Here is a 57,204-nt window from a genome sequence, read left to right on the forward strand (position 1 = left end):
TCATACAAGTGAGAGGTTTAGCTGACTATAAAACCAGGTTTAATTCACCATTTTCTACATTTCCGATTTGAATTTTCCTTGGAGTTTGGTAATTTTGTTTATTTATTTTTTTTCTTAAGGTGGTACCTAACACTACAGGGAGATAACTCTGTAAAATCAGCTAAACGTTTTAATTTCGTTGTGTTGTAAATGGAATATTAAGCCTCTCAATGATCAAAATTGGTGTGTGTCAAGCTGCTATATAACCAGTGTAATTTTTCTGACAAAACGGTTGGTTCAAAATTTTTGATTTTTTTTATATTTTTGTTAAAGGGTTAAAGTAAACACTTTGACAAAATTTGATGAAAATTAAACGAGCCAAATTAATTTAAGTGAAAGTGTTGGGTACCACCTTAAGTGTGTTTAGTACCCAAGTAAGTGCTAAATTATAAAATAAGTGATGAAACGGTAGGACACAATTATTTGCTTCTAGATGCTGTTTCGAGTGTTTTAAATTCAAAATAAGTTATTGATACACAGTACATTTATACCAAAACACCTAATTTAGTGTGTGTTCTTTTTTTCTGGTTTGAATATCCTTTTGTCTGTCCCTCTTCAAAATATGATGTATTTCCCAATTTAAAAAAAAAAGGAAACAGTTAAACCAAAAAGTGGCATGGTGTATACGTGTTACATAGTTAGTTGGTTTCAGTAGAAGAACTTATAGAACACATTTTTTTTTTCTTTTTGAAAACAGCTTTTTTATTTTTAGTATAGAATGTATACATTTAACAATTATTTCATGGTGTTTTAATCCGTATGGAAGGTGAATATTAGTTCAAGAAATTTTCTTCAAACATTAATAATGTCACAGCAGTAAGGTATTTCAAAGGTGCTCACAAATATAACTACAAATGCTATCATTAAGTGGGACTGCCCATTTGTAGTTCAAATACCGATGCATCATGATGACGTTAGATAATCCACTAGGTTCATATCTCTTCCAATCAAAATACTCCATTTGAGAACCATCGTTGTACACCCATCCTGATCCTGTGTTTTTGCCCTGTATGCAAATTCCAGCATTATACACTAATCCAACGTCAGCTATAATTAATGTTATTGTTATTAAAAACTTTTAAAAATCACCATTTTAGAATCTTAAGAATATTGGAAATTCAACAGTTCCTATCCCACATTGTAAATCACGTCTCGGAATTGGTTGAACATCATTTATTTTGTTAATACTACGCAGACTGCATTATATTTTAAAATAGTCAATTTTATAATCATGTGAACAAAGTCAGCTTCTTGTGTGATGTGTTCAAGCCTCAGTTCCACTTGGATGTCACAAATCTTTCTAAAATTGTCCTTTTATAAATTAAGAAATTATAAAGAACCTAAAGTTTCAACTCCCTCGTACAAAATTGACCCAAAGGTGGATTTGACTTTCTTTAAAGTATTTTTGTCATACAGCTCTTTAACTGTTTCGGTACTTACAATGGATACATCCTCGGCTTTTATATATTTGTTTTGAACGTTCCTGATGAAGGTTAATCAAGAAAAGCGCATCGTACGCACAAAATTATTAAACGTGTTGTTTTCAATTTTTTGTCATAAGGTTATCAGGTTATTTTTGTAAAATGATATGGATCAAGTAATGTCAAGAAATCCATATTTATTAAATGATAAAATAAACGTGTTCTGACAAATACAATTTGCAGCGTCGAATGGTTATTTGACTTTGCAATGTGTGATGGACGCAAGCAAATCTTTTAAACCGGATGAATGAGCAAATCTTTAAATTTAAAGAATGCAAAATACAGTAATGTCAACTTTACTTTTGTGAATTTTCGATTGCTATGTAGCAAAATTCCAGAAGCCTCTGTTATTCATAGTTGCCTTTGTGACAACTTCCCATATACCAATGACAATAATGTAATCAACTTCAGGTTACACTTAGACCTTTGCAACCCTGCGGTGTAGTTAAATATCAAAGACGAAGGATCGCAAAATGTAAAACACAATTCCTTTTATTACCTGTGACAAGCTTGATATACTCTTTCTTTTCCTCTGAATCTATTCGCAGGAGGTCACTTCCTGGACACGCTGAAGCATTATGGACATCAATTGCTTGAATAGTTGGTCCAAACTGATAACAAATGTCCAATTCTCTACAGTAGAAAAAGTCGATCGGACAGCGACCAAGACCTGGCAAAAAAAAATCATTTGTACTAGTTATGATACTAATGGTGAAAGGTGTGGGAGTTTGTTCTGATTTAAATTAGTAACTAAAGTTGACATACTTTTAGATATACGCCTTCATAGGTTTTTCTATATCATTAAGTGATACATATTTGCATCGTTAATGTAATTTTTTTATGTAATTTAATGAAAGAAAGTTAAAAAATACTTTACTTAGCAATGTTAAAAATCAAAAACTTAGACACTTATACATGGCGTTCTATCTAAAAACATGACTTCAAGCAACTTTGATTATCATCGATAGGCCTCGTAGTACAAAATGGACATTTCCAGATATTTTTTTTAAAATAGATTAGACCGTTGGTTTTCCCGTTTGAATGGTTTTACACTAGTAATTTTGGGGCCCTTTATAGCTTGTTGTTCGGTGTGAGACAAGGCTCCGTGTTGAAGGCCGTACATTGACCTATAATGGTTTACTTTTTTTAAATTGTTATTTGGATGGAGAGTTGTCTCATTGGCACTCACACCACATCTTCCTATATCCATTTAATGACAAATTCAAGTAACCAGTAGCAAACCATAAAAGACAAATTACACAGGCATACCTTTACATTAAGCTCTGATTTACAAAATATAAAATCCAATGTCTACAATTATAGATTCTTATGAACTTTTGCAATACTAAATTGATAAATTATAAATATGAATATAATGGTCAGGAAAATTAATGCATTTAAAGTGTGTAATTTTACTTATTCATAGTGTAAACTACAAATATATCAAACTCTCGTATTATTTTGTAAATATTTGTTAATGTGAAAATTAATTTTAGATAAAGATGCTTCGACATTTGGAGAAAAGAGCGAACATTTCGTAACTCCTTCTATTATTAGTTAAATGTGTTTGGGCTATTTTTGTTGGCTTCTGTTAATGCATTTCTATTTCATTTCGAGTTTTCCTATTTTTTTGCATGATATTAGATTCATTTAAAACAAGGTATTAAATAAAACTGGAAATCAACATCAATTCTAGAAAACCTCCATTTCTTCTTACCTCTTAATTTCATGGTGTTAGTTCAATTATTTTTTAATTTGATGTAATTACCTTTTTTTCTGTTTAGTTGGTTTTTTTCATATTCAACCTATTAATTATGTTTTACATACATATTGTGCATTATAACTTACCTTAGGAAATAAATTGCAAAACTTGATAGTATGGCTTAACCTTTTCATGATTTGTAAACATGAAAACTTAGAAACTAAGCTTACTCCATGCATGCATGGACGAAGGTAACTAACGTTAACTTAGTCCATGCATGCATGGACTAACACAACAGACTTAGTCCATGCATGCATGCACTAAGGCAACTAACCCTAACTTAATCCATGCTTGCATGGACTAACACAACAGACTTAGTCCATGCATGCATGGACGAAGGCAACCAAGGCTAACTTAGTCCATGCTTGCATGGACGAAGGCAACTAAAATTAACTTTTTTAAAGTTTAAAAAATTTATAAATGCAAAATATTTCAAAAAAATCAAATTTTTCAAAATTAATAAAAAAAAAAATATATTAAAAAATTTTTCTTTTAAAATTTAATTCTTATAAAAATAAATGAAAAAAACATGAAAAATTTACAAAATTATTTTTTTCTCCAAAATGCTGAAAAAAGTTAAAATTCCATTTTTTTTTCCAAATTAAACAAAAAGAAGAAAAAAATGGTTAATTATCACCACCAGATATAGGTACCCTGGGATATAGGTATAAATGCCACATGAGAATATTCACGTCTGCCAAAAGATTGGAATGTGTTCACATTTCATTTCAATGGTAAAAACTCTTCACTGAACAGATCAGTTGGAGACGGTCAGTTGGAGGTGATTTGTTTAACATAACCTGGACAGTAGCTGCAATTAGTTCCTGAAAGTTCCTAATCATTTAGTAGTGGTAAGTGTTATTTTAGTTTGTTGTTATTATATCTGTAATAAACATGTTTTGTTGCACTATTATTTTTGCCTTTGTCTCAATAGAAGCTAACTTTTTGTATATATTGTACATGTACATGCATTTAGTCGTCAAATCATCAACCCAACAATGTAAGATCTGTAAATTTGCTTTCACAAATTTTTTGTTCTTCCCATGCCGGGATTCTAATCCATGCTACTGAGATATTGTGACACCAAATCTGTACAATTTTTAAACACCAGAGAAGAGCAGATGATTTAAACACTTTTGTGTAATCCAGCATTATATAAGATGTTTTTGTGTCTAATGTTATTATTGCAGTTTGAGCATTCAAAAACATGTTCATTATGTCCACTGGTTGTGTTTGGTTGCTGTCTGCCATATTAAATGGATTTCCTTTTTTTGTTATTTGCTTAAATTTGTCTATTAGCTTTCCCTTTTGAAATTAAATAAAAACAGTTCACAAATTAAGTGTGCTGGGCTTATTTTAATTAACCTTCATCAGAAACATACTAACAAAAATTTGAAAGCAAAGGATGTAGATACCATTATCTTGGGACTTAATAAGCCCATGTATAACAATCTTTAAATTCAGGCTTTTGCTCATTGTTGAAGACTTCAGGTGACCTGTACTTGTTTACATCAGTGCCCTACTATGCAGGGCTAGTAGTTGTCTCAATTGCAATCATTCAATGTATCCTTGCTTTTGTATCATTTAAAGACTTCAATTCTTTAATCATTTCAGTTAACACATTTTAATTTCAAAACATTCAACAGATATTTCCAAATAACAAATTTTGTAAACAACAGATATAATTGGTAACTGGTACTTATTTTACAGTCAATATGTTTTTATATTTATCAAGAGGCATCATAATCATGTTCATTAAATTCTTTCCTTGTCAGACTGTTACTGAACCCAAAACCAGTGAAAATTGCAAGTAGCTTTTAGTTTCTAGTAGTACTATTTTGATAAGATGTGTAATTTTTCGTCATTTCTTTTGATGTTCTGTCATATCCAGTCAGACTATTTCACATGTTGAACTTTACTCACAATTATATTTCATCTGTAAATGCTAAATTATGCAACTTCTAATGCAGGGAGACATGAGGGTTACTAATTTTTTAAATGTATAACTAGTTTTTATCTAATACAGTATATTTTTTAATATCAAAATAAAAATAACTAAAACTGAGTATTTAATAACAATATTTATTTGCAATTTTTTTCGTTTTCCGTTATCTAACTTTAGTTTGCCTCAACTAAATGTTATGAAACTTATAAATCTAAGAAATTTGTAGAACATATTGTTGTTAATTGACCATGTTGATTTGCCATAATTTATCACATTCACACATATTCATTGCAAAAACATCTTCTTTTTCATAAGTGTCTACAGGAGCTTGTGTTTCTGTATCTTTTCTTTAAAGAATCATCATGATAGCTTCTGTTCCCTTCACATTCGAGACATAAATGAGATCTTCAGGAAAATATCTACTCCTTATATCTTTATCTGAAAAAACAAAACAAAAAATATGCTTTGACATAGTTTGACATATTTTTACAAGATTGTACATACTGAAATGTCTTGCCTGCTTTATGGTCATGATTGAACTTTCTGTTGCATGTTTCAATCTGAAGAATATACCACAATTAGTTCCTAAAACATATACACATGACTAAATTTTTCTTCCAACATGATTTTTATTTATTTACTAATCAAGGTGAGAGAAGACAATGAAAAGTAGATAAACATATATAGATTACCGTAGCTTCTCAACTTTAATTTGATATCAACAAAATGTATTGTGGCAATTTCTCAAATATCAGTGGTGGATCCAAGGGGAGGGTTCCGGTGGTTGGAACCCCCTTTTTTTGAGACGATCAATGCACTTGAATGGAGACATTTAGTTTGAACCCCCCCCCCCCCCCTTTAGAAATGTCTGAATTCACCCCTGAATATAATACAGGTTACCCAATCATCACAGTTGGTTGACCATTATGGATAAACCATTTCACAGATGATATCGGATGTTTCTTACTTCATACCTGCAATCCCCTTTCCTTTTCATGAATGTGACCTACCGAAATAAACTATATATACCAAGTTTGTAATAACATGTGCAACACGAAGGGTGCCACATGTGGAGCAGGATCTGCTTACCCTTCTGGAGACCCTGAGATCACCCCCAGTTTTTGGTGGGGTTTGTGTGGCTCAGTTTTTAGTTTTTAATGTTGTTTCTAGTGTACTATTAATTGTCTGTTTGTCTTTTTCATTTTTAGCCATGGCGTTGTCAGTTTATTTTCGATTTATGAGTTTAAATGTTGCTATGGTATATTTCACCCCTCTTTTTTTTAACAGGAGGTTAATAAGCTGTAATTAGCAATGGATGTTAGTAGCCATTTAATTCTTTTAAATTAAAACTAGTCTGAAGTACTGAACCATGTTTGATTGAAATATTTGTCGATGCTATAATGACACACTTCTTCAAACATCAGTAACAGTTATAATCATACCTTTGCTGACTTCAGCATTTCATTATGTCTTCAGTTTCTTTTCTCATCTGTCATAGTATCAATATTATATATCTAGCATACCACCATCTTGATGCATTCTGTATTACAAATAGTTACTCAACAGTTTTATCGTAGCAATCTTTTGGTGTTTTTTTTTTTATCAGGAACTACATGTTCTATATTCTGGAAATCTTACAATGCATGGAAAAGCTGAAATTATAAATTAGGTAAATAAATTTTAATCAATATGAAACGACACAATCAGCTTTTTTAATGATAAATGTGTACTAAGTTTCAAATTGATTGGACTTTAACTTCATCAAAAACTACCTTGACTAAAAAAAATTTAACCTGAAACTGAGGGAACACTTTTAATTTCTATGTTCAGTGAACCATAAAAATGGGGTCAAAAGTCTTTAATTTGGTTTTAAAATAAGAAAGATCATATCATAAGGAACATTTGTACTAAGTTTCAAGTTGATTGGACTTCAGCTTCATCAAAAACTATCTTGACCAAAAACATTAACCTGAAGTGGGAAGAATGGATGGTCAGACAAACAAACAGACGAAAGGACGCACAGACTAGAAAACATAATGCTTCTCTACTATTGTAGGTAGAGCATAAAAATTCATAAAAGAACTAGCAAAAAAAGGCACCAACAAAAAGAAACAAATCTAAAGTAATTGTCCATTAACCAGGAAACCCTTGTTTTTCCCCTTTTGTTGCTCCTAATTCATAAACAGATTGAGTCATAACTCCAATATTCCAACCCTTACTATCCTTTGGAGTTTTGTGGTGTGGAAACTTCAGGCAATTCTATAAACTGTTCTACAAATTATTGTCTGGACAATAGAAAATTGATTATTTGGGCCCCTTTTATACCCCTTTTTCCTACACCAAAGGGACCATAAATTAACCCCCAAATCAATCCAAACCTTCCTTTTTGTGGTTTCAAACTTCAAAGATTTATATTTACTTATGCTAAAACTATTGGCATTTTTTTTAATTAAACTCAAGTTATTGGCAAATTTCCAATGGATTTTATTAATACTGAAGTTATATATAGATATAGGAAGATGTGGTGTGAGTGCCAATGAGACAACTCTCCATCCAAATAACAATTTAAAAATTAAACCATTATAGGTTAAAGTACGGCCTTCAACAAGGAGCCTTGGCTCACACCGAACAACAAGCTATAAAGGGCCCCAAAATTACTAGTGTAAAACCATTCAAACAGGAAAACCAACGGTCTAATCTATATAAACAAAATGTTGGTAAATTTCAAAATCACATCTTTAAGGTGGTACCCAACACTTAAACTAAAATTAATTTGGCTCGTTTAATTTTCTTAAAATTTTGACAAAGTATTTACTTTGACTCTTTGACAAAAATATAAAAATTTAAATTTTTTTGAACCAACCGTTTTATCAGAAAAATTACACTGGTTATATAGCAGTTTGACAAACACTCATTTTGATCATTGAAAAGCTTAATATCCTTTTTAACAACACAACGTAATTAAAACGTTTAGCTGACTTTACAGAGTTATCTCCCTGTAGTGTTAGGTACCACCTTAAAAGTTGTGTGAAATAATTCAAATATAACTTTTGGATTACCTCCCTTACACAGCTTTCAAATTGTCTTGACTATCCTTTAACCAGAAAAATAATTGTTTTTCATCTTTTTTGCCCCTTATTCATAAATGGTTTTATCTATATCCTTAGCCAATCCTAACCATCCCATAGTAGTATAGAGCATTGGGGTATAATTTTAGAAAGATCATAGACTTTTACACAAGTCATTAACTTAAAACTACAAAAATGCTTGTGTTTGGCCCATCATTCTTGACTGTTTGCCCCATAACCCTAAAAATAAATTCCAACCTTCTTCTTATAATATTTAACATTGTGGTACAATTTCAGAGGAATTGAAATACTTATACACAACTTATTGTCCTGAAACTAGATAAATACTTGTTTTGGTCCCCTTATCCTAAACCTTAGGGACCATAACCCCCAATATCAATCCCAAGCTTCCTTTTGTTGTTTTAAACATTGTGTTAAAATTCTATTCATTTCTATTAACATGATTAACTTATACTAAAGTTATTATCTGGAAACCATCCGTCTTCGAACGATGCTCAGCTGACCACAAAGCAATGTGATACCAATATAATTATATGATTGCAAAAATTTTATGGTTGTATAAAAAGGTATTCTAGACTTTAAACTAGAGGCTCTAAAGAACCTGTGTCGCTCACCTTGGTCTACATGTATGTGAATATTAAACAAAGGAAGCAGATGGATTCATGACAAAATTGTGTTTTGGTGATGGTGATGTGTTTGTACATCTTACTTTACTGAACATTCTTGCTGCTTAAAATTATCTCTATATATAATGAACTTGACCCAGTAGTTTTAGTGGAAAATGTTAGTAAAAATTTACAAATTTTATGAAAATTGTTAAAAAATGACTATAAAGGACAAAACTCCATAGGGGATTAATTGACCTTGTTGACCATTTCGGTCATGTTGACTTATTTGTAAATCTTTCTTTGCTAAACATTATTGCTGTTTACAGTTTATCTCTATCTATAATAATATTAAAGATAAAAACCAAAAACAGCAAAATTTCCTTAAAATTACTAAATCAGGGGCAGCAACCCAACAATGGGTTGTCTGATTCATCTGAAAATTTCAGGTCAGATAGATCTTCACCTGTTAAACAATTATACCAATTATACCCTTGTCAGATATATGCTCTAAATGCTTTGGTTTTTGAGTTATAAGCCAAAAACTGTATTTTACCCCTATGTTCTATTTTTAGCCATGGCGGTCATCTGACATATTTTTTTAACAAGATACCACAATGATGATTGTGGCAGGGCTCGACATTAACGCTTGTCCGATTGTCCGGGACAAGTGCACACAGGTGTCGGGCAAGTAGATTCACCATACTACTTGTCCGATGGGACAAGTGAAAAATCAAGGTCAGATAAAAATAGATCAAATTCAAGACTTATACATTCCCAAAAATATGAATGATTGTTTTATTGATCATACTTAATGAAATAATTAATCATTGATTGAACCAGAGACATATAAAACTTGTATAATATGTCTCTGATTTGGAGTATTGAACATGCTGGCAGCCATTGACCAGGGGGATATAAGTAAGGGGAAAGAAACCAATGTTAATGTATCTTCTTAGTATAATCTTCCTTGAATTAGGAGCACCTCCATATGGAGTTTTACCTAATCTTTAAAGTATTAAATTAAAGTATGTTTCATTTGATTTTGCTTTTATGCATAACAATACATTAAAAGAGGTTTTATTTGATAAGATCTATGACATGTGAAATAAATATTTAAGATGAAAAAAAAAAAAAAAAAAAAATCTAAAAAGGCAGATTTTTTAGTGAAATGTGTATGTACTTCATGATCATATATCAATGTATATACAAATCAAAATATATTGTAAAAGCTTGTTTTGACATCATCAATAAATTAAAAAGGTTTACTCATATACATGTTCAAGGTGGCCAGGTGTATTTTCATCCTTGGTTTAACCCATACCACTACTAAAGAATGAATAGGTCCATAGGGGAACGTAGTGGTTTGGGAAGAAATGAGGAATTTAATGATTGACAAATGATAGTGACATTGAGTCAGAGAACACAGTCTTGCAAAACAACTTTCATTCTGAAATAATGAAATGTATTTTGATGCGGTATTCATATAACATTACAAAATGCTCCTTTTATTAGGTACAATCAAAGCCCAAGTGTTATTATTGCATAAATCATCAATATGTTAGATTTTCAATTATGAATTCGGACAAGTGAGTTGAGAGTTCGGACAAGCTGATTTTCTTGCCACTTGTCCGAAGGGACAAGTTAGAAAAAATGTTAATGTAGAGGCCTGTGTGGCCAAGTTTGGTTTAATTTGGCCCAGTAGTTTCAGAGTTCTAGAAGATTTTTGTAAAGGTAACAACGCCGGAAGCAAAGTGATGGGAAAAGCTCAGTAGGCCCTTTGGGCTAGGTGAGCTAAACATTACTTTTTTCTAGTTTATAACTGAGTGAAGGCAATATCATATATACCCAATAAATCATCAAATTCGAAACATATTTCTATGTTGATTAAAATGAAGCTTTTTTATTATTTGATGCAAATTTTATGTTCGGAGAGCATTCTACAGCTATTTTCCAGTATTCATTTAGGAATTACTTGATCATCAAAAAAGCGGTGTTTAAAATATAATACAGGGGACTCATATTCATTTTAACTTTATTTCGTGCTGCTACTTTTGATTTTACACAGTTAAGATGGCTCAGACTTATTCAAAGTCTCTATCAGAATGCCGTATTATTTTAATCTTTACAAAGAGTACCTCAAATTTGTCGAAAAAAAATAGGGGTTCCAGACCATTTAAGCTCAAAATTTTACTTTAAATAGGTACAAGCATGTTAAAGGGACCATTTTCAATGAAATGATAGGGAAAATAGAGGTGCTGACATATTTTTATGGGATATCAAATAAAAACTGTCTGTGACACCTCAGGTGTGACCTGGTCCAAATCTGTAATGTACAAAGCTGAAATACAGCTTCAAATATTAAGCAAATACAAGGATTTATATATATACATGTATGCGTCCCTGGCAAATACAAGGGTCACCAATAAGGAAAAATAAAATTTTTGCCTTAAAACCCAAATTTTGGAGGGAAAATGGTGAAATTGGGTGAAATGTCAATTTGAGCCTTTAGCAGACCTGTACAGAAATTGCTAACAAAACCACATAGAAGCACATTTCAGAGATGCAAGTAAGAATTGTATAGCTTAAAATTTATAAAAAAAACATAAATATTTAAAAGTTTTTAGGAAAGTTAATTGTTCAATAACATGTAAATTATTCCTTGTTTTCAAAATTCCAATAGGGAACATACTTTATATAATTGTTTAAATAAACCAATTTTTCAAGACGTTTCGGCCGAAACGTCTTGAAAAATTGGTTTATTTAAACAAATGTAAATTATTGTCACTGATTTTTGTGATAATTATCTTTTGATGGATCAATAATAAAAAAAAAAACTTTTTGTTTTGATTTATAAGCTAGTAGTCAGCTTGGAATTAATAAAAACAATGATGTCATGGATGTATGAACTGTAAATCACGAAAACAGGAATTTAATACAAGGATTTACAAGTTCGTTTAAAATTACATTTTGTATATATTCTGAGACTTGTATTAAAAAACAAATTTATATTTTGTTAAAAAAAAGCAATGAATATAAATTAATACATTGTACTCCAGTGTTCTACTATCATGACAGTGACTAAGCAAATAGGGGAAATAACAAATTGGTTGTGGCAATACAAAAATTCAGCAAATTTTTCAACAAACTTTAACATGTAATGTTCAAATAATTAACATTATGCAACTGGAGTACAAAAAAAAATCAGAGCAAATTGATCCAGGGCGAACAAGTACAAGTGTGAGTGATAAATTTGTCCTGGTAAAATATGTCAGGGCGGACAAATATTACTATATAGTATAAAAAGTCCATGGTTACAGAATTTACTAGTATATATTTAGTCCGATATTAGTTATATATGTCCCCAGACAAATTTTCCTAGGTAATCATGTCCTATAAAATCCTATAAAAGATTCAATTACTTGCATTTGCAAATTTAAATCTTATGTTTTAGTAATGTTTAAGAGTCACATAGTTAAATTTTTGATAAAATTTATGTCCCCAGACTTTTAATTTTCCCACAAAGTCATGTCCAAGTCATTAGAAGTCCTAGGTTTAAATGTCTATGCCTTTAATTTTTAAAAGTGAATATGAATGTAATATGTTTTAACATATTGTTATAGACAAAACGAAAGAGTTGTGTATCAATCTGTTACAGCTAATTTCCTAAAGCATGTAGAGCAAGACTTAAGTTAGCTTGCTTGCTTTGTATTTAAATTATACACTCATTAGGATAATATCCAATTAAATTCAAATATTAAATATACAGGTTAAACTATGCCTATATATATTATATAAAGATGACCATCATGTCAATCATATTAGCAAAGCTTGTATAAACAATTATACAAACAAAGAAGGCAAGCCAACCAAAGTTTTGCATTACATGCATTTATAGGAAATTAGCTGTAAATAAAATTTGTCTCCAGACTAATTTTCCTAGGAAATCATGTCCATGTCATATTTTCCTAGAAAATCATGTCCATGTCATTAGTATTGAATTCCTAGGTAAAAATGTCCTAGTCCAAATAATTATGACAGCTTGAAAGGCTATTATATTTTTTTTCTTTGAAGCCTTACTTCGACGAACTAAGTAAGGCGTCAAAGAAAAAAAATATAAAAGCCGTTCAACTTACAAGACGTCATAATTTGACGAAGTAAGGCGTCAAAGATAAAAAATATAATAGCCTATCAAGACGTCATAATTATTTGGACTAAAAATGTCCATGTCTTTTATTATAAAAAATGTTATAAGCAAAGGAAACTGAATATTTATGTTTTTAATAATTAGGTTATTAAGGAAATATTCTTCATTTTTATTGGAAAAAAAATTCTTCTATTTTCCAATCTTATCTATAAAAAAAAATCTTCTATTTTAAATATATTTTATGATACAAAAAAACTATTAGAAAAACAAGTCTTGTGACATATTTTCCTAGGAAAGCAAGTTACAAACATAAATTACTAGCTATGGACTGATTTTCCTAGAAACATTTGTCCTGGGACTTTAATTCCTAGTAAAATCATGGACATGGACTTAATTAACTAGGAAAAAAAGTCTGGAGAACACATTTTACAACCGGACCAAATTTACTGTTACACTATTCCAACTAATTATGAAGCCTTGGCCTTGCCAGACGTCATAATTATTCGGACTACTGTTACACTAGGACCACAGGCACTAGACGTTCCCCCTTTTATTAATTTCTTGATTAGCTACTGTCACGGTGTATTTGTATATATACAGAAGAATTCTAGAGTTTTGTATCACTTTGACAGTCAAATCCTGACACAGCAGCCCAACTGAGACCAGATACCATTTTTATTCATGAGTTATGATCAGTATCAGATATAAATGAGGGGGAGGACAGGGATAAGGGAGACAGGGAGAAAGGAGGTAGGGGAAAGGGGTGGGAGAAAGGGGGTAGGTGAAAGGAGAGGAAGGTTGGGAAAAAGGAGAAGTTGGAGAAAAAAATAAAATATGAAGAAATAAAATATCTTTTTTTTTCCGGTAAATTAAAAAAAAATAAAATAAGGAGAAGAGGGGTAGGAGAAAGGAGAAAATGGGTGAGAGAAGGAAAAGGAGTACCCCCCTGTCTAGTCCAAATAATTATGACGTCTTGAAAGGCTATTATAATTTTTTTCTTTGACGCCTTACATCGACTGAAAGGCTATTATAATTTTTTTCTTTGACGCCTTACATCGACGATGTAAGGCGTCAAAGAAAAAAATTATAATAGCCTTTCAAGACGTCATAATTATTTGGACTACCCCCTGTCCTCCCCCTCATAAATGCTTTTTCAGATCCTTTTTTCGCTTGTTCTATTAAAATCTTACCACGTAAATTCCTTAACTCTCTTTTTTATTTAATTGAATGTTGATTTTGTTTGCCTCAAAACAAACTGTTTTTCCTGTGAATAATTTTCAATCTCCTTGCTTCTAGTATGAAAAATTTATCTTTGACAGACGACGCGAGCACGAATCGCAATCTGTCAACAAAGTTCTAAATGCACATAAAAATAGTCCGCTGTCGAGTTTTAATTTGATTTAGAATGACTAGACATTTCATCGTTCTTTGTAGAACAAACCATGATATCAATACACATTTGTATTTTATTGATCTTTCTAGGGATGTTGCGACTTTAATAATAAATATTCGTGTAGTAATATGCCCTAACTTTTCTGTACGAAAGGAGACCGTAAAGACAGAGCAAACGAAACTTGAGGATGAAGATGAAGATGTGTTGATAAGATTTGATACGTAAAATGCGATACTTAAATTTTCTCGGTGAAAAGTCACTTACTATTATGTCTCTTTCAAAACTGCCATTAAGGAAACACGCATTAAAATACCCGTTTGGAAAAAAAGGGGGGGGTCTCAACGGAAGATTCCGTGGAACGTTCGGTCTGATATATATATATATTTAGCCGTCATGTTAAGAATGTAAATTATTTGAATTAATATGGGGAAGTTTGTTGAAATGTTCGCGATTATGGCCAGATAATTGTTTTCCATTGATTTGTGACTAATAAACTTTTGAGCTGCAAAAAAACCCAGTTTCCTTTAGGCAGCAACCATTTGATTTTCTGGGGGGGGCTATGGTTTTTTTTGGAAAAAAAAGTTTGTTTCCAGTTTTTGGAGAAAAAAATAATTTGTTTTTGATTCTGAGAAAAAAAAATTGTTTGTTTCACCCTCAGCTGCCACTATATGTAATGCTAAAATTGAAAGAAAAAAATTGTTTTCGACTTGTCGCGAAAAAAATAGATTGTTTTTCGCCGCAGGCGAAAAAAAAAGTTTGTACAGAAAAAAAAACCATAGCCCCCCCCAGAAAATCAAATGGTTGCTGCCTTAACGAAGCTATCCATTTGATTTTTATGGTGGGGGGGGGTCGAGGATAAAATTTGAAAAAATAGGCAGGGCAGGAGTTTTGAACTTGCAAAAAAAAATAAGACACTTTTGGTAAAAAAGTCGGGATAAACTAAAAAAAAAAAAGGCAGGACCAGAGACATATAATACGTCTCTGGCAGGACCGAACACAGTGAAAAATAAAAAGGCAGGACAGAGATTACAGCTAAAAAAAAGGCAGGACAAAATTTACATCCTAGCCCCCCCACCCCATAAAAATCAAATGGTAGCTACATTATTTGATTTTTATGGGGAGGCTAGGATGAAAAATTTTGTCCTGCCTTTTTTTTTTTAGTTGTAATCTCTGTCCTGTATTTTTATTTTTCAGTCTATTTGGTCCTGCCTTTTTTATTTCTTAGCTTATCCTGACTTTTTTACAATAATTGTCATCCTGCCATTTTTTTTTGCCAAGTTACTCATCCTGCCTTTTTTTTTTACTCAAAATCCTGTCCTGCCTTTTTTTTCAAATTTCATCCTAGCCCCCCCCCCCTAAAAATCAAATGGTAGCTCCCTAAAGCAATTTTTAAAAATCCATATTGCAAAGACACACAAAAAAAAGAAAAACCTAAAAAAAGTATGGATGTCAAATGATTGCTTACTCCTTAGAAAAGTGCGTTCCCTTGGAAATAAATTAGGTAAAGCCCCTACCGGTAATTATGATTGACTTATTGCAACTGTAAAAGAGAGTACAATAAATTGAAAAATAAATTAAAAAAGTATTTTTTTCATTCCTTAATAAAACAAATAAATGAGATAAACCCAAAGAACACCAAAAAATTTTGGGGAAGCATTAATAATTACAAAAAAAAGAATAATAATTGTGAGCCTGCTATTTCTGCCAAAGAATGGGAGATTCACTATAGAAATTTGCTTGCTTCAAGTAATAATGATACAACTGATACAAATCAAAATATAGAGAACAAAAATCACAACTTTTCTAATACATCCCTTAATGTCCCTATTACACGTAAAGAAATCAAAGACTGTATTAAGAAGTTAAAAAAGGGAAAATCTGGAGGTCCTGATTTGATAATTAATGAATTTCTAAAGGTGTGGTCAAACACTCTAGTTTTACTTTTGACCAAACTTTTTAATAAGATACTTAACTCAGAAAAATTCCCCAAAATTTGGAACATTTCTCTATTGACATCAATTTATAAATCTGGTGACCCATCTGATTGTGGGAACTATAGAGGTATAAGCATAACAAGCTGTCTTGGTAAAGTCTTTACATCCATTTTACAAAAACGACTTGGTGATTTTCTTGAAACACGTAATTTATTATTTTCAAATCAAGGTGGTTTTAGAAAAAAATTACAGAACTGTAGATCATGTCTTTATTTTAAAAACAATAATAAACAAATATTTGTTTAAATGTAAAAAGAAACTATATGTGTGTTTTGTAGATTTTAAAAAGGCTTTTGACAGTGTCTGGAGATCAGCTATGTTCTTAAAATTACAAAATAAAGAAATACAAGGCAAATTTTATAATATACTGCATGACATGTACTCTAATACCTTATATTCATGTAAATATCAAAATATGTTTACCAAGCCTTTTCTTGATAATCAGGGTGTCAAACAAGGTGACAGTTTAAGTCCAACTTTATTTACTGTAAATTCAGAAATTATTGCGAGGTTTTGATTATTGCGAAAAATGCGACAGACTTGTAAACGCAATAATTTTAACTCGCATTTTAAAATCATTGATATGAATTAAACAGGATTTTTCTCAAAATCATTATAATTAAAATCGCATTTAAGTCTAAAATGACAAAATCGCAATAATAAAAGCACGCAATAATTTCTGAATTTACAGTAATTTATTTGTTGATGACATAGAAAAATACTTAGATACAAACTTAACTAGTGCAGTAAATTTAAATGGTCAAAAAGTGAACCATTTATTGTATGCTGATGATTTATTATTGATATCGGAATATGCAGATGGTCTCCAGAACTCTCTTGATTCTTTACAAAAACATAGTACTGAATGGAAACTGGACTTGAACCTTAAGAAAACAAAAATTATAATTTTCTCTAAAACTAAAAGTAAATTAAAAAAACGTTTACTTTTATTACAGTTCTAATGCAATTGAAATTATTGATTGTTATAAATACTTAGGAGTTGATTTTCATAGCTCTGGAAAATTTATACAAGCAGTGTCAAGCCTCTTAGATAAAGCTAAAACAGCATATTTTGCATTGAAGTCAAAACTACCATATAGTGAAAATTTGTCTGTTAAGACTTGGCTCCAGCTTTTTAATTCAATGATAACTCCTATTTTAACTTATGGATCAGAAGTATGGTTATCAGAATTCAAACCAAATTTTGAAGCATTTATAGACAAAAGTAAATTAGACAAAACACAAAACTCCATATTTAAAAACATACTTGTGGTTCATGGAAAGTCTTCCAATCTAGCAGTGCGGTGTGAATTAGGCACTTTACCCATTCGCATTAAATGTTATCAACTTATGTATAAATATTTTGAGCGTCTCAGTGATATTGGTGAACGGTCTGGTGGTCCCCATGAAATTTTCAAGGCTGCTTTTGAAGTGGACAAAACTCTCACAAATAGAGAAAATTCATGGTCTTATAAACTATCTGAATTAATGAAATATATTGCAAAAAATAGCATTGTAATAGTAATTTCAAACAGAAACTAGAAGATTTCTACAAAAATAAAATTATATTTGAACTTTCTAAAATAAAAGATGGACACTGTGGTAAACTTTTATTTTTTAGTAAAATTTAAACAACAAGAATATTTAAATTTTAATATTCCTAAATACATTTTGTACCTTTAACCCTTTCCTCCATAATGACGCCTTTTGACGCCACCCCCCTTACTCAATAATGACGCCTTTTGACGCCTTTGTAGTACCTCAGTTGAAACACTTTGAATACAAAGTGTCTGCAGTTGACTTAATAAAATTGGTATCCATTATGAAAAGGAATATCATAGGAATGTATATATATCCGACTCAAATTTATTTGATGAAATAGTTGTTTTTCGCAATGCCTTAATACTTTAAAGCATATGTTCAGCATTTTATCAAAAAAATCCTATGCGAATCAAGTATGCAAAAAAAAAAAATTCAATGGAGGAAAGGGTATATATATAAATTGAAAAAAACTCACTAAATTAAGAATAATGCACACACATTAGCGATAGAAACTGGGAGGTATGCAAGACCAAAAATACCATCTAATGAGAGATTTTGTAAATTTTGCACAGGAAAAATTGAAAATGAGATTCATTTCTTGACTGAATGTCTGCAATATAACAAAATTAGATCTAAATATAAAATTAATGATATAAATTTAAATAATTTGGATGAAAATTTTACCAAAATGTTAAATCCTATGTCTGAAAAGGAATTAAAATCTATTTGTATGTATAATGAAGAAGCTCTTGATTTGAGAGACCACCATACCGTTTCATCAGATAATAATCCTTGACAGTAGTTTGTCCATATACATATATATATATAAATATCTTATATTGTGTGTTGGCTTGACTTGTTCCATGAATCGTTATTTCATTTGTGTGTTGTTTTAATATTATTTATTATCTGTATTTGGATCACGCCTCTATTGCCCCCCCCCCCCCCCCCCTCTTTTTTGGGAAATTTGGTTGCTTATATAGGAAATCACTGAAGCGTGACTGGAGCGGCCCCCTCTTAGGTCAGTCAGTGGGCCCCACTTATGAAAATTTTTGGATCCGCCACTGTTTATATATAGGGAATCATTGAAGCATGACTGTAGCTTAAATTTCACATTATTATACAGTTTTCTATCAGAAGCTTTATTTTGCATACCAATTGCTAATATATATTTAGTTTGAATTAATTTGCTAGATATGTTCAAAAATTTATATTGTCCGAAATGTTTTAGTTCTTGTTTAATTTCAAAAACTTTTTCTACTAGCAAATGAGAACTGGCAGAAGAAGTTATGTTAGATTTGTGAAGCTCTTGGCTGCATTTATAAGCATCTTTCAATAGACTGATAAAATTGAGAATGGAAATGGGGAATGTGTCAAAGAGACAACAACCCGACCAAATAAAAAACAACAGCAGAAGGTCACCAACAGGTCTTCAATGTAGCGAGAAATTCCCGCACCCGGAGGCGTCCTTCAGCTGGCCCCTAAACAAATATATACTAGGTCAGTGATAATGAACGCCATACTAATTTCCAAATTGTACACAAGAAACTAATATAAAAATAATACAAGACTAACAAAGGCCAGAGGCTCCTGACTTGGGACAGGCGCAAAAATACGGCGGGGTTAAACATGTTTGTGAGATCTCAACCCTCCCCCTATACCTCTAACCAATGTAGAAAAATAAAGGCATAACAATACGCACATTAAAATTCAGTTCAAGAGAAGTCTGAGTCTGATGTCAGAAGATGTAACCAAAGAAAATAAACAAAATGACAATAATACATAAATAACAACAGACTACTAGCAGTTAACTGACATGCCAGCTCCAGACTTCAATTAAACTGACTGAAAGATTATGATTTCAACATATGAATTCAGTTGTAAGATTTTCAAATCTATACCAGTATTTTACAATTGACTTTACAATATCATAATGTAAGGGGAAAAGACTGAAGTGGGGACCCCCTCTTGGGCAGTCTATGGGCCCCCTCTTATGAAAATTTCTAGATCCGCCATTGTTTTCTAGTTTAAAAATATGTGAATAGGTGTTGAAAATATTAAGAAATATATTAAGTCAACAAATTAAAAAGAAAATGTGGTACACTGTATGATTGCCAATGAGACAACTCACTATTATGTTTCTAGATAGGCAGAATCAGGTGGCCCGGTCTGACAACACCTTTTGTTAGAAAAATTTAGTTGATTGTATAGGGAATGACTCAAGTAGGGACCCCCTCTTAGGCAGTAAAAGGGCCCCCTCTTATGAAAATTTCTAGATCCACCATTGATTTCTAGTTTAAAAATATGTGAATAGGTGTTGAAATATTCAGAATATTAAGTCAACAAATTAAAAAGAAAATATGGTATACTGTATGATTGCCAATGAGACAAATCTTGTCTCTAGACAATAGACACAATTACATTAGAAATTAACAACTTTAGGTCACTGTATGGCCTGCAACAATGATAAAACCAGAAACTACTATAAGTTACAATAAGGAGTAGATTCAGTAAGACCCCTTTTTGGCCACAAAATATAGCAGTTTTACAAAATTGTGAAAATGTAATCCTTAAGCTATTTATTGGAAAGTAGCATGCTTCTGCTAAATAAATATAGGATGTTTTTGACAATACAATGCATATATCAGGTACTACATGTAGCATCATTAAGTAATGCTAAATTACTGAAATCTTCAAAATTTTAGATTTTTTGGTAAATTTTAGACGGTTTCTGTCTTAAATGAAAGTGTAAATTTTCCCCTTACATTATGATATTGTAATTATTCGTGTTCATTTATAATATTGAAATGTTAATTATACCCCATGCAACGAGTTGCGGAGGGTATAATGTTTTTGACCTGTTCGTCTGTCCGTCAGTCCTGTTTTTTGTCATCACAACTCCTTTCAAACCATGCAACCATGCATCAGAATTTCATGAAACCTTTTCAGATAATAAGGACATACTATGTAGTTGTGCATATTGACGGGAAATTGCGATTCAATTTTTTTTCTAGGAGTTACGCCCCTTTGAACTTATTTACTTTAATGTACTACTGCAACAGTTTGTCATCGCAACTCCTCTCAAACCACACAACAGAATTTCACGAAACCTTTTCAGATAATAAGGACATACTATGTAGTTGTGCATATCGATGGGAAATTGCGATTCAATTTATTTTCTAGGAGTTACGCCCCTTTGAACTTATTTACTTTAATGTACTACTGCAACAGTTTGTCATCGCAACTCCTCTCAAACCACACAACAGAATTTCACGAAACCTTTTCAGATAATAAGGACATACTATGTAGTTGTGCATATCGACGGGAAATTGCGATTCAATTTATTTTCTAGGAGTTACGCCCCTTTGAACTTATTTACTTTAATGTACTACTGCAACAGTTTGTCATCGCAACTCCTCTCAAACCACACAACAGAATTTCATGAAACCTTTTCAGATAATAAGGACATACTATGTAGTTGTGCATATTCGACGGGAAATTGCGATTCAATTTATTTTCTAGGAGTTACGCCCCTTTGAACTTATTTACTTTAATGTACTACTGCAACAGTTTGTCATCTCATCTACTCTCAAACCACACAACAAAATTTCATGAAACCTTTTCAGAAATAAGGACATACTATGTAGTTGTGCATATCAACGGGAAATTGCGATTCAATTTTTTTCCTAGGAGTTACGCCCCTTTGAACTTATTTACTTCAATGTTTTACTGCAACAGTTTGTTATGGCAACTCCTCTCAAACCACACAACAGAATTTCACGAAACCTTTTCAGATATTAAGGACATACGATGTAGTTCTGCATATCGACGGGAAATTGTGATTCAAATTTTTTTCTAGGAGTTACGCCCCTTTGAACTTATTTGCTTCAATGTACTTCTGCAACAGTTTGTCATCTCAACTCCTCTGAAACCACACAACAGAATTTCATGAAATTTTGTAGATAATAAGGACATACTATTTAGATGTGCATATTGGCAGGAAATTAATTTTTCTTATACAATTTTTTTTTCTTATACTAATTTAATTTCTCCAATGACAATGTGGGGACGTGGGGTATGTGAGTGTGCTCACTAAGGTTCTTTAAATGTATTTAATGATAATACATAATATATATATACATGTAAAGGTTGATGAACACAGATGCGGCCACTTTCATTTTTTGACAAAAACCATCAGAAAAGTGACATTTTTTGGCAAATTCAATAGATTTTTCATACGAAAGCTTGAATCTGAGCGTTTTTAATGACTAAGTCAGTCAAAATCTTTCACATTAACTAATTGAATCAATTGAAATAGACAGTTAAGAGTTTAAAAAGTGTCCAAAATCTTTCGTTAGATGAATTTGAAATTTGAGGCCAAAATCGGAACCTTACCTACTTCTTTTATTTGTTACCTTAAGTAGTTGTTACTTTAGTTTAAACATATTTATTTATAGTGGATTGGGAAACAAGTTTTACAACTTATATCAATCCCTTTCCACTTTGCGGGTGCGAGTGCTGCCTTGTAGCGGCATTAGCCTACTCTTTTTCGAAATCTACAAGGGTGTCTTTAACGTGCAAGAGTTGTTACTTTATCATATGGTACAAAAATAATTTAAAAAAATCAATTTTTGATGGCCTCAGATGAATTGTAAAATGTAGATATCATTAAAATTGCTCAAAATTATCTCCCTTTGGTATAAAAATGCCATTTTTGGAACTCATCCGTGACCTTTTTTTTTATTATTATTTTCAATTAAGCTGTTCTTAAACTAAACTATTGTAAAATTTGAGCGATTTCTGTAATTAAGTTCTCTTATTTCGGTATTACATGTACCTCTATTTCTGCTATTAGTTCAACAGAAAAAAGGTACCTTTACAAAAATGTATGCTTCTTTCGAAGGCAGGTTGTGAACGGTGACCCCATTTTTTTTTATTAAGTATAAGATTGAAGTACGTTTATCATTTTTACAGAAACAATTTTCCTTGTAGATGTTGCAGATACATTCATACAAATGATGTTGAAGAAACAAAGAGAAAAGGAACTTGGACTGTACCAGTTTGTTTGCAGCTTCTAAGGTGAAGTATACTTATTTAAATGTTTTGTAAAAATAAGAAGATGTGGTATGATTGTAAATGAAACAACTCTCCATGAGAGACCAGTGAGACAAAAATTAACAACCAAAGGTAACTGTACATCCTTCAACAATGAGCTATACAACATCAAGGACTTGAAATTACCAATGAACAACTTAGGGCCTGATTTATTAACAAAACATTGAACGATAAACTGTTATGATATACAGCAACAAACTACTGAATTACAAGCTCCTGAATTGAGACAGACACATGGAGTTTGTAAAACATTAAAAATGGTTGCTGGCACGAAACCCTCCTTCTAACCTATGACAGTGGTGCAACATTCCAACTAGCAAACTATATAAACCATTTGAAAAGGGCTTAATTCTAAGATCAATACAAAGTCAAAGCACAATAAAAAATCCTAAAACAAAAACACATGAAATACAAATCTGAGATTTATAGCAGTTACTGAAAGCATGTTCTAATAATCAATATTTTATCCTTGTCCTTACACAATGGGCTGAATTTCTCTTAAGGGCATACCGTACAGTTTTGATCCTGTATTTACAAGTTCGTAAAAATTTGCATAGGCTATTTTTTACCTGATTAAATCAAATATGTAATAAAAAATATACCTTCATGTGCTACTTTTTGAGAAAATGAGGTCGAAATTTTGTATATTTGCTCAAAATTCAGATATGTGGCCGTATTTTCTTTTTTCGAAGAAAACACATAATTTTTTTGTTATAAAAGATAAACACAAATTGTTTTTAGCTCACCTGGCCTAAAAGGCCAAGTGAGCTTTTCTCATCACTTGGCGTCCGTCGTCAGTCGTCGTTAACTTTTACAAAAATCTTCTCCTCTGAAACTACTGGGCCAAATTAAACCAAACTTGGCCACAATCATCATTGATGTATCTAGTTTAAAATTTGTGTTTTTTTACCCGGCCAACCAACCAAGATGGCCGCCATGGCTAAAAATAGAACATAGGGGTAAAATGCAGTTTTTGGCTTATAACTCAAAAACCAAAGCATTTAGAGCAAATCTGACATGGGGTAAAATTGTTAATCAGGTCAAGATCTATCTGCCCTGAAATTTTCAGATGAATCAGACAACCCATTGTTGGGTTGCTGCCCCTAAATTGGTAATTTTAAGGAAATTTTACTGTTTTTGGTTATTATCTTGAATATTATTATAGATGGAGATAAACTGTAAACAACAATAATGTTCAACAAAGTAAGATTTACAAATAAGTCAACACAACCAAGATGGTCAGTTGACCCCTTTAGGAGTTATTGCCCTTTATAGTCAATTTTTAACCATTTTTCGTAAATCTCCATGATCTTTTACAAAAATCTTCTTCTCTGAAACTACTGGGCCAAATTAAACCAAACTAGACCACAATCATCATTAAAGTATCTAGTTTAAAATTTGTGTTTTTTGACCCGGCCAACCAACCAAGATGGCCGCCATGGCTAAAAATAGAACATAGGGGTAAAATGCAGTTTTTGGCTTATAACTCAAAAACCAAAGCATTTAGAGCAAATCTGACAAGTTGTAAAATTATTTATCAGGTCAAGATCTATCTGCCCTGAAATTTAAAGATGAATGGGACAACCTGTTGTTGGGTTGCTGCCCCTGAATTGGAAATTTTGCTGTTTTTGGATATTATCTTGAATATTATTATGGATAGAGATAAACTGTAAACAGCAAAAATGTTCAGCAAAATAAGATGTACAAATAAGTCAACAGGACCAAAATGGTCAGTTGACCCCTTTAGGAGTTATTGCCCTTTATAGTCAATTTTTAACCATTTTTCGTAAATCTTAGTTAACTTTTACAAAAATCTTCTCCTCTGAAACTACTGGGCCAAATTTTACCAAACACAGCCAGAATCATTATTAGGCTATCTAGTTTAAAAATTGTGTTTTGTGACCGGGCAAACCAATTAAGATGGCTGCTACGGCAAAAAATAGAACATAGGGGTAAAATGCAGTTTTTGGCTTATAACTCAAAAACCAAAGCATTTAGAGCAAATCTGACATGGGGTTTAATTGTTATTCAGGTCAAGATCTATCTGCCCAGAATTTTTTAAGATGAATCGGACAACCAGTTGTTAGGTTGCTGCCCTTGAATTGGTAATTTTAAGGAAATTTTGCTGTTTTTGGTTATTATCTTGAATATTATTATAGAGATAAACTGTAAACAGCAATATTGTTCAGCTGAGTAAGATTTATAATTAAGTCAATATGACCAAAATGGTCAATTGACCTCCTAAGGAGTTATTGCCCTTTATAGTCAATTTGTAACCATTTTTCTTAAAATTTGTAAATTTTCACTATAATTTTCCACTGAAACTAACTGGACGTAGTTCATTACAGATACAGATAATTGTAAGCAGCAAGAATGTTTAGTAAAGTAAGATCTACAAACACATCACTATCACCAAAACACAATTTTGTCATGAATCCATCTGTGTCCTTTGTTTAATATTCACATAGACCAAGGTGAGCGACACTAGTTTGTTAAAGTCATATGAAACGAGTGAGTGGTGAAAAATAATGTTTGTCCAATTCTTGAACCAATGGATGTATACATTCATAAACTTAGTCCTATGTGCAGGATTTTATCATTATTTTCGCAAATATATCATATATATTAATCGCCATTTTTTTTCTCTCTCTGTTTGTTATGATTGAACAAATATGGCTGCTCATTAAATGCCGTGATTTGAAGCCGAGTTTAACCAATTGTCACCTTATAGTAAACAAATCACAAAAAGCATGGGTATTGAGCACGTGTTTAACATGTATAATCAGATATTTGTTTATTTCAATGACAGATCCATGCGTATTGTGGTCACCAGATTTTTACGAGGAGGGTTACGCTCAGGTCACTATGCATACTGAAAATATGTCGGCAAATTGCTTGCTGGCAGCAAGCAATTAAAAATAAGTACTCTTCTTCTAAATGTGGACAAATTAAAGAATTTTCATCAGAAAAAAGTATATGTACATAAGTTGTTTAATGAAAACTAACCATTTAGTTATAAAAAACATATGCATATTTTTTTTTAATTTGAGGTTTCTTATGATTTTAAATAATCGGTAATTTCTGTATTTTATAAGTATCCTAAAAAATTATGCATTTTTTATTCCGAAATAACTCGTATTTATCAAATGTTCATGAATTGAGGAAAAATATGTCATTTTTGGCTTTATGTTTATCAAAATTAAAAAAAATCCTTTATTTAAAGTTTTATCAAATTTGGGTCACATAATCTCCCTGCAAATTGAAAGTCAAACAAATTGCTGTTTTGAAAAATGGGGTTCCATGAACTCGTTTTCAAATAAATTCACTTTGAATGATAAAAATCAGTCGAAAAATGCATTTTTCTCTGGTATGTTAAAGTTTGATGTCGCGAAAATAACATTTTGCATTAGCAACGTCACAGGCCTCTACATTAACATTTTTTCTAACTTGTCCCTTCGGACAAGTGGCAAGAAAATCAGCTTGTCCGAACTCTCAACTCACTTGTCCGAATTCATAATTGAAAATCTAACATATTGATGATTTATGCAATAATAACACTTGGGCTTTGATTGTACCTAATAAAAGGAGCATTTTGTAATGTTATATGAATACCGCATCAAAATACATTTCATTATTTCAGAATGAAAGTTGTTTTGCAAGACTGTGTTCTCTGACTCAATGTCACTATCATTTGTCAATCATTAAATTCCTCATTTCTTCCCAAACCACTACGTTCCCCTATGGACCTATTCATTCTTTAGTAGTGGTATGGGTTAAACCAAGGATGAAAATACACCTGGCCACCTTGAACATGTATATGAGTAAACCTTTTTAATTTATTGATGATGTCAAAACAAGCTTTTACAATATATTTTGATTTGTATATACATTGATATATGATCATGAAGTACATACACATTTCACTAAAAAATCTGCCTTTTTAGATTTTTTTTTTTTTTTTTTTTTCATCTTAAATATTTATTTCACATGTCATAGATCTTATCAAATAAAACCTCTTTTAATGTATTGTTATGCATAAAAGCAAAATCAAATGAAACATACTTTAATTTAATACTTTAAAGATTAGGTAAAACTCCATATGGAGGTGCTCCTAATTCAAGGAAGATTATACTAAGAAGATACATTAACATTGGTTTCTTTCCCCTTACTTATATCCCCCTGGTCAATGGCTGCCAGCATGTTCAATACTCCAAATCAGAGACATATTATACAAGTTTTATATGTCTCTGGTTCAATCAATGATTAATTATTTCATTAAGTATGATCAATAAAACAATCATTCATATTTTTGGGAATGTATAAGTCTTGAATTTGATCTATTTTTATCTGACCTTGATTTTTCACTTGTCCCATCGGACAAGTAGTATGGTGAATCTACTTGCCCGACACCTGTGTGCACTTGTCCCGGACAATCGGACAAGCGTTAATGTCGAGCCCTGCGTCATTACCTCCTCTGTAACTGTATCGTATGCCCTTAAAAGCTAACCTAGACCTATAAATGAATGATTATAGCCATCACTTGATGTCATCTAAACAAATAACATATAGATGGAGAGAAATTTTAGTTTAAGTCGCAAAAATGATCAACAAGAAAAGAACATCAAATAAGTATCATGAATGGTTGAAATTGTCAGTCAACTCTAATTATTTAATAAATTAGCCACAGAGTTTTTGTAAGGTCTAGTTTTAATTAGAATTTTATTGTAGATAAAGGAGGTAAATTTCCTCTGTTGACAAAAAAATGGTTGAGGAGTCGGAAAGTTTGACTGAAGATTAAGGATATCAAATGAAGGTAAACATAAATTTAAAGTAATGTTTATATTTGTATTAATACATGTACCTCGAGTATGCATCAAATGTATTGGGTAAGATGGTAATAACTGTATGTGAAACAATAAAATTTGTTTAAAGTGGGCAGTACATGTATATTAAAACATACCATCAACATTAGCACAACTAAAAATGCAATCATAAAAGCATCTGCAAAGTTTCATAGAAATCTGTGAAAGTATGACACAGTATCCATGGTATCAGTTATTTGATGTCCATGTCATTCAAGGTGGATATTGTGTTATTGGCAATAGACAAATTTCCTATTTACATGTACCCACTTTAATCGGAACAAATTTGAGGGAAGTTAACTGTTTAATGCATATGCCATTATGTTTTCTATACATGACTAAATCATCAGAAAACAGTAAACCTTCCGCCAAAATTGCACCATTTATATTTTTGGAAAATGACGCAGTCATTGTTCCATAACTGCCGACCTGAACTTCATTTCATTTCTCTGCCTACCGCGCTTCGTTTCGTATTTACTATTTTCCATACAAACTGGAATCTGCTTGTGTTATCATTATGCATCATTGTGTAGTATTAAATCAGCCAGGACCCAGTTTACACTGGTTTCTACTTGAATTCCACTACACTCGAACAAAGTGTTGTAGTTTGACGGAAACCAGTTTTAGAATTTGTAAACTACAAAACGTAATCGGTTATTGTTCATTCCGTTTTGGTGTTTCATACCGACTTATATGGTTTGAATAAGCTTAAGACCCTTCAAACATTAATGTGAAAGGTATATTAAAGACTGTTTTACAAAAGGATTGAACTGTTTTACTTTCAAAGTCGTACTATAGGGATATCTGTCATATACGGATTTTCACTCTCACCGGTTAATTTCTTCTTTTACACATGCTTTGGAAACTTCCTGCTTAAACATAACCCGAATAATTCAGTCGTTATATTCCGCTGATCTACGAAAGCTACATTAACGCCTGAACGTCTTCCTCGATCAAGACCGTCAACCGGAAATTTCACACCGCTTTGCAATATGGGAATTTTGATTTAAATTGGCAGCTAAAGAAGGAGGAGTTCCGGATGTTAATTGGTGATAAATGATGTAAACTGATGTTAATTAAATTATTATCGGATTTGTGTTAATTGAACACACGTGTTTGGTAAGACAATTTCAAGAGAGTTGCGCAGACTCATATCCTGATCGCCGCTGATTGGCTCTCTCTCACAGAGAGCAGGCGACGCGGCCAATGATCACAAGGAGTTCAAGCCCTCGTGTGGGAGAAAATCGGACACGGAAAGGGCTTGAATTATTCGAGTTAGCTTAAACATCACAAGTTTTAAAATTGTTTTTGAGTGAATTAAACTTATTTTAACAATCATGAAGCGTTTCAGAATCATTTTAAAGCAGTTTCTTCTTCTCTTTGATGATGGAAAATAGATTTTCTCAAGAAAATACCGCAAACGATCGCAGAGGAATTGAAACGTACAAGTCAAGTCGGCACCTGGTTAAATTGGCATCTAGTCAAATCGGCACCTATTCGACGTCAATTCGGCATCCATTAATATTTGTTATAATATTTTCTATTCAATTAATTAATTACTGTTACCAAGTACATAGTGAATATGTTGTTGTGTATTTTGGTAAACAACGAAACGAAAGTGAATATAATAATGTTGTGTATAAAGGTAAACAACGAAGCCCTTACCAAAGCTGTTGTTTTAACAATTAGACAATTTGTGTAATTGTAAAAACAAGTCAATTATTAAAATAAAATGGAAAACTATGAGTCCCTTTCAATAAATCAAACTTTCATGCAAAATAATTAGCAAATTTAAGGTGTTTTTTTTCAGTAAAGTTTATACAGCATTAAACCAACAATCCTGTAAAATGCTCAACTGGTTAAAATAATGCAGAAAAATACCCAATATCTCATGTATTAGTCAAAATAATTATGACGTCTGGCAAGGCTATTTTATTATTTTTCTGGGACGCCTTCCTACGACGTTCGTAGGAAGGCGTCCCAGAAAAAAAATTAATATAGCCTTGCGGTCATAGGAAAGTGTTCCAGAATAAAATTTAAAAAGCCTTGCCAGACGTAATAATTATTTGGACTACTCATATATATATATCATTAAAACTACACCAAAAAAGTCATTTAGTTGAGAAAAATAAATATATACAAAATGTACATGAACACCCAAAAATGTGAAAGTTAGTATTTAACTCTTTTTGCTTAAATACTGAAAAAAATTCTGGCAAGCCCTTTCTTATTTTTACCCTATTGCTTAAAATACTGTTAAAAATATATATTTAACATGGGTGACGAATTGACTATATCAGGTGTCGATTTTAACCAGGTGATGATTTGTCCAGGTGCCAATTTAACTAGGTGCCAGTTTGACTAGAATTCTTTGACAAATGTTTGAAATTATCTGAGTTTCATTAGACCTTTGATAGCAGTAACAAAAAGATTATTTACTTAATATTTTGTGGGAGAAGGGGGTTCAGACTGTGTGGTATCAGGTCTGTTTGTGCCCAATACATTTTCGCACCCTACACGTTCGCACATTCACACTCTACTCATTCGTGCCCAATTTTAATTCAAATTCAAGTTGAATAATTGGAAAATCATGGTTGTTGTTTTAAATTGCTTTGGTGTAAATACTGAATGTATTTATAGCTTGGTATGAGTAAAACATTGAAGATTTTAAAGGAAAAAACACAAAAGATAATTTTTTTTAACAGCTTGGTCCCATTGATCTGAAACAACGAAACAATAAAACATAGACACCAAAATATAGCAATCCACTAATATAACCAAAACATGATAAAATTTATTCAACACACAGAAACAAACATAGTCAGAATCTCACTTCATTTTGAAACAAGTCAATGAAACAAGTTATAGCAATACACTAACCAAAACATGATTAAGAGTTATTCAACACAAAATAAAACGTTAACAAAATACCACTTTATTTAGAAAGGATTATTATTATTTTTAGCAATACCCTATCCAAAACATGATTAAGATTTATTCAACACAAAAAAAAAATTGCTGTCTTACTTTATTTTGAGACAATGACAACAATTATACTTATAAGAAAACACTTGCTTACAGAGTTATTAAACACAAAACCAATTAAGATTGGGTGCGAACATGTAGGGTGTGAAAGTGAAAGGGGGTGAAAATGAGTGGGCGCAAACGTGAATGGAAGCGAACGGACCCGTATTCAGACTATGTACCAGTGAGAAATATACAAGCCTTTCTATGGTATTTATTTGTACAATTCAGCTAGTCTTGACCTATTCATTTGTCTTAAAAAAACAGCCAGTTGTCACCTTCACTTCACACACACACACATATACGAATATCAATTATATGCTCATGATACATGTTGCATTGTTAAACTAATTACGGTACGTGAAAATCAAGACTTGCATAAAAACTATCCCAATATTACAGGGCTCGACATTAACGTTTGTCCGATTGTCCGGGACAAGTGGACACAGGTGTCGGGCAAGTAGATTCACCATACTACTTGTCCGATGGGACAAGTGAAAAATCAAGGTCAGATAAAAATAGATCAAATTCAAGACTTATACATTCCCAAAAATATGAATGATTGTTTTATTGATCATACTTAATAAAATAATTATTCATTGATTGAACCAGAGACATATAAAACTTGTATAATATGTCTCTGATTTGGAGTATTGAACATGCTGGCAGCCATTGACCAGGGGGATATAAGTAAGGTGAAAGAAACCAATGTTAATGTATCTTCTTAGTATAAGCTTCCTTGAATTAGGAGCACCTCCATATGGAGTTTTACCTAAACTTTAAAATATTAAATTAAAGTATGTTTCATTTGATTTTGCTTTTATGCATAACAATACATTAAAAGAGGTTTTATTTGATAAGATCTATGATATAAAAATTAAAGATGAAAAAAAAAAAAAAAAATCTAAAAAGGCAGATTTTTTAGTGAAATGTGTATGTACTTCATGATCATATATCAATGTATAAACAAATCAAAATAAATTGTAAAAGCTTGTTTTGACATCATCAATAAATTAAAAAGGTTTACTCATATACATGTTCAAGGTGGCCAGGTGTATTTACATCCTTGGTTTAACCCATACCACTACTAAAGAATGAATAGGTCCATAGGGGAACGTAGTGGTTTGGGAAGAAATGATGATTTAATGATTGACAAATGATAGTGACATTGAGTCAGAGAACACAGTCTTGCAAAAAAACTTTCATTCTGAAATAATGAAATGTATTTTGATGTGGTATTCATATAACATTACAAAATGCTCCTATTATTAGGTACAATCAAAGCCCAAGTGTTATTATTGCATAAATCATCAATATGTTAATTTTCAATTATGAATTCGGACAAGTGAGTTAAGAGTTCGGACAAGCTGATTTTCTTGCCACTTGTCCGAAGGGACAAGTTAGAAAAAATGTTAATGTAGAGGCCTGTATTAGAGACAGTGGCGTCATTTTTCTTCAGAGCTTTCAGCTCTTTGATTGAATTTACTTCTTTCGGGTGTTTGTAGTGACAGAGTACCAAGATATCTTACCACAGAGAAGGTATTAAAACCTGTTGAAAAAACATAGAATCCGAGTCAAAAGTTGATAATGTGAAAATAGACTATTATACCACATCATCTTATTGTCGAGTCTGCAACTTTTGTTGCAGAAAGCTCGACATATATATAATGTTCTGGGGGCCAGCAGCGGAGTTAGCTGAATTCTTAAAAGCTTTATATTTTAGAAGGATGAAGACCTGGATGCTTCATACTTTGAATATATACCAAAATGCCTCAGGTTACCAAGTTTCTCTCAGTCACATGTCTAATGTCCTTGACCTAATTTTCATGGTTGAGTGTCTACTTGAAAAAAAAGTTAAGATTTTTATACGACTGCAAAAATTCAAAATTTTGGTCGTATATTGGTATGAGGTTGGAGTCGTCGTTGTCATCCGAAGACATTTGGTTTTCACACTATAACTAGTATAAGTAAATAGAAACCTATTAAATTTAAACACAAGGTTAAAGACTAGAAAAGGAAGTTTCAAATTGATTGTGGGAGTTTTGGTCCCAACAGATTAGGAGTTAGGGGCCAAAAAGGGCCCAAATAAGCATTTTTCTTGGTTTTTGCACAATAACTTTAATAGTATAAGTGAATAGAAATCTATGAAATTTTAACACAAAGTTTATGACCACAAAAGGAAGGTTGTTATTGATTTTGGGAGTTTCGGTCCCAAACAGTTAAGGAATGAGGGTCCAAAGGGTCCAAAATTAAACTTTGTTTGATTTCATCAAAAAATGAATTATTTGGGTTCTTGTATATATGTCAAATCTAACGATGTATTTAGGGTGCAATCAACAGTTTTTTTCTATGACGTCATATTTTGAGGGACCATCTATAATTGACCCTTAGTGGTGTTAATGTTAATGAAGATACTTGTATAAAACTATATCATTAGAATCAGAATTTTCTCTAGTTTATAATGAAATAAAAATAAATTGTACTTTTAATAGTACCAAAAAGTTTTATCCAGAGACAATGGGAAAAACATTGCCTAATCTATGCATAAAAAACATGAAATCAGGCCATGTGCACACCCATGCAGACATATTACATGCACATTTTTCATATTCAAAACAGTATGAATTTCATAGGTTTTTACCTGGTCTTTCTAAAAATTTATGCTTCAGGCTACGTTCGCCTGCTTCGAAAAGAGATACAGTGGGTGCAAATAAGTTTTGCACTTTTCACTGCCAAAAAAACAGGATGTTTACAGTTTGTCTCCCCTTAAAACATGTGTATTTAATCTAATTTTAAAAAATTATTTTAATCATTCAACCTGTTTTAATTGAAGCTAATTAACTTAATTTTACAATTAAATATAAAAAACATGATACTTTTTTACCAATTATGTTGATAAAAAGGGACTTCCCTCCAAGTCTATTTTTAGTCGGGGGAATTACCCCTAGTTTTTTATACGAAACTGTTTATAGCACCCTTAGATTTTTAATTTTTGGTCCTGTTTTCAAATTGGTCTACATTAAGGTACAAAGGGTCCAAAATTAAACTTTGTTTGATTTTAACAAAAGTTGAATTCTTGGACTTCTTTGATGCTGAATCTAAACATGTACTTAGATTTTTGATTATGGACTTGGTCCAAATCGGGGTTCAAATTAAACTTTGTTTGATTTCAACAAAAATGGGGTTCTTTAATATGCTGAATCTAACCGTGTATTTAGAATTTTAATATTTGGGCCTGGTTATCAAATTGATCCACATTGACATGCTTGAGGTCTAAAGGGACTAAAATTGCACATTATTTGATTTCATCAAAAATTGAATTCTTGGGGTTCTATGATCATGATGATATGCTGAATCTAACCATGTATTTATATTTTGGATATTTGACCATAATAGGTAAATGTCCAATTTAAAATTTATAAGTTTTTTTCTCGCCTTGACGGAGTAAAAAAATGAGACATAGGTATGGTGTTCCCCGCGGCGGCAGCATCAACAATGTATTAGTTTGTGATTAGGTCAATTTATGGTGAACCACTAGTGGTAGGTCAATGATATTTGGTATGCAGTTATATAAGCATTGGCATATCTCATTTTCATGGAGATTTTTTGACTCCGCCTCCTTAGTCATGGTCTATAGACTTTGATAATTTTGCTAAGTTAATATGTATTAGTTTGTGATAAGGTCAGTTCAAGGGGAACCATTAGTGGTAGGCCAATGTTAATTGGTGTTCAGTTTTATAAACATTAGCACATCTCATTTCCATGGAGAATATTTGGCCCTGCCCCCTCAGTCATGGTCTATTGACTTTGAAACTTTTAGTTTACATGTATTAGTTTGTGATAATATCAGTTTAAGATGAACTGCTAATGTTAAGTCAATGATATTTGGTATGCAAATTTATTGTCATTTGAAAGTGTTGTTTTCATGGAGATTATATAGCCCCACCCCTGATCATGGTTCATTGACTTTGAAACTTTTACATAGTTTAAAAGTTAATGTTTGTGTTTAGGTTCGTTTAAAGGGAACTACTTATTATGAGTCAATGGTAATTGGTATGCAGTTGTATTATATTTATCATTGGCACATCTCATTCCATGGAGATTGTTTAGCCATGTACCTTCAGTCATTGTTCATAGACTTTGAATATTTGCATAACTTACATGTTAAAATATTGCTATTTAATTTCAACATTGCATTATCAAAATTACATGAATATTTGCATAACTTACATGTTAAAATATTGCTATTTAATTTCAACATTGCATAATCAAAATTACAAAAAGGGGATACATATCTCTGTGATAACAGTTTATTAAGTGTAAGTTCTTAGACCACATTCATTCTGTGTCAGAAACCTATCTTGTGTCAACTATTTAATCACAATCCAAATTCAGAGCTGTATCAAGCTTAAATGTTGTGTCCATACTTGCCCCAACTGTTCAGGGTTCGACCTCTGTGGTCCTATAAAGCTGTGCCCTGCGGAGCATCTGGTTTGTAAAGTGAAATTCTCTCTTATTATAAGTAATAGGATAACTATATTTGGTATGTGAGTACCTTGCAAGGTCCTCATGGCTGTCATACAGTTTTCACTTGACCTCGACCTCCTTTCATGGATCAGTGAACATGTTAAGTTTTGGTGACCGTCAAGTCCATATCTCAGATACTAAAAGCAATATGTCTAGTATATTTGGTGTATGGAGGACTATAAGGTGTACATGTCCAACTGGCAGGTGTCATCTGACCTTGACCTCATTTCCATGGTTCAGTGATTATAGTTGAGTTTTTGTGTTTTTTTTTCTGTTTTTCATATACTATTTGCAATAGGTCTAATATATTTGGTGTATGGAAATAATAACAGAATGATTGTTAGGTGTACATTTCTAGCTGGTATGTGTCATCTGCCCTTGACCTCATTTTCATGGTTTAGTGGTCAATTTTTAGTTTTTTAGGTTAATGTTAAGGTTATGTTTCAATTGTAATAAAGCTTTATTTTAAAGACTACAAAAGAAGGCGAGACATTTCAGCGTGTGCACTCTTTGTTTTATATTAAACCCTAGAAAGAAGCTACAGATTAATGTTAACTGCAAAAATACTAAAATCCTTTATTAATTAGATCATGTAGATACAGGAAATGAAAATATTTTGAATTTTTTTATCATAAAAATGGTAATGCTTATATATTCAAGTTTCACTAAATTCCAAGAAGGGTTTCCACAAATAACAATGACTGATTTTCAAAATGATCATCATGTAAAAATGAAGAGATGTGCTAAGATTGCCCATGAAAACTATCTTTATGAACAATGACAGTTCAGTGGTTTGCTTTCAGCCTTTATCAAAAATAATTACCATATATATTGTAATAAGCTATAAATAAAAGCCCCCCATTGTAAAATGTTAAACAATTAAAAAGTAAAAAACAGCGTCCTGATCTTTATAAGTTCGAAGAATAAAATTGAGTCATATTATGGTATGATGTTGTTGTTAGCGATGTATGTCGACACATATGGTTTCCGGATAATTATATAGTTTAAGCGAATGGATATCCATGAAATTTTACACAAGGTTTAATACCAAAAAGGAAGGTTGGGTTGATTTTTGGGGTGATGGTACCAACAGTTTAGAAATTAGGGGCAAAAAAGAAGCATTTTTGTAGTTTCCAGACATAAACTTGTGTGCCAGTGTACTAATCTCTCTTAAATTGTTCTTCAAGGTTCCATATCACAAAGGGTAGACTGGAATTGTGTAAAGGGGTAATTGCCTCAAACGTTCAGGAAATAGGGGGTCAAAAACAAGCATTTTTCTAATTTCCAGACAATATTTTGTGTTTAAGTGTATGGATTTCTTTAAAATTGTACTGCAAAGTACCATACCACAAAGGAAAAGGATGGGATTAAGTTTTGGGGTAATTACTGAAAGGGGGTTGAAAAAAATTGGGGGAGGGGGGATTTTTTTTCTCATAATTTTGATCAAAATCCAAATACAGACAGTCTATCAAGCTTGAATATTGTGTCCAAACATGCACCAACTGGTCAGTCAAATAACAAGGCTGCGCTGCACATCATTTTCTTAATCATATTAATCTGACATGTTAAAGTTTGTACATTATGAAGTTACTAACCTGTTGATTTTGTGTATTTCAGATTATTATTGAAAAAAGAGCACTTTGAAGTACTAGGAGAATTTGAAAACATCTTGGTGAAATAGTCTGACTGATTATGACAGAACATCAAAAGAAATGACGAAAAATTACACATCTTATCAAAATAGTACTACTAGAAACTAAAAGCTATTTGCAATTTTCACTGGTTTTGAGATCAGTAACAGTCTGACAAGGAAAGAATTTAATGAACATGATTATGATGCCTCTTGATAAATATAAAAACATATTGACTGTAAAATAATTACCAGTTACCAATTATATCTGTTGTTTAAAAAATTTGTTATTTGGAAATATCTGTTGAATGTTTTGAAATTAAAATGTGTTAACTTAAATGATTTAAGAATTGAAGTCTTTAAATGATACAAAAGCAAGGATACATGGAATGATTGCAATTGAGACAACTACTAGCCCATTATAATATGGCACTGATGTAAACAAGTACAGGTCACCTGAAGTCTTCAACAATAAGCAAAAGCCTTAATTTAAAGATTGTTATACATGGGCTTATTAAGTCCCAAGATAATGGTATCTACATGTACATCATTTGCTGTCAAATTTTTGTTTGTATGTTTCTGATGAAGGTTAATTAAAATAAGCCCAGCACACCTAATTTGTGAACTGTTTTCTTTTAATTTCAAAAGAGAAAGCTAATAGACAAATTTAAGCAAAAAAAAAAAAAAAAAAGGAAATCCATTTTATATGGCAGACAGCAACCAAACACAACCAGTTGACATAATGAACATGTTTTTGAGTGCTCAAACTGCACTATAACATTAGACACAAAAACATCTTATATAATGCTGGATTACACAAAAGTGTTTAAATCATCTGCTCTTCTCTGGTGTTTAAAAATTGTACAGATTTGGTGTCACAATATCTCAGTAACATGGGTTAGAATTCCGGCATGGGAAGAACAAAAAAATTGCGAAAGCAAACTTACAGATCTTACATTTTTGGGTTGATGTTTTGACGACTTGCATGTACATGTACAATATATACAAAAAGTTAGCTGCTATTGAGACAAAGGCAAAAATCATAGTGCAACAAATAAAATTGAGAAAGGAAATGGTGAATATGTCAAAGCGACAACCACCCAACCATAGAGAAAACAACAGCCGAAGGCAACCAATGGGTCTTCAATGTAGCGAGAATTCCCGCACCCGTAGGTGTCCTTCAGCTGGCCCCTAAAATATGCATAATAGTACAGTGATAATGGATGTCATACTAAACTCTGAATTATACACAAGAAACTAAAATTTAAAATCATACAAGACTAACAAAGGCCAGAGGCTCCTGACTTGGGACAGGCGCAAAATTGCGGCGGGGTTAAACATGTTTATGAGATCTCAACCCTCTCCCTATACCTCTAGCCAATGTAGAAAAGTAAAAGAATAACAATACGCACATTAAAATTCAGTTCAAGAGAAGTCCGAGTCCGATGTCAAAAGATGTAACAAAAGAAATTAATAAAATGACAATAATACATAAATAACAACAGACTACTAGCAGTTAACTGACATGCCAGCTCCAGACCTCAATTAAACTGATTAAACATGTTTATTACAGATATAATAACAATAAACTAAAATAACACTTACCACTACTAAATGATTAGGAACTTTCAGGAACTAATTGCAGCTACTGTCCAGGTTATGTTAAACAAATTTTCAGCTCCAACTGATCTGTTCAGGGAAGAGTTTTTATCATTTAAATAAAATGTGAACACATTCTAATCGTTTGGCAGACGTGAATATTCTCATGTGGCATTTATACCTATATGCAAGGGTACCTTTATCCGGTGGTGATAATTTACCATTTTTTTTCTTCTTTTTGTTTAATTTTGATAAAAAAAAAATGGAATTTAAACTTTTTTCAGCATTTTGGAAAAAAATGATTTTGTAAATTTTTCATGTTTTTTTCGTTTATTTTATAAGAATTAAATTTACAAAAATTTTATTTTTAAATATTCAATTATTTTTTTTTAATTTTTGAAAAATTTTATTTTTTTGAAATATTTTGCATTTATAAATTTTTTAAACTTTAAAAAAGTTAATTTTAGTTGCCTTCGTCCATGCAAGCATGGACTTAGTTAGCCTTGGTTGCCTTCGTCCATGCATGCATGGACTAAGTCTGTTGTGTTAGTCCATGCAAGCATGGACTAAGTTAGGGTTAGTTGCCTTAGTGCATGCATGCATGGACTAAGTCGTTTTAGTCCATGCATGCATGGACTAAGTTTACGTTAGTTACCTTCGTCCATGCATGCATGGAGTAAGCTTAGTTTCTAAGTTTTCATGTTTACAAATCATGAAAAGGTTTAGCCATACTATCAAGTTTTGCAATTTATTTCCTAAGGTAAGTTATTATGCACAATATGTATGTAAAACATAATTAATAGGTTGAATATGAAAAAAAAACAACTAAACAGAAAAAAAAGGTAATTACATCAAATTAAAAAATAATTGAACTAACACCATGAAATTAAGAGGTAAGAAGAAATGGAGGTTTTCTAGAATTGATGTTGATTTCCAGTTTTATTTAATACCTTGTTTTAATTGAATTTTTAATGGATAATCGTAATTGATTGTACTGTTCCATGTGTTCCGAATCTTTAAATTAAGCGTTTAATAATACGTCATGTGTATATAGAATGTAAATAGTACCTTCAATACGGCGTTTAGAATTCATTTAACAAGTCTGCTTCTGATGCTCGGGTGGATGTAATAACATTGTGGTAAAAACAAATTCTTTCTATTTCAGGTCTTCTTGCCTTTCCGTTTTTCGTTGTTATTTGTGTTTCTTCGCAGGTCTATTTTGCGGAAAAGTTTTTCTGCGCAGGTCTATTTTGCGGAAAAGTTGCAAGTTGCTTGTGATTATTTACATGTCTTAATAAAATAACTATCAGTCCTAAAGTGTTAGAGTTGTACTTCTTTCATAATCCTCTCACCTTAATAGTAATTCAATCTATAATGCGCAGTCGCACTATCTCATCTGCTTTATATGATGAAGCTTGGGCGAGAGTTATATAACTAATATTCGAACTGCAAATTAGTGGAAACGTCATTTTTGCTACGCTACACTGCTGATTTACATCAAGTATAAATTCGTGGGTAGATTAATGTGGTTTCACATCGAATGTTAAGGATTGCTTCGGAATCCCATCCACGAATTCATTTTAGTCGAGCATAGCATTGTCAACCCGGATAAGAAGTTTAGAAACAAGTAAAAAAAAAAATACCGAACTCCGAGGAAAATGTTAAACGGAAAGTTCCTGAGCCAATGTCAAAATCAAAAGCTCCGGCACACCAAACGAATGGATAACAACTGTCATATGCCTGATTTAGTACAGGCATTTACTAATGTAAAAAAATGGTGGATTTAACCTGGTTTATAGCTAGCTTGACTACTCACTTGTGTTACTTTGTGGGCTGATTGCAAATTAGAGACAATGATAATGAAGGTTGTTTTAGTGCTGTTTATAATAATAATAGCAATACTCACCAAAAACAAAGTTAAAAACTATAAATATGTGTGGACTTACGTTTCCGTGTCAAGTAGAATGACCATCCCTCCTCTGACAATGTCATAATAGTATAGACGAACGGATCAGAGTGTAGTATACACGAACCGGTCAATCTGTTGTGGAAGAACGAAATACAACACTTATGTGAAGAACATTGTACAGCGCATTCCAATACAAACTTAACGTGATAGGTTTCAACGGCGTTCGTTTCCTCGTATTTGTTGTCATATTCAGGTATATGCTGCGCTGAGATCAACTCTATTCCAGATTCACTTAGTATAGGAATTATAAACATTGTCAAAAAGAAAACACGGATGGTTAAAAACATTTTCTGCTGTTCTTGTATGATCAAGAAAATTTCCTGTCGTCTGTTCATGTGCCTTTCTGAACAGATAACAGAATTGCAATACTGATGACGTATTTCCAAATTTAAATGCCAATTGGTCTATTTTGCTACAGCAAGAATGAATTTGATATCAAATATACATTTCAAGTAGTGTTTTGTTTTTCTCTTTTTTTACAGTAAATGTTTTCAATGTTATTTGATACGTATCACTTGGTATGTTTTATGTGAACATGATCATACAGGAATACACAAATTCCGTATAAACTGATTATTAAAAAAAAAAATACAAACCGAAAAGAACGAAGAGAGATGTGAAACCAAATAAACGGGAGATGATTTCTAACTACTAAATCTAATTAGAAAAAGTATATTCTCAAAGGTTTTGTATCCCTTGTAAATAGGATTAATTCTATTTCTTTTTAAAAAAAAAAAGAATATATTGTAACTATCTTAAGATAAAACGCTTTTTTCAAAACTTTTTTCATTATATACTTATCTTGGTCGATGGCATTATTGCATCAAAATGAAAATCCGATATCTTATTGACATCCACCCAAGCATATCTTATTGAAATCTTTGATTTATATTTTACAATATTTGCATTCATACTGCAGAAAGTAAATCGCATCTTCATCAATTGCCTCCACATAGAAACATCTTAACAAGGAGGGGACGACACTAAATTAGAAGGTGTCCTAAAAACAACGTACATTGCTGGGTCTAAATATTGCTCCATGCAACGTCTTTCTAAATTATTAACATCAATCAATCAATTAAATAAAGACGGACTTCAAAATTATTTTGAATTTTCATATTTTAGAGGTTACGTGAATCAGATGTAGTTACTGAAAATTTTATAGGACGTGTTTTTCTACACTATAATCGGCACTCTCAAAGGAACAAACTATGCCCCTTCTTCGTTCCGACTTGTTCCTTTATTCATGTGAGGCTGACTTCATACCGAATATAGAACTAGCCTTGGTTTGTGTTTTCCACAAAAGTGCTTCAAAGTAGTTTCTTTCTAGGACTGTCCCTATTCATAATTTTTGAAACCCTTTCAAAACATTATTGTTTATATATCTCCGACAATATTATAATTTAACCCTTTTAGAGCACCTGCTATCACCATCGTTTTATGGGGTGTTTTTTTATGTGGCCCTATCTGTTGCTTGCTTTGCTTTGTTTTGTAGGCTGTTTGCCCTTTTCGTCGTTTTTCGTCATGATCTTGTCTGTTTTTCAATGACTCAAGGATTAAAATACCCTAATGGTTTATTCCGCACATATCATTGACTCGTATGCTGTTATCACGTACAAAAGCCCCTAAAATAGAACAATTCACTTAGCCGGTTTATTTACAGTTATCTTATATTTCAGTTATTATCCTCCAACGGACAAAAATAATTAATAAAACAAATTAATTCATTTATTCATTCATTTGTGTATATTTGATAACTTACTACATTGATTAAATAATTGGAATTACATTAGTGAGACTAAATCGATAGTTCCTTGTTAGCATAACGTTATTATTCTGGCGTGAGATTTGAAGAACTATCAAGATGATTTTGTTACTTGAAGGTCTCGAATTTAGAGTTTCATCGATACTAAGTCTTGCATGAAACTATGTTAAACGCTGAATTTTGCTTCAAGAAAATGCAGATATTGAAAGAGACCCTTTTTGTATTGTTGCTTGTATATTCACAAATATGGATCGTTGTCACAATCACTTAAAAGATGCATGTATTTACAAAAGTATTGAACTTGAAGAAAAATACAAAAAGGGGGAATTCATAAAAACCTGACATAATCAAATGTTCCATTTGATCAACCAATGAAAAACAACCGTCATATTGCCGATTAGGGTCTGGCATTTTCCGAGACAATAGCGAGTAAGACCTGGTTTTAGAGCTAGCTAAATCTTTTATAATACACTGATGTAGTTGCAACTATGTTTTGCAGGAGGGAAAAACGATCACAACTTAAATCAGGAAATCGAAAGTCTCATGGCAATTTTGACGTCGAATGAAAACAACACTATATAAATGTTGTGGGTAACAACGCTTTTCTTGATTGGACGTTTAACAGGAACTTTTCAACTTCGGACTCTATTTAGTCTCTTTAACATTTTTTTATTCGAGCGTCATTGATGAGTCTGTTGTAGACGAAACGCTCGTCTGGCGTAAATATAAAGTTTCCATCCTGCTATATATGATGAGTTCATTTAAACTTATAAATTTGAAAACGTAAAATGAGTAAAAACCTGGTTACGTTAGAAGCTAGTTGGCCAATAGAATTTATACGTCATTGCCAAATTCATCTCAGCACAACTTCATCTGAGGGAGTTGTAACGTTAATTTCTAAATAATGTCTTAATTTACGAAAATAGAATTTCAAAAAAGTATGTTATATATCATGTCAGTACCAAAAGCAGCGATTAATGAGCTGATTATATCCTCGGTACATGCAGTCAAACAGTTGCGATACCGACCGAATGATAGCATATAACAAAACTCTTCATAATTTGTGTACGTCCGAAAACAATTCCTGGGCTTAGTTTCATCGGGATCATTTAACTTTTTTTGAAATTTAAAAGTCTAGCATGCATAAATCATAAAGTCAGTAATAAAAGTGTTTAAAAAGTTTTAATTTTAATGTACACCTAAATGTATGCACTCATGTTAATCCAATGTCAAAATATCCAATCAAGTTGCACGATTATCCGGAATATTAAAGTGCTTTCCTTTATTGACTGTGTGTTGCAGAAAGTCGGAATAGTATGGACTCATGAATATTCGTTGGATATCATCAACTTTCGTTGATTTCATGGGTACAGGGGGACCACAAATTTAAATGTTTAACGAGATACAAATATGTATGCAATCTTTGCCAAAGCCATGGATTTAAATATCCACGAATATGCACGTTTCCCTCAATCCATGAAAATTGTTACCAACGAATATAAATGAATCTACAGTATATGAAGCTGACATTCAACAATGGCGTCAACGTGATGATCGTAACTGCAATTACGATTCATCCCAATATGGCGGACACAAAACTCATGTCTGACAAAGCCAAACTAATAACGTTATGACAAAAAATGATGAAAAGCAGACTAGTCAAAATATCTCTCAATAGAAAAATACAGATTGAACAATAACAACCCCTACTAAAACTGATGTGAACACTGATGCTCCTGAAAGCTAAGCAGTTCTTGCTCCACATGTGGCACCCGTAGTGTTGTTCATGATAGTAAAAATCTGGTAATAAGTTTAATTCGATGATGAGGAAAAGAGAAAAGGATTGCTTTTACGTATTTGGTAATTATCAGCTGACGTTAGTCAAGCAGACGTCCAATAACGTTCAATCAACTCTTCATGGTTTCCATTAAACATACAATTATCAAACATACAAACTCCATTGTTATAGATGAAATGCATTCAGTTATAAAGCTTATCTACGATAAAAGTGCATTACTAGTATTAGTTTTGAGGTCGGTTTTAGCCTTATAAAATATGCCAATTTCACACTTTTTATGTATTCTGGTGGAGCAATACTATTTAATAAAATAATGAAAACATGTTTATTGTAAATATAAACAAAAGGACTAGAAAAATTATAGTTTAAAATGACGCACGTTTACTACGTTGCCACAATAAGAATGAATCAGTTTCAGAGTTGCTGTCCTCCTTAGTTGTCGAAACATTGTTTGACATGAAAGATTTTGTACGTGTTGGGTTGTTGGTTGCACCATAAATTTTATCTCTTGAAAATCAGGTCGCTCTTGTGCATTACCCACAACACCTGCGTTTCCGGTTATGACGTCGCCTTCAAGATGAACTGCATTCTGGGCAGCTATTGCTGCCTCAAGTTCGTCTCGTCTTTCATCTTCAGAATTAAGAGTAAGGAAACGCAACACCAACAAATTCATTGCAGCTGATATAACTGTCAATCCAAACAAAATAAAAAGTAAGCTGAATGCATAGTAATGCGTCTGTACTTTATCTTTCTAAAGTTGCTAAAGGGCGCCAAAACGTGTTCTTATTATAAGCGCCCAATTGTGTCTTTAATTGAAAAAAGGCCAAACGTGTCCGGTTTATGAAACCGAAAACTCTCAATTTTAAAAGCACAGCAAACACTTCTGCTTGAAGCAGGTCATGCAATACCCTCATACATATAGGTACTCAAGAATATAGAATATTAGTAAAATAGAATCCACTTAGTAAATAATACGTGGTGTATAGACCAAGCATATTAGCTAAAAATGAAGACAGGAATACACAAATTTAACATAGTACAATAACACAATGGCGGGATGTAGAAGTACAGAGCCACGTCATATCTGTATCAAAGAAACATAAAAAAACACATATAGACAAAACACATAGCAAAAATGAAAGACAATCATACAAACATGTTTTACAAAGGCACAGAACCAAGCTATATGTATCCAAGTAACACCAAAAAGATATAGACAAAGCGCATTGGAAGACAAGAATACGAGAATATCATAAACAATAACATAATGACTGGATAACTACCACAAGTATCGTAATTACAATAAGATTGTTTTCCTATTTTTGAATTTTTATTATATATTTTGAATCCAATATGCAACCAATTATTTTGTCGTCTTATTTGTATTTTATTTTTTATTTTGTGACCAATCTATCGGGGGAAGGGGGGAAGGCATTAAAATGTGGATTCAGGATTACGATTCATCATTACCTGTTACACATCGAATGTACTTGTGTCTTTCTTTTGAGTCAATACGAAAAATATTTGTTAGGCAAATTGTATCATTCTGTTGAACTATAGGACCAAACTGATAACAAAGATCAAGTTCTATGTAAAAAAACAAAATCAATCAAATAGCGACCACAACCTGCAAAATATGATTTACACTTTGTTAAAAATATGGAGAAAAAACGTTGTGCAAATTATTTTTAGATCAAATTGGGAGATCTCCATTGAGGGAATTTTTATAAAAGAAATACGTATGAAAAACCAGATCATCATGGCTTGTAATGCACTAAGTAAAATCGAGTTGCAAAAATATCTACATTTGTTTCTTAGAAGATTCTGATAATGGCTAACATACACGTGCTTGTAGAAAGTGAAGCTTATTTTAACCCAAGCACCACCTCCACATATTGTAGTTCTGCACAATATTATCATTATAGCGTAGATGTTGAATTTGTTTTCATGCGTTATTTATTGCTTTACTCGTTCGATCATTTTCTCGTCCATTTTTTCTCATTAAACTTTAAAACTTATAGAATAATATTTCAAATATAGTAACAATAGGATACTTTTAAGGGAAAAAAACATGTTTACTGTGCAAATATTAAAAGTTTTATATTGTAATTTGATACTTAAATTGTGACTTTTTTCGGTTTTTTCTTTACAATAATACACATCAAATTACCCTTTTCTTGATATGTTAGCTTTCTAGTTTATATCGTTTTACATTTTGTCCTGTCGGTGGTTTTTTTCATAGCTTATAATATTGTATGAGTTTTTGTTAAAAATTATTTTAAATGTCACCCTCTCGAATAGACCAATCAAAAATCGATAATTTAAAGGACAATGAATTGAATTTACATCAAGTTATTGAAGAGAATGCTTACGTTCTACGTTTTGGCTCAGATTATATTATTTGACGGTCAAAATAAAAAAAAAAGATAAAACATCGTGCTTCACTACTGTTGATTTTTCAAATACCCGTTTTTATGTATGTGATGTCATAGAAAATACTTTTAAATAAAATTCATCTGTAAAAGACAATCATGATAGGACATTCAGTATAATAAATTAAATAACACATAGCTGTACCCCTCGCCGCGGTTGACAATGTTTTCTCGGTGTACCAATCTGCTCTATCACCTTCTCAGCTATATGTTATTTATATATTTTTTCTATCCTGTTTGCTAAGATAAGCATAATTCATCGTGTTCATTTTGTTCCAATGCGGATTGTCATTTCTCATCAGCCTTAGATGTACAAAGTGATGGCTATTGAACAAAGAGTCATAACTAAGTGCATGAGTTTTACGTGACTTGGCTATTTTGATTTTTCTTACTACACAAAAAAATAGATATTCTGAAAAAAATGTTTTTTTTTTAAATATTGAAAGCCATGGAAGAGTTTTGTTGCTTTCATATGTCAGGTAACTGCTCTTACTTTTTAAAATTACTCAGATTTAGATAGTGTATATACCAATACACTAATATGTTACTTTTTGGCTCCCATAGAATCTCATCACTAAATGATAAGGCATTACAAAAAAACAGTATCTTATCTAAAAGATAATTCATCTGACCATATGGGAATTTAGCTGGATATTAAACCAGATTAAATCCACCATTTACTTTAGAAAATATATGTACCAAGTCAAGTGTACATCAGTCGTATTTCGCTTGTTCCTTTGATAGATAACGAAAGATTTTTATGAACTTCCCCTTTTAAATTAGCCTTTGAGTATTTGGTATACTTTTATGCTATCTAACGTTTTGGATAATCCGTTATCAACGAATCTGAAAATCTTTGGTTTATCATTGAAAAATATTTTACACATCATCTTATATCATGTATATATCAATACGTTACTAAACGTCTTATTTTATCACAATGCACACGACGGGTGCCACATGTGGAGCAGGATCTGCTTACCCTTCCGAAGCACTTGAGATATCCCCCAGTGTTTGGTTGGGTTCGTGAAATTCAAATGTGACGTAAATTTTGTGCCTTTTCACCCCTTCGTATGTGACGTCATTTTTATGACTATTTGCGTTGAGGCCTGGAATAAGTCGGGTGTGTCTATTTTCTGTGTTGGTCTTTGTATTATGTATTCGGGTTTTGTTTTCTGTAATTAGTTAAGACTTAAGTTTTATCATGTATATCTTTGATATTCATTTGTAAAATTTACTGTTTGCAATAGCATAAATTGTTCTAAATAATAAAGATGTTCCTATCACAAGCAGAAAACCCTAGCCGTATTTGGCACAACCTTTTTCAACTTTTGATCCTCAGTGCTGTACAACATTGTACTTTTTTGACTTTCGAACTTTTATTTCTGGGCGTTACTGGTAAGTCTTGTGTGGACGAGGCGCGTTTTTGGCGGATTGAATTTTAAACCTGATGCCTGTTGTTATCTCTTATTCGTGTGTTTCTTTGCATAATACATTCTCCTATTTATTTGTATTGTAGTCCTGTAATATTATGTTGTCATTTTAATGTTATATCTAACATTGCCTTTAAAGTGCGAGCTTTGGCATGCCACAAAACCAGGTTCAACCCACCATTTTTTCCTTTAAAAATGTCATGTACCAAGTCAGGAATATGACCATTGTTATATTTGTTATTTTTATAGGATTTTGTCTAATACTTAGTCCGTTTCTGTGTGTGTTACATTTTAATGTTGTGTCGTTGTTCTCCTCTTATATTTAATGCGTTTCCCTCAGTTTTAGTTTGTTACCCAGGTTTTGTTTTTTGTCCATGGATTTATGAGTTTTGAACAGCGGTATACTACTGTTGTCTTTATTTGCTTATTCTTTTGTTTTATATGTTGTCATGTGTACTATTGTTTGTCTTTTTGTCTTTTTCATTTTTAGCCATGGCGTTGTCCTTTTATTTTCGATTTATGAGTTTGACTGTCCCTCTGGTATCCTTCGTCCCTCTTTTTGAAACGACCATACTTTTTTAATTTCTTCTATCTTCGTAATGGGTGTTGTTTTTAAATAGTATGTGCTTGGAACCAGACTACGACCTAATTGATGCCTCAGCTTTGCTGCATACTTTTGTCGGACTATCGTTCTTTGAACTCTTTTATCTTCATTTTTTTTACAATAATATATGTTCTTATTGGTTACAATAAAAGTTTAACATTCTAAACTAAACTGTTCGTATGTGTAAGTACTTCTCGGGAAGTTATCAATGCACAAGGAAACCCCTAAACTGTAAATGTAACATCTAGTAGATTTCAAATAATTTATTTTTGTCTGGTTTCTTTTTCTTTATCTTGTTTGCAGTAGTTGGCCCTGTAAATTCAGAAATTATTGCGTGCATTTATTAATGCGATTTTGTCATTTTAGACAAAAATGCGATTTTGATTTTTGCGATATTGAGCAAAATCCTGTTTATTTCATATAAAGAATTTCAAAAATGCGAGTTAAAATTATTGCAATGATAACCCTGTCGCATTATTAGCAATAATAAAAACATCGCAATAATTTCTGAATTTACAGTAGTCCTGGCTTTAAATGTAGCGCTTTCCAATGTTAGTAACCTGACAATTCAAGATTTGTTTTTTTGGCGCGAAATAGATAAGTTTCCATAAACTCTTTAGTGGCAAAGTTCGGTTTAAGGTGGTACCTAACACTACAGGGAGATAACTCTGTAAAATCAGCTAAACGTTTTAATTACGTTGTGTTGTTATGGGAATATTAAGCTTCTCAATGATCAAAATTAGTGTTTGTCAAACTGCTATATAACCAGTGTAATTTTTCTGATAAAACGGTTGGTTCAAATTTTTTGAATTTTTTATATTTTTGTTAAAGGGATAAAATAAATACTTTGACAAAATTTTATGAAAATTAAACGAGCCAAATTAATTTTAGTGAAAGTGTTAGGTACCACCTTAAGTGTGTTTAGTACCCAAGTAAGTGCTAAATTAAAAATAAGTGATGAAACGGTAGGACACAATTATTTGCTTCTAGATGCTGTTTCGAGTGTTTTGAATTCAAAATTTAATACACAGTACATTTATACCAAAACACCTAATTTAGTTTGTGTTTTTTTTTCTGGTTTGAATATCCTTGTGTCTGTCCCTCTTCAAAATATGATTTATTTCCCAATTTAAAAAAAAAACAAAACAGTTAAACCAAAAAGTAGCATGGTGTATACGTGTTACATAGTTAATTAGTTTCAGTAGAAGAACTTATAGAAGGGTTAATAACACATTTTTTTTTTTGAAAACAGCTTTTTATTTTTAGTATAGAATGTATACATTTAACAATTATTTCATGGTGTTTTAATCCGTATGGAAGGTGAATATTAGTTCAAGAAATTTTCTTCAAACATTAATAATGTCACAGCAGTAAGGTATTTCAAAGGTGCTCACAAATATAACTACACACGCTATCATGACGTGGGACTGCCCATTGGTAGTTCACATACCGATGCACCATGATGACGTTAGATAATCCACTAGGTTCATATCTCGCCCAATCAAAATACTCCATTTGAGAACCATCGTTGTACACCCATCCTGATCCTGTGTTTTTGCCCTGTATGCAAATGCCAGCATGATACACTAATCCAACGTCAGCTATAATTAATATTATTGTTATTAAAAACTTTTAAAAATCACCATTTTAGAATCTTAAGAATATTGGAAATTCAACAGTTCCTGTCCCACATTGTAAATCACGTCTCGAAATTGGTTGAACATCATTTATTTTGTTAATACTACGCAGACTGCATTATATTTTAAAATAGTTAATTCTATAATCATGTGAACAAAGTCAGCTTCTTGTGTGATGTGTTGGATGTCACAAATCTTTCTAAAATTGTCCTTTTATAAATTAAGAAATTATAAAGAACCCAAAGTTTCAACTCCCTCGTACAAAATTGACCCAAAGGTGGATTTGACTTTCTTTAAAGTATTTTTCTCATACAGCTCTTTAACTGTTTCGGTACTTACAATGTATACATCCTCGGCTTTTATATATTTGTTTTGAACGTTCCTGATGAAGGTAAATCAAGAAAAGCGCATCGTACGCACAAAATTATTAAACGTGTTGTTTTCAATTTTTTCGTCATAAGGTTATCAGGTAATTTTTGTAAAATGATATGGATCAAGTATTGTCAAGAAATCTATATTTATTAAATGATAAAATAAACGTGTTCTGACAGATACAAGTTGCAGCGTCGAATGGTTATTTGACTTTGCAATGTGTGATGGACGCAAGCAAATCTTTTAAACCGGATGAATGAGCCAATCTTTAAATTTAAAGAATGCAAAATACAGTAATGTCAACTTTACTTTTGTGAATTTTCTATTCCTATGTAGCAAAATTCCAGAAGCCTCTGTTATTCATAGTTGCCTTTGTGACAACTTCCCATATATCAATGACAATAATGTAATCAACTTCAGGTTACACTTTGCAACCCTGCAGTGTAGTTAAATATTAAAGGCGAAGGATCGCAAAATGTAAAACACAATTCCTTTTATTACCTGTGACAAGCTTGATATACTCTTTCTTTTCCTCTGAATCTATTCGCAGGAGGTCATTTCTTGGACACACTGAAGCATTATGGACATCAATTGCTGGAATCGTTGGTCCAAACTGATAACAAATGTCCAATTCTCTACAGTAGAAAAAGTCGATCGGACAGCGACCAAGACCTGGCAAAAAAAAATCATTTGTACTAGTTATGATACTAATGGTGAAAGGTGTGGGAGTTTGTTCCGATTTAAATTAGTAACTAAAGTTGAAATACTTTTAGATATACGCCTTCATAGGTTTTTCTATATCATTAAGTGATACATATTTGCATCGTTAATGTAATTTTTTTATGTAATTTAATGAAAGAAAATTAAAAATACTTTACTTAGCAATGTTAAAAAACAAAAACTTAGACACTAATACATGGCGTTCTATCTAAAAACATGACTTCAAGCAACTTTGAATATCATCATTAGGCCTCGTAGTACAAAATGGACATTTTCAGATCTTTTTTTTAAATAGATTAGACCGTTGGTTTTCCCGTTTGAATGGTTTTACACTAGTAATTTTGGGGCCCTTTATAGCTTGTTGTTCGGTGTGAGCCAAAGCTCCGTGTTGAAGGCCGTATATTGACCTATAATGGTTTACTTTTTTTAAATTGTTATTTGGATGGAGAGTTGTCTCATTGGCACTCACACCACATCTTCCTATATCAATTTAATGACAAATTCAAGTAACCAGTAGCAAACCATAAAAGACAAATTACACAGGCATACCTTTACATTAAGCTCTGATTTACAAAATATGAAATCCAATGTCTACAATTATAGATTCTTATGAACTTTTGCAATACTAAATGGATAAATTATAAATATGAATATAATGGTCAGGAAAATTAAAGTGTGTAATTTTACTTATTCATAGTGTAATCTACAAATGTATCAAACTCTCGTATTATTTTGTAAATATTTGTTAATGTGAAAATTAATTTTAGATAAAGATGCTTCGACATTTGGAGAAAAGAGCGAACATTTCGTAACTCCTTCTATTATTAGTAAAATGTGTTTGGGCTATTTTTGTTGGCTTCTGCAAATACATTTTTATTTCATTTCGAGTTTTCCTATTTATTTCCATGATATTAGATTCATCTAATTGAATTTTTAATGGATAATCCTATTTCAATTGATTGTTCATTTCCATGTGTTCCGAATCTTTAAATTAAGCGTTTAATAATACGACATGTTTATATAGAATGTAAATAGTACCTTCAATTCTGCGCAGGTCTATTTTGCGGAAAAGTTGCAAGTTGCTTGTGATTATTTACATGTCTTAATAAAATAACTATCATGCAGTCCTAAAGTGTTAGAGTTGTACTTCTTTCATAATCCTCTCACCTTAATAGTAATTCAATCTATAATGCGCAGTCGCACTATCTCATCTGCTTTATATGATGAAGCTTGGGCGAGAGTTAAATAACTAATATTCGAACTGCGAATTAGTGGAAACGTCATTTTTGCTACGCTACGCTGCTGATTTACATCAAGTATAAATTCGTGGGTAGATTAATGTGGTTTCACCTCGAATGTTAAGGATTGCTTCGGAATCCCATCCACTAATTCATTTTAGTTGAGCATAGCATTGTCAACCCTGATAAGAAGTTTAGAAACAAGTAAAAAAAACAACAATACCGAACTCCGAGGAAAATGTTAAACGGAAAGTTCCTGAGCCAATGTCAAAATCAAAAGCTCCGGCACACCAAACGAATGGATAACAACTGTCATATGCCTGATTTAGTACAGGCATTTACTAATGTAAAAAAATGGTGGATTTAACCTGGTTTATAGCTAGCTTGACTACTCACTTGTGTTACTTTGTGGGCTGATTGCAAATTAGAGACAATGATAATGAAGGTTGTTTTAGTGCTGTTTATAATAATAATAGCAATACTCACCAAAAACAAAGTTAAAAACTATAAATATGTGTAGACTTACGTTCACGTGTCAAGTAGAATGACCATCCCTCCTCTGACAATGTCATAATAGTATAGACGAACGGATCAGAGTGCAGTATACAGGAACCGGTCAATTTGTTGTGGAAGAACGAAATACAACACTTATGTGAAGAACATTGTACAGCGCATTCCAATACAAACTTAACCTGATAGGTTTCAACGGCGTTCGTTTCCTCGTATTTGTTGTCATATTCAGGTATATGCTGCGCTGAGATCAACTCTATTCCAGATTCACTTAGTACAGGAATTATAAACATTTTCAAAAAGAAAACACGGATGGTTAAAAACATTTTCTGCTGTTCTTGTATGATCAAGAAAATTTCCTGTCGTCTGTTCATGTGCCTTTCTGAACAGATAACAGAATTGCAATACTGATGACGTATTTCCAAATTTGAATGCCAATTGGTCTATTTCGCTATAGCAAGAATGAATTTGATATCAAATATACATTTCAAGTAGTGTTTTGTTTTTCTCTTTTTTTACAGTAAATGTTTTCAATGTTATTTGATACGTATCACTTGGTATGTTTTATGTGAAAATGATATGATCATACAGGAATACACAAATTCCACATAACTGATTATTAAAAAAAAATACAAACCGAAAAGAACGAAGAGAGATGTGAAACCAAATAAACGGGAGATGATTTCTAATCTACTAAATCTAATTAGAAAAAGTATATTCTCAAAGGTTTTGTATCCCTTGTAAATAGGATTGATTCTATTTCTTTTTTAAAAAAAGAATATATTGTAACTATCTTAAGATAAAACGCTTTTTTCAAAACTTTTTTCATTATATACTTATCTTGGTCGATGGCATAATTGCATCAAAATGAAAATCTGATATCTTATTGACATCCACCCGAGCATATCTTATTGAAATCTTTGATTTATATTTTACAGTATTTGCATTCATACTGCAGAAAGTAAATCGCATCTTCATCAATTGCCTCCACATAGAAACAACTTGTATTGTACAATCACAGTAAAAAATCAGTCTATTTATTTGCCCAAATTAGCAAATTTGGAAGCAGATTTGCCATTTAATGGTTAGACTGTTTATTAATATATAGAAAACTTGTTAATTTATTATATTATTCAAAATATTTTAACAAATAAAAAAGATTTTTGGTTTTTAAAACCATTTTTTTTCAAATGAGCCATTTAAGGGGAGATAACTCTTGAAGTACAAAATTTATACTGGGCTAATAGGGAAATTTTTAATTTTTACTTGTGGCAAGAAAACAAGTTCGGTGACACCATCTTTTCTTTTTATTTTCTTAAAACATATTATGAAACCTTCTCACAATTTATTTCACAATTCTATCTCATAGAATTTTTTTTATGCACTCTGTGCTTTTTCATGAACAAACTAACCAAACTTAGGCAATTTTTAACGACTCATAGCACGGTGACCCACACTTTTTAATACATTTTTAAAAAAGCATAGTAAAATCTTCATTTTAGTAAAATATAAGAAAATTCTGTCTCTCAAAAAACATTTACTTATTATCTACCTTAAAGGGGCACTAGCTACGATATATATAAAAAAATAAAGTATGATTTTTTTTAGATCAATCATTAATCAAATTGGAATAATGAAATAATAATTTGCTTTTAGCAATCAATTTCCTTTAATTTTGTTGAAATAAGCGATTAAACATAATTTTTGACTGATTCACTTGCAAGTGAAAACGTCATCATCATTCTAACCGGTATTCATGTGAACTTCAAGTTAACCCCTAGCTAGAGATTGACAACGCATGCATTGTACGTGTACTGGTTATTTAAAGAAAAAGAATGTCAACAATGAAAGTGAAACTACGGTAAATCATTTGATTACTAATTTGATGCACATAAAATCATTCTTATATGGTTAAAAACAATGAGAAACATCTATTTTTAATCTATAAAATAAAATCAAACAGACCTATAAAAATACAATTGCACGTGTTGGTTTAATCTATTCGTATCTTTATTTTTGTTTACATCGCTTATATGGTCATCTGAGGTCAAATCGATAGTTAATTAGATAGCGTCTGGACTAAAATACACACGAAACGAACCTATATATTATCTACCCCACCCCATGCTCTGTAAACTGTTTATTTTAGACTTTTGATAGTTTGGATAAATGTTTTACATTGTTATAAACCAAATATGAGAATTTGAGTCAAATCGGTTACAATGAATTTGACAGCTAGTGCCCCTTTAACAAGGAGGGGACGACACTAAATAAGAACCTAAACTAAGGTGTCCTAAAAACAACGTACATTGCTGGGTCTTAATATTGCTCCATACAAAGTCTTTCTAAATTATCAACATCAATCAATCAATCAATCAAATAAAGACGGGCTTCTTTACACTATAATCGGCACTCCCAAAGGAACCAACTGTGCCCCTTCTTCGTTCCGACTTGTTCCTTTATTCATGTGAGGCTGACTTCATACCGAATATAGACCTAGCCTTGGTACGTGTTTTCCACATTAAATTACTTTCTTTCTAGGACTGTCCCTATTCATACTTTTTGAAACCACTTCAAAACATTATTGTTTATATATCTCCGACAATATTATAATTTAACCCTTTTAGAGCACCTGCTATCACCATCGTTGTTGTATGGGGTGTTTTTTTTATGTGGCCCTATCTGTTGCTTGCTTTGCTTTGTTTTGTAGACTGTTTGCCCTTTTCGTCGTTTTTCGTCATGATCTTGTCTGTTTTTCAATGACTCAAGGATTAAAATACCCTAATGGTATATTCCGCACAAATCATTGACTCGTATGCTGTTATCACGTACAAAAGCACCTAAAATAGAACAATTCACTAAGCCGGTTTATTTACAGTTATCTTATATTTCAGTTAGTATCCTCCAACGGACAAAAATAATTAATAAAACAAATTAATTCATTTATTTATTCATTTGTGTATATTTGATAACTTACTACATTGATTAAATAATTGGAATTACATTGGTGAGACTAAATCGATAGTTCCTTGTTAGCATAAATTTATTCTTCTGGCGTGAGATTTGAAGAACTATCAAGATGATTTTGTTACTTGAATTTAGAGTTTCATCGATACTAAGTCTTGCACGAAACTATGTTAAACGCTGAATTTTGCTTCAAGAAAATGCAGATATTAAAAGAGACCCTTTTTGTATTGTTGTTTGTATATTCACAAATATGGATCGTTGTCACAATCACTTAAAAGATGCATGTATTTACAAAAGTATTGAACTTGAAGAAAAATACAAAAAAAGGGGGAATCCATAAAAACCTGACATAATCAAATGTTCCATTTGATCAACCAATGAAAAACAACCGTCATATTGCCGATTAGGGTCTGGCATTTTCCGAGACAATAGCGAGTAAGACCTGGTTTTAGAGCTAGCTAAATCTTTTATAATACACTGATGTAGTTGCAACTATGTTTTGCAGGAGGGAAAAACGATCACAACTTAAATCAGGAAATCGAAAGTCTCGTGGCAATTTTGACGTCGAGTGGTAAACAACACTTTATAAATGTTGTGGCTAACAACGCTTTTCTTGATTTGACGTTTAACAGGAACTCTTCAACTTCGTACTCTATTTGGTCTCTTTCACATTTTTTTATTCGAGCGTCATTGATGAGTCTGTTGTAGATGAAACGCTCGTCTGACGTAAATATAAAGTTTCCATCCTGGTATCTATGATGAGTTCATTTAAACTTATAAATTTGAAAACGTGAAATGAATAAAAACCTGGTTACGTTAGAAGCTAGTTGGCCAATAGAATTTATACGACATTGCCAAATTCATCTCAGCACAACTTTATCTGAGGGAGTTATAACGTTGATTTCTAAATAATGTCTTAATTTACGAAATTAGAATTTCAAAAAAGAATGTTATATATCATGTCAGTACTAAAAGCAGCGATTAATGAGCTGATTATATCCTCGG

General features: G+C 31.8%; 2 long non-coding RNA genes across 7 annotated transcripts; one reads left to right on the plus strand and one right to left on the minus strand.

Moving 5' to 3' along the window:
• The first annotated feature begins 3,936 nt into the window (after positions 1–3,936).
• LOC143054295 (uncharacterized) lies at positions 3,937–37,497 on the plus strand. 4 transcript variants are annotated; one of them, XR_012971628.1, is made up of 4 exons: positions 3,937–4,133; positions 22,990–23,076; positions 27,841–27,925; positions 37,143–37,497. It is a non-coding gene; the product is annotated as an uncharacterized LOC143054295 (long non-coding RNA). The 4 variants fall into 4 exon arrangements; XR_012971629.1 differs by lacking the exon at positions 3,937–4,133 and adding an exon at positions 10,686–10,710; XR_012971627.1 differs by lacking the exon at positions 3,937–4,133 and adding an exon at positions 14,577–14,682.
• LOC143054296 (uncharacterized) lies at positions 5,345–38,853 on the minus strand. Of its 3 annotated transcripts, none has more exons than XR_012971633.1 (3): positions 38,761–38,853; positions 6,670–6,879; positions 5,345–5,665 (listed from the first exon to the last, which is right to left on the minus strand). It is a non-coding gene; the product is annotated as an uncharacterized LOC143054296 (long non-coding RNA). The 3 variants fall into 3 exon arrangements; XR_012971632.1 differs by lacking the exon at positions 38,761–38,853 and adding an exon at positions 33,640–33,774; XR_012971631.1 differs by lacking the exon at positions 38,761–38,853 and adding an exon at positions 14,259–14,416.
• Positions 38,854–57,204: the final 18,351 nt, after the last annotated feature.

This window comes from Mytilus galloprovincialis, chromosome 12, assembly GCF_965363235.1.
Source record: "Mytilus galloprovincialis chromosome 12, xbMytGall1.hap1.1, whole genome shotgun sequence".
NCBI lineage: Eukaryota > Metazoa > Mollusca > Bivalvia > Mytilida > Mytilidae > Mytilus > Mytilus galloprovincialis.